Raw genomic sequence first — 60,948 nt, forward strand, 5'->3', positions numbered from 1 at the left:
TGATCATTTCATTAAATAGTTGGTCAAAGGTACTTTGTTTTTTTTCAAATGTCTTCCCTTAAGATAAAAATAAATGCAAACTTGATAAATATTTGTAAATTCCCAAAAGTGAAGAATTGATTATTATATATATAGTTTTTCTATGTTTGGCTAACTTCTATAAGTATATGATAACCATCTTGTCGGCAAAAGAGTGTTTTTTTCGTGTTCTTTTAAATATGAAATGTCCGTATCATCAACACATCGTAAGCAATTACATGTAGCTTGCATCATGGAACTTATCTTGTTGCCTGGCTGTCCAATATAGGTTTATTAAATTTCTTTATTCATAAATATGTATATTTTCAATATGTAGCTATCATCGCGTTTTATTATCAAATCAAATATTTACTTTGGTGTCCAACTTGGCACATACGGCGATCTGTTATGTAAGCCTTTTTCACCTCAATAACATGAAAAGTCTGTGCATCAATAATTGGTTAATTTCGGAAGAAAACTTTAAAAAAAAGATCTATAAATTCAAATTATTATTAATTTTTGAAATTGCATATAATCAAGAATGTCATAGATTCGATTTAAGATACAATTTAAGAGCAACTTGCATTCAAAAGATATTGTTAAAATAAAGTGAAGGACATTTGTCTCATTTAAAGCGTTAAAAACGGTGTAAAACGTTTATTTCTACGTTACGGGTACTCTAAATGATCTAGACAAAGGGGGAGTTTAAAAAAAGTTTATGTTATTATGTAAGTTCGGATTTGAATTGAAAAATTAAAAAAGATAAATAAAAATTTAAAAATAATGTCATGTGTAGGTCCAACGTCAGAAACTTAGTCATACAGTAGTTGTTGTTGAATTTTGTTGATATCAGATCGTGGTTCATATCATGACTTCATTCCCTAGCTGAAGACTTTGTGAAGTGATGTATACTTTCAGATGTTTTTTTATTGATATACATTCCACTCACGGTATCACACCCTTTTACATGTGTAACTTTCACTCATGAATTTGTAGATTTCCTTGTCTAGTACGTTCGTCGTATAGTTTTCGACTTTTGTTTAAAAGAATTATTTGACAAAAAAACTCATCATACATACTAGGATTAAAAATTGTATTTACGCCTGACGCGCGTTTCGTCTACAAAAGACCCATGTTTGATCTGAAAATATGATAGAAGTTTGACCGTGTAAATGATTTTAAAAACAGGCAGAGTTCACTGTGATTAAATGTTTGACTGTATATTTTTAATGCAGAATCAATTTAGCCCATTTCACATTATTTAATATAGCATGATTCATCCATGAAAAATCCGTCTCCAAATTGAATTAAGTTTTATCAGGAAGATACTGTGGATTCACTTATTTTCGTGCGTACCAATTTTCGAGGATAAAGGAAATCTTGCATGTTCGTGGATACTTAATTTCGTGGTTATGCCGAAGCTTGCATAGAAGCCTATAGGAAATTTATCAATCATTTCACATTAAATTTCAAGGTTCAGCTATACCCACGAAATCCACGAAAATTGGTATCCGACGAATACTAATGACTCCACAGTAATTTTCATCTGTACTTCCATTACATGTTGTATCTTGTTTAAGAATGTCCTTCTTAACATGATCTGTATGGATAATCATGATGACTTGTATGGAATAAGGTCACAGTTTGAAGTTGTTTATCGTCACATCAAATGTCAGAAAGAAAGTAAAAATAAGCTGCTATAAGTTAAAGAGCTTTTCGCAATTAGAAAAATATGTAGGATGTGTGGAAGCGATTCATAAAAAGAGTATTGGAAATCTGCACTAGATAACTGCTCATTGAATGATACAAATAACTACTGTCATATGCATGTTTGCGTATCATTTAAATTGGAAGTAATGTCTTCGTTGTTTTAACAGTTCAATTCCTCACTGTCAAAAATGTTCATTAGTGTGTTATTTTTACTGATTGATAAACAGGGAAAATTTGGTTTCAAAGTAAGCAATGATGACAGTGAGGGAAATAAACTGGGATAAAGTCGTATTAGATGGTAACATAAATAAGATAGCTGGGATTAATTTACATGAAAGTTATATATGCACAGCTTTGTAGTATCCTTGGAATACGAATAGTGATCCCTTTCCTATCATAGATTAGCACTAAACCTCAAACTTCAAAGCTTTTGATGAAAGGTTCTATAATAGGTAGCTTAAGTAAATCCCTCAACGCAAGTACAATATGCCTTAAACACCTCAAATCTTAGAGAGACTGTTAATGGTACTAGTTCCAATGAACCTATATAGCTCCCATGGCTTCAACTTGCTTTGTTATCAAGGCTACTGTTAAAAATGATATCTCCTATATCGTCTTGAGGATTGGGTTTCAGATTTGTAAATACGAACACGTTACATTTCTCAATGTAAAACCAAGTCTTCTCTGGGTGACAGTGTTAATCTGTCAAACAGTGAATGTAAAACGAAGTCTTTTCTGGTGACCAAGTTATTCTGACAAACTGTATCTGTCTTTAAGTTAAAATTTACTAACTAGATAATATACAGAAGATATGGAGGGGTGATATAAAATCATAAGAAAACAGACATTATCAAATAAAAACAACGACGAAAAACAAACATCAATCTTCGAAGTGATGATCATGAGGTGCTTTCGAGTTTTGTCTTCAATTTTTCCAGTAGGAACTTTTACCTCAATAGCTTCCTTCTATATATTGAATATGAAAAGAAATGAAAGTTCTGGAAAATATTTTTCAACTATGGGATAAATACTTCCTATACATGCGTTGTTGGAATGCTAAAACAAAGACATGAGTAATTCACAATTTGAAAACGAGAACCATCTCTTCTGTCTAAATTTTTCAACCTTTCACTTATTTCTAAATGTAAGATAAGATATGACGAAGACGTAATTGTATAAGTGGGTTCTTTTATATTGGGAAAGAGTTGTCATCTGTGATATAGACATTCATCAGAGTCAACCTCATCATAATGATGTTCGTAAAAGATTCGAACGGATGCTTACATATCAAATGAGATCGGAAGTATCTATTACAAGTGCTGCTAAAATGTTGTTGATCTTAAATATAAAATTTAATAACAACTGATTTTTAGCTCACCTGTCCAAAAGGCTAAGTGAGCTTTTCTCATCACTTGGCGTCCGAAGTCCGTCGTCCGTCGTCGTTAACTTTTACAAAAATCTTCACCTCTGAAACTACTGGGCCAAATTAACCCAAACTTGACCACAATCATCATTGATGTATCTAGTTTAAAATTTGTGTTTTATTACCCGGCCAACCAACCAAGATGGCCGCCATGGCTTAAAATAGAACATAGGGGTGAAATGCAGTTTTTGGCTTATAACTAAAAAACCAAAGCATTTAAAGCAAATCTGACACGTGGTAAAATTGTTTATCTGGTCAAGATCTATCTGCCCTGAAATATTAAGATGAATCAGACAACCCATTGTTGGGTTGCTGCCCCTAAATTGGTAATTGTAAGGAAATTTTACTGTTTTTGGTTATAATCTTGAATATTAGTATAGATTGAGATAAACTGTAAACAGCAATAATGTTCAGCAAAGTAAGATTTACAAATAAGTCAACATGACCAAAATGGTCAGTTGACCCCTTTAGGAGTTATTGCCCTTTATAGTCAATTTTTAACCTTTTTTCGTAAATCTCCATGATCTTTTACAAAAATCTTCTCCTCTGAAACTACTGGGCCAATTTAATCCAAACTTGGCCACAATCATCATTGATGTATCTAGTTTAAAAATTGTGTTTTTTACCCGACCAATCAACCAAGATGGCCGCCACGGCTAAGAATAGAACATGGAGGTTAACTGCAGTTTTTGGTTATTACTCAAAAACCAAAGCATTTAGGGCAAATCTGTTAATGGGTAAAATTGTTTTTCTGGTCAAGATCTATTTGCCCTGAAATTTTTAGATGCATCTGACAACCCGTTGTTGGGTTGCTGCCCTTGAATTGGTAATTTTAAGGAAATTTTGCTGTTTTTGAATATTATCTTGAGTATTATTATGGATAGAGATAAACTGTAAACAGCAATACTGTACAGCAATTTAAGACTAAAAAATAAGTAAAAATGACGTAAATGGTCAATTGACCCCCTAAGAAGTTATTGTCCTTTATAATCAATTTTTAACAATTTTCATAAAATTTGTAAACATTTTCCACTGAAACTACACGGACAAGTTCATTATAGATAGAGATAATTGTAAGCAGCAAGAATGTTCAGTAAAGTAAGATGTACAAACACATCACAATCACCTAAACACAATTTTGTCTTGAACTGTCTGCTTCCTTTGTTTAATTCACATATACCAAGGTGAGCGACACAGGCTCTTTAGAGTCTCTAGTTTTTATCGTAAAGTTTTGTATGCAAACGACCCTTATGGTCAATTTCTCAATGCAAGTGAAGATATGAAACAGACTAAATTTTTGCTATGATATTACTATTTCATGTTAAAAAATCAAATAAACCGAACTCCAAGGCAAATTAAAAAAAGGTGGCGGTTTATAAAACCTGAAATACATGTCACCAAATATCGAGTTATCCCGTGAGATGACCGAATTTTTAAAGTGATCGCCAAATTCATGGAAACACTAGCTATTTTTATGATTCTGGGGTAGATCCCGACTGAAGTCTGCCTTGAAGGATAATAAACGAAGTCAGCGAGAAGAGCACAATTGTTGCGAAAAGTAATCGCGATCAAACATGAATAATATGTTATCAAAATTAAGCATCTTAAATACGTATGTTATGCATGAAGTCAGTATATTTTCGACTTTTTAACTTAAATTTCATTTCTCTTTGATATCTTTCCCATCTCCTTTAATTCTAGTCGTTGTCTGTCTTTTTCCCAGAAATTACCTGCTCTTTCACAGAAAAAAAGCACCACTGAACAATGAAGTTTGATAAATAATCAATTGACAATTATCGTTCACTCATTATAACTTTGCTGTCCACCCTTATTTGCATAGTAAAATGACTAATTACATATTAAAAGTATAAATATTTTAAACACTGTTGGGCATAATAGTTACATCATTCTTCGATGCGCCCAATCTGTATAATTTGAAATTATCTAAATTTCTACACTAAATGGTAGAAATATAAATGGAATTCAGCGTTGAAGTCAATTTTGTCTACAATCAATGTTAAATGTCTGATTTAAAATCAACTGAGAATATAAAGTTATGTTAATAGGGTCTCTTATCGCTTTCTCTGCAAAACTATTGCTCTTTAGTATCAATGTAATGATAAAATAGCTAATTTTGCAGTTAGAATAGTTTGTTTTTGCTTCAAATGACAAATAAAAGGTTGATACGGAGTTAAATTACGGAAGCTTTGTCACTTAACAATTAGTCTTTGCAGATTTTTTGCAAAAGTCTGTATTTTAAAAGGTTAATCTGTTTGCCTTTGTTTTGTTATAATACGTCAAACTTTAGAAATTGAAATATATTCAAACACTCTGCTTTATTGTCTTTAAATGTATGTATCGAAAGACTTTCATATCAAATATTTCAAGAATAACTTAATTAAGGTCCATTTAATATTACAGTGAGGTCAAATTCAAGATAATCCTTCAAGGTTATGTAAACATGAGAAGGATTCTTTAGTTAGTTGTTGTGGCGTTTGACCTGTTTGTGCGCTGATAGTCTAGAAAATGTTGTGAAGGAAATCGATAATAATCAAACATCTGTAACCAAACCCAACCACAGATGTTTGTGGAGTGGTCCCTACCTTTTTTTTTATTTGTGTGCTTATATTTTATTTGAAAGTATTTGTTTTCATATTTCAACTTATATTAACTTATTAAATTCTTTTCAATACGATTAAACAATGTTAGGAATAAAAAGAAAATTCCTCTACCCTTTTCTTCCACCTCATACTCGAAATACGCATCATGATCATTATTATTAAATTTGATGCAACTGTCGTACAAGTGAGAGGTTTAGGGCTATAAAACCAGGTTCAATACACCATTTTCTACATTTGAGTATGCCTGTATCAAGTCAGGAATATGACAGTTCTTGTCCATTCGTTTTTTATGTGTTTTGTTATTTGATTTTGCCATGTGATTATGGACTTTCCGATTATATTTTCCTCTAAGTTCAGTATTTTTGTGATTTTACTTTTTACTCTATACATATCATCATACTAATTATTGTTATTAAATCATGCTGATGGTATTGTTAAAACGATGCATTAGTATAAATAGATGAGTTGTAATGAAATAATTTATTTATTAACACCTAAATATTAATAGTATTCATGTCATCGTTAAAGGTACGTGTGAATATATTGTTGTTTTGTAAAATTGTATCAACCGTACTTACACTAATGTACTATTCCTGGAATTATTATTAAAAAAATATTAATTAAAATCACTTTCATTTCGAATATATTAGACCTTATCCAGTAATTCGTACAATTCTTATAAGATTCAACAATACCAAAAACAGCAGAATCACCATTTGAAATATAAAGGCAACACTTGACAAGAATGTGTGTCCTTATTTTGTACATTTCAACCCTACCCATGTTTATTTCAGTCAGTTGCATATCAAAACGTTTCATAGAACCCACTTAATTGACTCTTTTATAATAAACAAGTACGCGAATAGAAGCAAAACAGTACTAAATTACACTGCATCAAATATGCTCGAAGATACCAAAATCAAGATGAACGTATTGAACCTGCTAACATGAACTCATACAATCCCCAGGCCTCACTCTTATGTTGTCGAATTGAGTCGATTATACAAATTGTACACTGGAATTATTGTAGGATGTTTTCAAACCATTCTTTATCATAATATCATTTAAAAAATATGAATCATGGCATTAGATATCCCAAATTACATTTTACATATTGTGGTATATCATTTCCCCTTATTTATCCTCATCCAATTTCGAATGGCACGTCACTTTTCCAGACTCATTTTCAAAATTAAAGTTATTGGCGTGCAATGTTTTCCCAGCAGCAAACATTTTTACCCCGGTTCGGATCACAATTTCACGATAAATTTAAGTCTTTCAATTAAATCTTAAAAAAGTGTTTGCATGGGATCTCAACCAAAAATCATTAAAACTGTTCTGTTTTATGACACTCGGAAAACTTATGAAAACATGGAAAATGAGATTGAAAGTTTTCATTTTATTAAAACATCTGTACTTTTCAATGACGTAGTTCAGACTTATCCGTATATTTTGTGCATCAATTCATTCATGGATATTACTAAGGAGGGAATATATATTTAATATACCTTTTGTAGGCTGCTCTGAAAAAGAATAATAAAATTTTAAAAAAAATCATCCCACCCTTTAATTTGACACCACATTACAAATCAAACAACGAAACAAAAACAACCAAAACAACAAATAGACAACAAAAGAGAAAAAGTAAAGTAACAAATACCGAACATTCAAAACGCGAAGTCCGTAATCAAATGGTAAAATCAAATGCTCAAACACATCAAATGAATGTATCACAGCTCTCATATTCCGGATTTGGTACAGAAATTTTCTTATGTAGAAAATGGGGGATAATAGGGGCAACAGTAGTATGCCGCTGTTCAAAGACATAAAAAGATTGTGAGAAATCCGATTTTATAGCTAGCTAAACTTCTAACTAGCATGACAGTCGCATACAATTACCTGTATTAACAACGATGTGAGAACGATCATAAATATGGCCATCAGAAAAGAGTAGGAAACTAATGTAACTTTTATGAAAATTTCTCAGTCAAAAAAGACCTGCAGTGACACAGGTCATCAACACAAAACGCAGACTGTAACTTCTTTGTAATTTAAAAGGTTATTTTCTTTGTATCGTCTTTCGCTTTTTTCCCAATGACGTTGTCAACTTTGTTTCGACTTGAAAAAAAGTATTTGCCGTTGGGAAAACATTGCACGCCAATAACTTGAATATTGAAAATGAGTCTGGAGATGTAACGTGCTATTCGAAATTGAATGAGAATAAATAAGGTGGAATGACCGACCACACTTAGTAAAATGTAATTTGGGAATATAATTCCTTTTTTATTGTTTTGAATGATAACATGATAAACACTGATTTGAAATTATTCCACACTATTTTTTGTAGGATATTATAATCTCATACCTACACCCGACTATATTAGGTTGGGGGAATTGTATGGTTTCATATCTTCTCTTTTGAATTGTGATGTTCAATGTACCCTTGATAAAATCTGTCTCTTTTGGAGAAGATTAACTCGGTCTAAGAACTTTGTTTTAAGCTATTATTTCAATAAAATGCATGTCTAAAAAATCAAATCAACAATGTTAACTGTATAGGTCTGTATAATCGTGACGTCATGAAATAGTTTTAAACATATATAAGCTTTTTGGTTAACTTCCCACCCACCATTGAAATAAATCATTACAGAGAACATTGACATTATCAGCTTACTATTATACACCGTTTAATCGGAATTCAGTGCCTATTTAATGACATAACGGAAAAGGTCATCGACAAGACAAACGTTGAATGTCGCATCACGAAAGGAAGGACATAAATGGCAGTTCTTGATAACAAAAAGTAGAACAAAATACTAAACCATTTTTGAATCATCGCTTTACCGACGCATATATGGCATGATTTTAGAGAATAGAAAGCGCCAGAATCATATTAACTAGATTTGATAATCAAAGTAATAATTTGGTCTTTTTTTCTTCTTTTTTTTAAAATTCTTGTACCGATTTCGCATCGATCAAATCATTTGAGAAAACTAACTCACCCGCAATTTTATTAACTAATCTGATGATACATCATTGAAAATGAACAATAAGGTTATGTTCCACCAATCAATGATTTTGGTTTTTATGTTGTAAACCAGTTATACATTCCATGATACTGTCAATCTTACCGAGACATATCTCATTCAGCAATGACTATTTGACAGGATAATGGAAACTTCATTCAATTTCACACAATCCTTTCTAATTTATTTTATACTTTTCATCGTTTTATAAAAGATTGCACTTGATAAAGAAGTATATTGCCATCAATAAAAATATTTATTTCTAACTAATTTCTAAAATTGAATTTAAACGATACATACGATATAAAATTACTCTTGGGCATATACATTGATTATTACACATCAGTTTGCAAATGCATAGAAAATGAGACAATGATCTCATGAAATTTACACATGAAAAAAAAAAGAATAATGAAAATTAGTGACAGATTAATGGTTATCATATGTACCTTGCAAGAACTTGGAAGGTACTATATGCGTTTTATAGTTGTATAAAGTCATTGACTTTTGCTAACTGTGTGTACTACTATACTTCTGGTGTATCAAGACAAGGACAGTTTTTGTTATATTCTTTATTACTTATATAAAAGAAGGCCAGCTCTAATACTCTCTTCCACATATTTATATCAAGACTAGTTCTATATCATTAATTTACACCAACGCTTATTAAAATATATTTGGTTGAGGAAGTCTTGAACATATTCTTGATTTTTCAAAATATCAAGGGAGAAGATAGCACTCTCTCCGTGCTATGTTAGAGATACTGCAATCGTTACAAAATCAATCTGGTTTATTCCCTTTTTCTTTATGTAAGAAAATACCAGTTGTGTATTAATAAGTGACAAGCCTTCAGTAATTGTCGCATTCATCCGTGCGTTCGTCTGTGCGTCCTTCTCTCTTTCAAAAGATGTTTTCGACCACTTACTTTCAAATCCCTGTTGTTTGGTAAGGCAGGCTGACATGATTAACCGGCTCTTTTAAACCGTCATTTGAATTAGAGAGGAATAAGCGGTGCACTTGTTTCTTCTGTCTATATAAGCTACATGTTTCACTATAGCTCTGTTTTATAACAAGGACAGTTTTAGCTATATTCTGTATTACTTTTTTTATAATCAGGCCAGCTCTAAAACTCGGTATCAATGTTTGATACCAAGGCCATTTCAACATTATTAACACTGATTAAAATGTATTTGGTAAAGGAAGACTTGCAACAAAATCTTGATTTTTCAAAATACAAAGGATAATAGCAATCTATTTTCGTTTTGTTAGAGATACTGCAATCATTACACAATCAATGAAATGCATTTACAAGGACAAGAAGAGGCGTGGGTAATTCAAAACCGACGAAAAATATTTAAAACAATATATGTCAAAGTCCTTAATTGCCTGAAATACCAACAGCAAAGGAAATTTCAAATGATCTTTTATCATATTTACATCATATTTGGGTTGATTAGTACGTAATATCTGTGCCACGATGGAAGTTCACAGCTAGTCAATGTCGTTAAATAAAATTGAGAATGGAAATGGGAAGACTTCCATCGAAAATTTGCTTTGATTGGTAACACGACGGATGCAAGTAGAAGCTGGGTATGAAAATGACAATAAAGTAAAATTGGTATCGTCAAGGTGAATATATTAAATGTAAATGTATAACAGGATGTTTTTGTAACCATCGTGCAGACCCTCCTTTAATTAGCGATAAGCTGTCGTTTTTTAAGACCTATCATTGAAACAATTGGCGTGTAAAAGATTTTCCAATACAATTAAGGACAAACATCGCTCAGACACAATTAAATTGAAGTTAACGTTACTTAGTTTAGCAAATGTTGGTATAGACAATTAGATTGTATCCGACCGTATTCATCAACACAATTACTAAATGAATGGGTGTGTTTCTAAATGCAATTGTAGTTATACCTTGATCTGAAGACTATTTCACAAGCATTAAGTTTAGGTACCTATGGATTTCTTACAGTAATCAATATTTAACAGCATGTAATCATGAATATTTGAACATTTTGAACTGATTTGAATGCTGCTTAAACTGCTAGGAAAGCATTTGTATACTGACTTCTGACTGGTGTAAAACTGGAATGACAGATCACCCCGAAGCACCTGGTTTCACAAACAGTTTTGATTGTGTTTTTAGAACCACTCTCACGAAAAACCATGTTAACTGCTGTTATATTTAAATGTACGTCGATCAACAATTTCAAAAATATTCTCTTTAGAAATCATTTGATCATTTGGTACCGATAATCAATTATCTTGCAGATTAGAAGCGCATTACAGCGGAATATACATTTTCATTTTCAAATCCTTTAAACTTTATTATAATCTTCCAGGTTTTTTTTGTTTCATACAAAAATGTTAACATGTTTGAAACAGCGTTGTATTACTTGTTTGTAAAAGATACTTGATCGATCCATGCATTGTTTTCTTTCATAACTTGTTTTTTGATTTGGTTTTATATTACACCATTTTAATTATACTTCGTGACTGGAAAGAAATGACTGGTTTTAAAAGATAATATTGGTTCGTTAGATCACTAAAGTTGGCCTTGTAGGTACATGATTAATCGAAATTTAATTATTGTTCATACAAGTTATCTATCGTAGCCGAATAATATTTTAATCTAATTTGCTGTCGATATGTTATACAAATTTATCTTCTAAGCATACATATTGAACACTTTTTTATCCGTGTACATGATCTTGGAAATAATGTGAAAGATTGGTTTCAAAAATGAACATGTAAAATATTAAATGATTTTTTCTAATGTTTAGAAAAAAGAAAAACCCGGAGATCTAGACAGAGCTACCAAGCAAATAGTATGTAATAACTCTGTATGCCATAAAGTTACCGTTTCTTAACAAAATTATAAAAAAAAATCCGCAATCTCAATTTAAAATCATTGGCTCTTGTTTTATTCGTGTAACTACTTGCCATGCTTAATATATATATATTTCCCGTTTTATCGGTTTCACAAAACGAAAAACAAAATCACAACCAACAATGCACTGGTAAGTGCACATTTTCAATTTAATAAAAACAATGTTTCAAAATGTTCTTTAATAAAACAGGATTAAAGCTAATACTAAAAGAATTGGTCATTGGGCGAAAGATATAACTATGAACAACACAATATATCCAACCACTGCACCAAATCGTTTTGAAACAAAATGAAATTGACGAGAAAAGAACGAAATTAAGTACTTGTCAAACGGAGGAAATCGATAAAAATGGAATAATCAAATCAATCACGAAGTCGAAATCGAACTGACGATACCATTGGAAAAAATGAAAAACGACATAAAATTACAAACATTAGTATACAAAACGCAACATTGAAAACTAAAAAAGATCTAGCACTACGACTAAATCAAAAACCAAGTTTGATGTAAGGTTCACTGAAAGGGTTGGTAGATCCACCTCTACACCTGACACCTGTCGTGAATTTGGTTACTGATTATATAAGATTCGCCATTTTCTCTCTTCATTATCAATTGACTAGGTCTATTTATCAGTTGACAATGAAAGTTTTCAACAAAAAAATCAAATTTATGTAATTTGAGTAAATGTCAATGTTTTAAAATATTCACATATCATGTAATCTTTTGTTCAGCTAAAAAACTTTTTTCAAACAATTATTGTGTGTAGATATTTTTTATATGAATATATCTGAAGATAATTTAAGTGCTGTAGTAAAGACTATTGTAACAAATATAATAATAGTTTAATGTGTGAATTAAAACAATGTAATTTATTAGTTATTTTTACTGAATATGATCCCTGGGTATTCAGTTGTAATCTAACAGGGAAACTTGATGAAATGCTGTACACCAAGTTTAATTGTTAAACAGCAATATGTGCAATAAAGAATCAATTAGAGTGTTAAAAAAAAAAAAACAAAAAAAAAATTTTTTTTTTCAAAGTTTGCAAAGTTAATTAATCAGAGCTAAAAGTGTGTAATAACAAAACAATATTGGTAATTGTCAAATGGACTATTTATTGCGTCTATTGGTGAAGTACAAAATCACAACCTTTTGTTTCATTAAAGTACATGTTTAATGCGATTGCAATGTTTTTTTTACTTCAGCCACAATGATATCGTCAAATAAGGTTAATGTTAGATGGATGGGAATTACATAATCTGCTAGCGACAGCTCTTATATAACTTTTAAAATGACGCCGTTAAAATTAACTACTGGATGTAATACAAGTTAACGAGCAGACGTATATTACAGCGAAGATGACGATAATAAAATGCCGAATATAAGATTAAGTTATCAAACTCATATAGACTCTTTCGTGTTTGCAAAAAAGTTATATGGTTCCGTAACTTATCTCTGTTTGTACTGCTATATTTGTCTTTATGAATACCAAGATTCGCTTTAGTCGTATTTTGAATATAACCAAATGACAATACATGCAGTGCATAGTGTTATTCCGCTATCAAGTACATTTATAACCTGGCATTATTGATGAACCATTATTCCGCCGCCTGTATATTGGTCTGATCTTTGTTGTTTGTTGTTAATCGAACATGGTGTTGTGTTGCGATTCCTTATTGTTGGCTGTTACAGATAAACACCGTTTGATAAAATGCGTTATTTTTTGGCTGAAAGTAAATAAGATTTAACCTGAAACGCGTTTTAGATTTTTTTAAAATTTTTGAATGTATTACTAGTATATGCTAGGTCAGTGCTGTTGCTTGTTGGTAGTACATCCAACTAGTAACCAGTGCTTTGACACTTATATGTGGGTCTTGGAGGGGATAACAGAATAGAATAAAATGGGAGAAAATGTGCAGAAGAACTTCAAGAACTGGCATAAAGGATGAATAATGGAGAATGATTGATGTGAAATAATAAGATCAGAAAATAGCGGAATATAAAATAAGTATTGGAGAAAATTGCTCTAAACAATAATGAAAAAGAAAGTTTAGACCCTGTTACGTTATCTAATTTATCTTCAAATTCTAAGTTTATTAATGTATGCTAAAACTAAAGTTTCTGTCTCTCAAGAGAATTGAAAATAACGCTTATAAATTACGTGCTTTCCAGCTTTTTTCTAGAACTACCTACACTATGAACTACCAGAGAGGAGGAATGAATAATTTAAAACGCAAAGAGCATATATGACCAAAAGTCACATAAACATAGCCGTGCCATTAATACTTTGCACTGCACATTAATCTAGACAAGTATAATTCTATACTCGTATGCATATTTTGAGTTGCCTCATTTATAGCGATTTATATAGAAATGAAAAGATATGTATGAATGCAAATGACACAACTATCCACATTTCAAATGAAGCATATGTAAGCAATTATAAGCCATCGCAACGAGAATACCACATACCGTAAAGTCGGCTCTATAAAAAGCTCCGACCTGAAACACTTGAACAATTCAATGAGAAAGATAAAGGCCTAATCTATTGTAACAAAAAAATTTACGAAAAACAAATATGAAAAACATGAACTAATTACATAGGTGAAACAGTTACAATTGGCTGAACCTAAAAGATACAACTGAACGAGGTACAAAAACTAGCATAAAGATAATAGACACAAAGCTTCGAATTAAGAGTACTCGAAGTTACGTAAAGCAATAGGTTAGAACCAATTACAACTAATGAATACATCATGCTTTCCCAGACTAATTTATTTGTCCTAGACGACCCCATTGTCATGCTTTTTCAAACTTACTTCGTATTGACTTTCAATGCAATTACATAATGCATGGTTACAGATCGTAGGTTAGTCATAGATATGAAGAATGTTTTGATAAATTGGCATCAAGATGAAATATTTGAAATAATTATCAATAATAACAGTTAAAAATGAAGATATTGCAGACAGCATAAAAGCATTTGGTAACATGATCAATCTTAAAATTGATTTGATTTATAAAGTAGAAAGCGTCTATCCATGATCGCAAAATGTTCAACATGATATCTTTACGACATAAGAAAAAAAAAGAGTTTTCCACGAAATATTTTTTGTTCTTTCATTGGGTAGGCTCATAACGATAAAAGTTTTGGAACCCGAAATTCAAATCGTTAAAGTCTAAGGTTTTGAAATTATTAGCCAATTGACTGACGGAGTTGCAGCCCTTAAAATATTATCAGTTCAATTATTTTGTATGTTAATCGTTATCGATTTTGCTGTGTATCGTATATGGTTTTCATTTTTGGTTCCGTTATGTTTCACTATGTTGGTTTTCTCTTCTCATTATTTTACATTTTTCATTTCATTCCAATGAACATGTATGGATTGCTGCGGTATAGGCTTATTATTGTTGAAAGCCGTACTACTTATAGTTGTTAATATCTCTCCGTCAGTTGGTCTGTGGTGGGTAGTTGTCTCACTGTAAATCACATAACATATTTTTTAAGCATATGTACAAACAAGTAACAGTTCTGATACCTGTATAAAAGCGTTATGTCGATATTAGTTAGTATAATACGTTTCACGCACATAGTTTACTAACGTGCTTTGTCTACATGCCTTTTTGTGTTTGTTTTAGTTACATATTTGTTTGTTTTTATAGTGATATAGTTTTTAACATAATGTTGATAGCTGTACTCAAATATTGGACGTTCTTACCAATTACATTTGTTTGTTTTGTTCACACATCGTTGACAATATTGTGGAATTTAATGCGTCTGTCATATAAGTGAAAGGTTTAGCTACCGTTAAAACCAGGTTTAATCCACCATTTTCTTCATAACAAAATGCACATACCAAGTCAGGAATATGACAGTTGTTATCCATTCGTTTGAAGTCATTGAGCTTTTGATTTTACCATTTGATTATGTCTTTCTGTTTAAAATTTTCCTCGGAGTTCTGAATTTTTATTTTTCTACTTTTTATGATAAAAAAAAGTCCCATATTTATCAAGATGATCATCACATTTGTTTTACAACTATGTCTAAATAAAAAAAAATGTTGTATGTCTCTAGATTTAATTTTGCGGTTTAAAAATCCTTGTATTTATGGATCTTGTTAAAAGGAGACAAAGAATTCAGATATATCGGAAAGCTATACATTCGAGTTTTAACAGTATATTGGTTAATTATGTTAGTACGCCGATCCCTAGGGGGACTCAAGGACAAATACTCTCGATGAGAAGGCGTCCGTTTGAATGTGCTAGATAAACATACATTAAAATATCATGCCAAATTGGAGATATACATTCTAAAATTCACTGTAAAAGTATTTAAACAAATAAAAAAAACCGGTCCCGATTGAAGAGTTATCTAGCCTGAAATGATTAAGTTCACACATAAATCAAGTCGAGGAAAAAAACAGCCTCTTAACAAAACATCAATTAAAAGAAAAGGTTAAAGGTAGCTATATATATAGGTCTGTTCCTGTTTAAGAATAGAACTCTTCTGTTTGTAAATTTATAGGATTGTAAGAGCGTTGATCGTGTGCACATACACAATTTTTAATTACATTTTTGTGCTACAACCATGAAAATAACAAGTTATATAAAGCTTTTCATTTGTTTTCATATGCATTGTTGTGACGTTTTCATAGGGTAGCACGTGCAGTCACGAATGCTCAATTATATTGGGAAATAAAATTTGATTTTAAAATACATCAAGATTGATGTCTGCCAATCAAAAGTAAGGATTCTGATAAAATATACATCATATGAAATTATTTAGCCATAAAATGTATCTGATGGCGACCTGTGGATATACAATCTCTTTCCTCCAAAGATGTCACGAAGACAGTCTATTAATAAGAATAAACTATGTATATAACTTCTTAACCATCTGCTGAGTAATGTGTTGCATTTTATTTAATCATATAAATTCGTTCATTTATTTATTGACAGACGAACAGAGAAAAAGACTTTAATATCTACTATTTTGCAAGATTAATTAAAGCATGAATTCCCGCCACATTTGCTTTTACTATATATAATTTATAATACGGTCTATCCGTTTAGGTATTCACACCTCAGCACACAAGTAAATATTTGTTGGATTTATTACGTTTTGGATGATTCCAGGTAAGCACATTTTATTTTTATAAGACTAAAACACATTGTCTTGTCAAACTTCCAGTGAAACTTTATTATTATAACTAAACTGATAAACAAAATACAATTATGAATTACAAGTATTTCAGTGTGTGCTACATTTTACTAGTCACAATGACTACGCTGAATTTAGAAAAACCCTGGTGACCAAATAACCGGTGACATTTCAATGGTTGAGTAATTATCAAATACTTGTTTTTACACAAATTTCAACTGAGGTTGCACATTTTCTGACTTTTTTCCGGTTTGAAAAACGTTGTGAAAGTTCTATTTTTCGGTGATTTATACAAATACAACTTTAAGGCAGCTTCATCTTTTACATTATATTTTTATTATAAATATGGTTACTGTTGTAAATACCTAATTTTCATTTAACTAGGTCAAAAACTGCATTTTTTTCTATTTTTGCCCACTGTATAATTTGTTTTGTCAAATAAGAAAAAAGCCATTAAAACATGAAACGTATTTAAAAGCATTTGATCTTTAACAAACCACAAATATTCCTCTTTTAAAGTTCGATTTATTAAAGTAAAAGTGCAGTTATGGGTAATAAAGTAAAACATTTCTTTTTAATCTATTTTTATCTATAGTAAACATATTTTATGTTCGTTTCATTGCACTTGCAAAAAATCTTGTTCTGGATCTTCAATGATGCATGTCTTTTCCATATATAACAAACGAAGCATAAAAATTTAAAAAAGTCAAAATATTTTAACATTTGATACGATTATTTCTTGAAAATGGACAAGAACGAGAGTACACTATAAAATAACTTGTTTCATCCAACATATGCATTTATGCATGCAAATAATAGTTATACATTCTTCGCAAATACCTTATTTGATTTTGCCATGTGATTATGGACTTTCCGAATTGATTTTCCTCTAAGTTCAGTATTTTTGTGATTTTACTTTTTACCTACATGTAAAATGGAAAATGAAGGACTTATTATGGAAAACAGTTTTCCTCTGTTAATTTTGTTTTCCAATTTGAATTTTGTGTATCCCGCCTTTACCCATTAGAATAAAATACTTTTGAAATCTGCAATGCTAGCATATCTAACAACTTTTGATAGAAACACGCAGCATTTGTTTAAATATTGGTTACTTCAAAAAAAAAATTACACTCCTAAAACTTTTGAAGAAACACAAGATACGGCTGAACATAAAGTAAAATACATCTCGACTTAATTTCTAGTTAGGTTAGTCTTTCCTTAATCTTAAAGCATTTGTGTATACAAAAGTACCACAGTACTACATAGCCGATCAATTTCTTCCTGCTAACCGAGTAATTGTATATTCCTATATAAAGTAGTTTACGAAATATAAGAGTTACTTCCCCTTCTGTATTTGACATAAGTGAAACAATAATGTATAGCACGAATGGTAAATATTAAAGACCTAAATTATATTGAATTCAGGCACAAGTACTTGGTTCAATAAAACGAATTAGAATCAAGGTCAAAGGTCAATGTCATATTCCAAATATGGTTTATACTTGTTATATGATCTCATATCTGACTTTTAAAGATACATATAAAAAAACTAGTGCAAAATGTTTGCTTCATTGTGATGAAGATAAGAGACATTTCTTTTGAAACAATCCAATGCCATTTTATAGGAATTATTGCTCCTGAAATTATTTGATTTAAAGTTAATAGATTATTACTAAAACTTGGTACATGATAAAGCCATAGGGTCTGTTTGATGAAATATGACCTTCAAATGAATCAACCGGAAGTGACATTGAGTAAACCGGAATATGTTATTTTTGTAATTCTTTCATGAAAAAGTACTTAGAAACTATATAGTTTTTATATACGTATACATAACATATCATTTGAGACCGGAAATGATCTTCAATTAACAAAAATTACCTAGTGTCTCCCTTATTGCAAGGAAAGTATTAAAAAATAAGATGTTTTTGGAATCAGTGTGAATTAAGCTATTATAAATGCAAGACTATAAAAGACACTTTTTTTAAACCGAAAGTTGACAATTATCGCCCTTATTTCAGGCAAAATTTATAAAATGATTTGTTTATTAAATTAGTATGAAGAATCCTATTCTTTGACGCCAATAGTCAGTTTGTGTATTCCGGCAGTAGCTTCTCATCAACAATTTAGAAAATTGATGTGGAATGATCTTCAAATTTTCTCTGTTTCTCAACTGGTCGCTTAGATGTTTGGTATATGTTATCAAATAGTTTATCCTAATTTTTTTTCATTTGACCCTGCTAAACCTAACTAATGTCTTCAAAAGAGTTTTCTCCCCGAACACTGGTTTTCATGTGTGTGCATCACCTTCGCAACAGTAAAAGAAATCAATAAATTTACTATTTGGAATTTCTCGTTAAATCCTCAGAAAGCTTCGGATTTATTTTTAACCGAACCGATACTGAAACTCCATATGGGAGTTATTCCCCCTGTTGTATTTAACATAAGTGATATATGAATATGACGTATTAGTTGTAATTTAAAAATGCCTAGTGTCTTTTGATTTGAGGTCCTTGGTAAATAAAAAAGAGAGAAAATAAGATCAAGGTCAAAGGTCAGTGTCATATTCGAAATTTTGCTTTCCGCTTTTTTTTACTTCTTTTTAAGTATTGTATAAAAAGCCGAAAACACATTTTAACAATATTATTTATTGCGCCATGTTGTAACAATTTGGTTGAAAAGATACTTAGACATTTTATGGGAGTTTTCTCTCTTCTTATATTTAATACTCCGCGTATAATGATATTGCTCATTAACAAATTATAATAAAGACCTAAGGACTTTGATTTGACGATCTTTGTTTATTAATTTAAAATTGAAGTCAAGGTCACAGTTCAACTAATTGTTAAAGATTTTGACCTTTTCTATAACTTACAAAATTCAACCGGAAATAACCTTGAGTTAACCAGAAGTGGATTGTTTTATACTCATTTCATTTGAAAGAATATAAAGCCATATATTTTTTAATCAGTGTCAAGTTAACTTAGATATTATACCTGAAGTGACATTTTCCAAACCGGAGGTAACAATTATCTCCCTTCTATAGAACTAAAATATACAGAAATTATATATTTTTAAAATCAATGTATAATAAGAAATAATGTGGCACTAGTTTTAATATTTCAAACCAAATTTTAACATTTTTCATACCAAAATATAAAATTCCAGTTGAAGACTTTCAATTGTTCTCTGCAAAAGTGGCTTTCAATTGTTTTTGTCTTTGTTTTGTTATAATATTGTTCGTTTCTGCATTTTAACGTTGAGTCGTTTGTGTTTTCTCTTATTTTTTTAGATAAGACGTGGCACGGTACTTGTCTATCCCAAATTCATATTTTTGGTTTTGATGTTATATTTGTTATTCTCGTGGTGTTTTGTCTGTTGCTTGGTCCGTTTCTGTGTGCTGTTGCGTTTCGGTGTTGTGTCGTTGTTCTCCTCTTATATTTAATGCGTTTCCCTCGGTTTTAGTTTGTTACCCCGATTTTGTTTTTTGTCCATGGATTTATGAGTTTTGAACAGCGGTATACTACTGTTGCCTTTATTTGTGATGTTGTTTGATTGCTGTTACATTGACATATATTCTTATTGTTGGAAATACATAAGATTTCTAATTTAACAAAAATCATATGTAAAGTGTGCTAACAGCTTAAATACTTGGAATACAAACTCATAGTCAGTATTCCAAGTTGCATATTGCTCACACATGTGCATAATTATATGCAAATATATAGTGTGCATAGATATATTCTCTGTTAACAAGACATGAAGTTTGTGAGAAAAGATGTAATTCAAGTTCTAGTTCGTCAATATTGTCAGATCTCGGTTATTTTAACATTGTATTGTTAAGCAACACAAACACATTTAACTAAATTGAAGGGAACTCTCCGATGACCGCGATTATTTTAGCAAAAGGTAAGTCAGTGAACTTAGTATTTGTTTTTATCCAAATTTTTACGACCAAACATAAAATATTGATTTCCTTATTAAGGGACCCTTTGAGGTATATCAATTTATAACAAGCGAAGAAGTAAAATAAAAAAAAAAATGTAACGTCCTCATTTTGTTTAGGGGATAAACATAAGCCCAGCTCTGGGTGCGGAATTTTCTAGCTACGTTGAAGACTGTTTAGTGGATTTGTGCTCTTGTTTGCTCTTTGGCTAAGTTGTTGTCTTGTCTTTTACACGTTCCAGTCTCAATTCTATATACTAATTTTAGCGTTAGTAAAATACAACATCCGTTGCATATATAAGATCATTATAGCCAATACACACATAAAACATAATTATATGATCTTTACAATAAATATAAAGACAAAATATTGTGAGAGGCGAGCCAGGTGGGTGATTAAACTTCAACAATGCATCTGTTTCATGGTATAAATATGATCTCATCAAAAGGATAGATGTAAAGCTTTCAAACAAACATAGGAGATTTATGTTGTCTTAATGACTTTTAATGTTATCTAAAAGTCATCATAATTCGTAGATTTCAAGATAAACAAATTGATAAATAAAATCATGCAGAGATGACAATAATATCGCAATAAACAGGAAACCATAATAATCAGTGCAAAACGGTCCCATAGTGTGAGCAATACACAAATTTATCGTAAATAGATGAATAGATTACATAATAAACATTAAGAGGATCCGAATGTGATTATTTTGTTGAAAAGATTTGAACAATAAAGTACGATTTTTTTTTAATCTCTTCATTTTCAATTTTACAATTTAAACTCTTGTCAGTTTGTTAAAAACGAAAACCACATAAAGCTTAGTTGTGGAATGTTCTAACGGTGTAAATTAAATTAAATTTTTATGATCAAATGTATATTTGTAGTTTTATTTTCTACCGCGGAAAGATAAAGATTTATATAAGATATTTAAACGATTAAAATCGCTCAATTTAAGCTTCCGGGATATACTTGGGTCTTTTAATTTAATCTCTGATTTTGCCAGTCACCTTATGTGAATATCGTTGTAAATCAGATTTTTATTACAGAGTATAAAGTAAACAAATTGTCTTCCACAAATTTCGCCTCTTTAAGAATCTTGTGATTCTTTCTATATGTTTTGACCTTGATAAGATCTTCTCAATATATTTATGAGATAACTACTGGTCATACATGTGAATGTCATACAAGTGAGAGGTTTGACTAGCTATAAAACTAGGTTTAACTGACATCCATTTTCTACACAAGAAAATGTATTTACCAAGTCATGTATATGAAAGTCGTTAAATATTTGTTTGATGTGTTTGCGCTTTTTATTTTGCAATTTGATTACTAACTTCAGTTTTGAATTTTCCTCGGAGTTCGTTATTTTAGTTATTTCAGCTATCTACTTCAATTTCTACAATGCGCCAAACTCACTATTTAAGCTCATGGCTTGACAAAATGTTGAACAGTTTAAAAAGAAAACCAATGACATTATTTATGCCATAATAATGAACGAAAAACAAATTAATTCCCTTACCTGATACAGTGTACAAATATTAAAAAACGAAAACAAAAACTAGCTGTTCATCTCATTTTGAAAGGGCTAGGCTATTCACATTGGTAAAACAGGCACAAAGAGAAACAAAAAACAAATCTAAGATTGTCCAAAGCCTATGGAATTCCAAACTTAAAGGTCATTCAGAGCATCTCCAATTAAATGAAAGAACATGATATATTGAACATACAGCAAAAAGCATGATAATGTGCAATACCAAGACAGATGTTTCTTGACGGCACCCTGCGCGTTAGTACCTGGAAGATATCACAGGAAATTGTAACAAGTCTAGTCTGCTTGACCAGAATAATTTTTTTTCATGAATCAGAATGTTTTTTTAGAAAAGAACATAACCGGAAGAAACCAACTGAATGTCCCATTAAAAAAACATAAGTCGAAGGGAAACTGATCTACAAAACATCATGAACATTTAATGCTGAGTAAAACAGATCAATCCATGAAGTAATGATATCATATGCTCCGGAAGGGAAATATGATATTGTTTCTCTAGTGACACCGTCAAATTTAAAAACCTTCCTATAATTATCATTTTTGTTACGTTTTTATAGTTGCTGTACTTCATTTTTCAGGATTTAAAGTTCAAAATAATTGGAAAGTGTAATTATACACGTTCTTTTCTTCATCAGCAATTGACAATATGCTTGAACTCTCATTTTCCCTTTTAGTGGTGCCTATAAATATCTGATTGATGTTGGAGTTGCACACAGGTCAACAACTACCCTTGAGTGCTACTTCCTCAAATGGTTTCTGAAATTGTAGGATTGATGTCAGGTAAGCAGTTTTATCATTTTGTTTACCAAATATTAATCAGACGTTACTGTAATCTATAGAGATGTGTTAAAAACAGTTTAGTTTCGTTCAAAATTGGACAATGAAATGAAATGAAATAAAAATATAAAATTTCTCGTTTTCGATTATAGTGTACTTTTGAGAGATACTGTCAGTACTAGTATAGGTGTCATACCACCAATTACTCCCTCCAATTTAGAACGTTTGTGAAAGTAGGCCTACTCGGACAAAACATAGTGTGTTTGATGTCATTGTTTACTTAAACTAACCAACAAATTGGCAGAAATAGAACTTTTGGTGAAAGAGAAATGAGAAATATATTAAGACTATTTTGAGCTAAAATTTACATGTTTATGAGTTTGCATTCAAAATTGAGGATTAATGCACTCCATAGTATACAAACTTGAGATTTCCAGAAAACCAGGGGTTATTTTTAGTGGTACCTCTATTCGGAAGACCTTTTCTTTTTTATATGATTTTAAACACCTGTTGAAAATTGGCATGTAGAAAGCTGATACATGCACGATTCAGAATATATCTGGTTTTTATGAAGTTAAACTTAAGGTAAAATAATTAGAAAGCTGTGAAAATTGTAAAATATGGTTGAACAGATAGAGACTTTTGGTGGTATGACCCCTATAGTAACTAATTATAAGCCAGGTAGGTTTAACAACCACTTGTTCGATCTCACTGCTTGTCGACGTTTTGTTCACAAGAGCAATCAGAAAGTCTATGTTGATATGAAATATTAACGATACGGACATTTTCTGTAAATTTTCTATTTATAAAATTTTTAGTTATTCAAATCACTCAGTTTTTTTTTTTAACTCCAATGCATATATATATATTTATTTATCATAAGCCGTATTCTTGTTCAATTATTGGCATTAACGTTAAACGTGAATTCCTTTATCTCTTTGTATTTGATTTGTCATTCAGACCGTGGTTTGGTGAATGTTGCTGAGTCTTGCGTATTCGAATCGAGCATCTGGCGTGACGTGACAAATAATAAGCCTGGTATCTTTGATGAGCGTTATTATAGACTAGACCATCAATCACAACTTACACTACGGATTATGAAATTCGTTGTAAAAAACAAGATGAATATGCTTTTCTAACTTTTCATACAAAGTCTCGTGGGAAAATGTTTTCCTTAAAATAAAAAAAAGAAAAAATCAAGTTATAAAAAATGCTTCTTTCGTACATAAATTCCTTTAATACATCGGAAGCGCTTTGATCAATATGACAAACGTGTTGGTTTTGTCTGATTTCTAAGATTTAAAGGTAGCATACAGTATTACTGTCAAATTGTTGACTTATTCATTAGTCGATGTCTGTTACAAGCAATTGTCAAGTTTTGAGTTGTGTGCGGGAACATATAATGCTCTGTCACCTTATTTTCACTTGATACTTCTTGACCAATACAATATGATTAGTTTGGTATATTTTATTCAATTTTTTTTTTAAAGGCGATACGAAATAAAGTAAATTTGGAGAAATACACTGATGTTTTATTTGTAAATGGGAGACTAATATCGTTTCAGCACAGCGTTGTCAGTTTATATTAGACTTATGAGTTTGAATGACCCTTTCGGTTTTTTCGCCTCTCTTTTATAAAAGTTATAGACAATACAGATTTGCATGTGTGCTCTCAGTGTTCAGAGTTCATTCGGGACTACTTGAGATTTTCTATAGTTACGAAATACATCATCTATATTGCACCAGAAACCTTAGCACCATCAGTTCTATGGTATTTAATTAATTAAGCCAATACAGACTCCTCCGACAAAATTGATGGTAATCAAATTAGTAAACAATTTTAAGATGATAAATGTTGTCCGTAATTCTATTTCATAAATCTCTCTTGCTCCAGACTGCACTCTATATCTAGAAATATATATATATATATATATATCGGTATATGCAATCAACATCAAGATAGATTGAAAAAAATATCTATCAGTCTAGGCAAACAGTGTTAAGTCGTATATAGATACCATGAATTGTATTAGAATGATTTGGGTTAGGGACATACCATCATTAAGGCAGCAAGTCAATTATATGATACATCTAAGCAGAACAATATCACTAGAACAATATTTATACAAAAGAAGATGTTGTTTGATTGGCAATGAGACAACTGTTCACGAGAGACCAAAATGATACATACATTAACAAATATAGGTTACCGTAGACCTTCAACAATGAGCAAAGTCCATACCACATAATCAGCTATAAAAGGCCCCGATATGACAATGTAAAACAATTCAAACGAGAAAACTAACGGCCTTATTTATATAAAAAAAAAAAAATGAACGAAACACAAATATGTAACACATAAACAAACGACAACCACTGAATTACAGGCTCTTGACTTGGGACAGGCACATACATAAATAATGTGGCAGGGTTAAACATGTAAGCGGGATCCCAACACTCCCCCTAACCTGGGACAGTGGTATAACAGTACAACATAAGAACGACCTATAAAAATCAGTTGAAAAAGGCTTAACTTATCAGATGGACAAAAATACAATTGGACGTGGCCGGGTACTTTTTTTTTTATCTCTTTATATCATGGGTTGAAAGATACCAATGGGATATTCAAACTAATAAGTCTGAAACAGACTGACAACGCCATGGCTTCATATCTGCAATCAAAACTAATATACCTCTCAAATGTATGCACGAAGGTATACGAATGTAACAGTTGTTTTCCACTCGTTCAGCAGATTGATAACGCTTGATTTTTGTCAGTTTTTGTTATATTATTGTTCGTTTATGTGTGTGTTGCATTTTAACGTTGAGTCGTTTGTGTTTTCTCTTATTTTTGAGATATTGAAATAAGACGTGGCACGGTACTTGTCTCTCCCAAATTCATGTATTTGGTTTTCATGTTATATTTGTTATTCTCGTGGTGTTTTGTCTGATGCTTGGTCCGTTTCTGTGTGTGATACGTTTCGGTGTTATGTCGTTGTTCTCCTCTTATATTTAATGCGTTTCCCTCGGTTTTAGTTTGATACCCCGATTTTGTTTTTTTGTCCATGGATTTAGGAGTTTTGAACAGCGGTATACTACTGTTGCCTTTATTCATGAGCTTTCCCTTATTGAATTTGGGTTGGGTTGGGTATTTAAGTTATAAAATTGGTACCGTTAATTTAATTACTACCACTGGGTCGATGCCTCTGCTGGTGGACTATTAGTCCCCGAGGGTATCACCAGCCCAGTAGCCAGTACTTCGGTACTGGCATGAAAATACGTTTTTTTTTGTGTAATTTAAATTTGCTGTTACAAAATATTAGAAATTATTATAAATTAAGGAATGTATCTTTCTCATGCAAAGCTCTGATTCCTTTCACGGATTTGGTTATACTTTTGAACCTTTTGGATTATAGCTCCTGATCTTTTATATAATCTTTGGATTTCAAATATTTTGGTCACGAGCATCACTGAAGAGACATGTATTGTCGAAATGCGCATCTGGTGCAAGAAAATTGGTACCTTTAATTTTATTATATTCTTTAATAAGATTTAGATTTTGTGAATTTATCTTTGGTAGTTATACTTAGTTTAAAGTACTTATTAGTAATTACTTAGCCAAAAATAAACTTAAAAACGCAGTTTTCCCTTGGTATTGTACCAATTATCTATTTTAATATTTTCCCTCAGCAAAGTTGTTGCTCTGGTGATATTGTTTTCCCATGCATATCATGCAATGACTTTCTTTTGTAAGATATTGATTACGTTTAATGAACAACGGGCTGATTATACAAAAAATTAACAACAAAATCGTCCTAGTCATGCTGATTAACATGTTAATAAAGATAATATCACCACTATGATTCTATTCCAAAGATAACACGGATTAAAAAGTCTTCGGGGACAGTAAGGTATTATTATTGAAATACCATCCGTTCGTTGTATTTTTTGTAAAGCCTATATTGTTAAGAATTTGGAAAGATATCATATTAATAATGATGACATAAAAATGTAATTGGCATTATCTTGTAATTATAGAATATTACAGTGTAAGTGTTTTTTGTAATTTTATAATTTTAGCATAGATTATATATTAATATAAAGCAAAAGTGTTAGGGTACATGATTTCACAATTAAAAGATTAAGTATTTTAGCCTCTAGATGGCACACTGTTTCATAGTATTTCTATAATGTGTTGTTTTATATTATTCAGTAATGTCGATTTACTTAATTCCTGATTTGATGATCCAAACTCAAAATCATGAGTTGATAAGATGAACAAGTAGGCGTATGTTAAAAAAACATCAATTTAAAGTGTTAATGTTACCGAAATCAAGGATAATTATTCTCAGGCGGTTTATCAAATTAGTAGTTATTTCTTTTTTATTTATTGGTAAGATATATGTTTATAATGAATACTCTTGGATATTCTTATTAATATGTTATTAACTGATATCTAAGTATCAGGAATTTGCAACGTCAGCATTAAGGGAAAATATTTTTACTACATAAATCTGTTTTTCGAAGGAAAAATCTAAACCGTTCGAGTAATTAGGAACAACACTGTCTCATTACTTTATTGGACGCATATGCTTGACTTCTTTTTAGCTATTTATTTTCATGTACCATTGCAAAAACTGCAAAATTTCAACTCTAGAAAAAGACGTTTCACATTTATTTGTAAATAAGAAACATCCAAACATTAAAAGGTTAATATCATCAAATCTATTTACACATAACTAATTGCATATGTGTATGTATAATATATTATATGGTTGTTCATTTTGTTCTTTGAAAGTTTACTTAGTTTTCAATAGAAATTGCAACGATTATAGTTAATGATATGGCAAAAAAAACCCTAAAATTCGAACTTTAGAATAAGACGTTTTACAATAATTTGATAACAGTACCTTCCAAACATTAACGTTTATATCATTAAACTGTCCAATTAAACATAATTAATTGTACTTTTAGAATATTTGCTTTAGTTTCTTCATTAGAAATTATAATAGTAAATGATATGACATCATAATCTATCTGTATACAGCAATTCATTAGTCCCAGACAGACGAAGGTCACAACAGTCACGTTATCTATAGTCCTAAATTAAAAGACTGGTGTGTTTTGTGTGTTGCATCTCCCCATTTACCAGAATATCAAAATCAATAACACTTGTGTCCTGAAGCTAGTTAGCGCAGCCATATCCTACTTTGCATTATTAATTTGGATTATCTAATGAATAGTTTGACAGGGAAATTATTTCCAACTATTCTTCCCGTCATCGGATTCAGATTAATGTCAACATTTCCGTTTCCTTTATTAGCTCATGGTCATCATACGACATATAAATTATTCATAATACAGCAAATCTTCTTGGTCCTTAATGCTTTGGATTAGACATTGTTTGTAAGCTGCTCTAGTGTGTCATTCCTGTTTGTCACAGTGAAACTTAATTATTAACCTTGCCTATATGTTTGAATATTACTATTTGGAACAAGAAGTTATTTCATATTCCGCCAGTAGCATCTATACTCCATGTGAGTTTTTTTGTATGTAATAAGTACATTCAAACACATAGGCGAGATTGATACTAAGTGAATAGTCTTCGTTCTTTGCCTTCATAAAGAAACATTTAACATTTATACTTGCATTTCAATATTTAACAAAATGTACCTTCCGAACTCAAAAGTGAGACATTCATTTTGATAAACTAGTATTCATTTTCATTTAGGGGCTAGTTGAAGCCCGTCACCAGGTTGCTGGATTTTCTTGCTTGGTTGAAAACCCACTGTTAACCTTGTGATGTTTTCTATTCTTTGATCGGGTTATTGCATCTTTAACACATTCCCCATTTCCATCCAATTTTATGAATTTGAACCTATCTTAAAAGGTACCTTGAACAAACGCATAAAGCATTTTTTTTCACCATGCACAGAGCTGTCATCGGTTTCAAATTGATTGACATCTATTGGACTCATGCTGCCTGAGACCTTACGAACAAACTGAAACAGATATTTAATTTGATTTACACCATACTAAAATACTTATAAAAGCTAAAATGAAAACATTAAACAATGCACCAAATCGTAAGTCATAATAAAGCATCAGCATTTCTTGTTTATTTTAGGACTGAACGCCATCAATTATATCAGTTATATCACTTCCAAAGACGGGCTAAGCTCAAATGACGCAATATAACCAAGCATAAATAGAACTAAATAGACAAACTTGTGCAGTAGTATAAAGGTGTTAATTTTTACAGAGTTACGATAGCATGGTATCTTTGATGTGTAATTCATGGAATGGTTCCTTCTTGTGGCTCTTTTTTTTCAGATTTGACCTTTCTTTTAAATTCTGATCATATTTAGCCCATGCAAAATCCAACTACAGATCAAAATAAATACCGTATGCATTAGGCCCAAGTGAGGCTGAGTTAATGTTTTGGAAGACTACAGTATATATCAGAGATGGTTTATTCGTATTTTCATAAAATTAAAGTAAACTGGGAAATTTTATAAATATTTGAATAATCCGCTTTTAGTAATGTTTGGAACACTTACCAACGTATTTTATCTGATATTACTAAATCGCTGACATTGGCAAGTTAAAGCTAATCGACTTCAAGTCAGAAAGCATTTTTTTTTTATTCAGTGATGCCAGATATGATGAAATAATTACTGACAAATTAAAAAAGAAATGTTAAATTTCATTATTAAAAACAAATATATTATCAACATATTAAAAATTTTGGGTTTTCAGAGCGATTTAGGTCTAGCCAGCTGTATGTCGTTTTTTTCTTTTTCTGGATTGAATATCGATAAAACCAGTTTTTGGAAAGCGACAAAAAATAAAGTCATTATATAATTTGATACAATAAATATTATTTATCTTGCTGTAATCAAATAACCTGTAGGGCAATACCAATTTTTTTTTCTGGATATCGGAACCTCAAATACTTACTTGCTTTTTCGTTTTAGTTATATCTTTATTGTTTCATAAAACGAGTTTGACAAAAAAATAATTATGTACGAATTTTTCATGATCTTCATGCTTTGTATCAACAAAGGCATCAGTAATATAACGCTGTTCAAAAATCCTTAATCGATTGAGAGACAAACTCCGGGTTAAAAACTAAAGACGAGGGAAACACATCAACTATAATAGGAAAACAATGAAACAATAGAAACACTGAAGTGCAACAAAAAAACAAACGATAATGCAACATACAACAAATGGGGGTTAAACCTGAGTGTGTGCCTAGTCACAGTATTAAACAATAAAAAAATAAATGTAAGTATTCTTTTATCGATTATTTGACAAATAGTTGTTGTTTTTTAATTGGCTATGTATAAATGTTATGTAAAAATAAACAAATCGCCTTAATGCTAATAACACGTTTCAATATTTGTTCTGTTGTTTGAATGAAGTCGGATACATTCAATTGGTAATTCAATGTTGGTTTACATAATTGCCTTACATTTTCGAGTATCATGTCCTGTGCACGGTTTATGAAAATGTAAGGCAGTAGGTTCTAAGGGAAAACATACAAATTGCCGATAAAGCATAAATATAATGCCAATTGCACTAAGTGTCTTCATTCTGAAACATATTTCTTAACCCAATAACTTGTGAAATGTTTATTTTCCGCCAAAAAAATACGTTCAGCTTATTCAGTGCGGAATCTTGGAATAATTATTTTCTTCATTCCTCAATGCAAACATCTGGCTTAACTAAAATGTAAAGTGTATAATTATGACATAACTGTTTAAAACGTCCACGGTAAATTTTGTCACATCGCCTTGTATATAAAATCTTCATAGATACCAGGACTAAATTGAGTATATACGCCAGACGCGCGTTTCGTCCACTAAAGACTCATCAGTGACGCTCGAATCCAAAAAAGTTTAAAATGCCAAATAAAGTACGAAGTCGAAGAGCACTGAGAACCAAAATTTCTAAAAGTTTTGCCAAATACAGCTAAGTCAATATATGCCTGAGGTAGAAAAGCCTTAGTATTTCAAAAAATTCAAAATTTGTAAACAGTCAATTTATAAATATTACCATATCAATGACAATTCATGTCAGCACAAACAGTGCTATATAATACGATAATCTATGTCCGGAATAACATGGAATAGATGTTATTGTATTTACATATAATTCAAGTTACATACAACTAGAAAGTGGTTTGATGTACTTAGAATTTATAGGTTTCCGTGTTTTGTCTAGCTTGTTACATAATAAAACAATACAACTAGGACAAATCTTGTTAAAACAACCATTTACAAGTGAATAAAACAGTTATGATACGTAATTGCTTACTTAACATTGGAAGATTTTGTAAAGAACTAGGTACTTTATTCAGCGATCTTAAACACAAATAAATATTAACAAGTATCTTTTTCTTACAAATTTGCTTCAAATAAGACTTCCTACGATGATTTTACGTAATAAGTAAATATATACAGCTACTGGCTAGAGACCACAATTCATTCCTCTATTAGTTCTTTTTTACCTTTGTCTTATTTAAAAAATTGCCACATGCACTTTTGTCAAATCTTCTGTGTGTGTGTGTAATGTTTAATACTAGTCCAAATATATATAGAAAATTCAGACAGGTTCAAGCAATCACTTTTACAAATATAGCCAATACACATCCATACCCCTATTGGCAAGTCAAGAGCTGTTCCGAAAACTGTAAATATTACCTTTTTGCATTTGGCCTAATCACTCTTCCAATATCAAAATCAGTTTAAATACAACATCCTAAAATTTATTTCACCTTTTTTCTTTCATTTCCACCCCATAAAAACTAAGAAATCAATGCGAAAGGCAAATTTTTTTTAATTAATTATATAAAGGGAACTATATTCGTGGATAACTAAAAGTAGGGTAATTAATTGAGGTGTTAGGCCTAATTTGTGTACGACGGGATACTGAAAATGAACATTTTAAAGAAATATCGAAAGATACCAAAAGGACATGTATGAATGAGACAATAAATCATGTGGACACAAACGACAGAAATAATTTCGAACACATTTAGTGAATAAGTAGGCAAAGTATTTCCAAGCTCTGAACGAACTCATCTTAGCTTATTATATTATTGTGGACAAGTATAATCGAGATTATCGAACATCCCAAGAAAACATAACATATAGGTAAAAACTGTAACAGATACAAAAAGACAATCGCAGCTCATATATTTTACTTTGATCAATAAATGAACATGTTGCGGTTCAAACTATTTCTTTTCAGTCTTGAAACAAACTTCGTAGTCTTGCCTCATGCCCTTTAAAAATGATTTTTACAGTTCGTTATTACGATATGCAATTTAATAATTTTTCAAAGTAATAGTAAAGTTTGACGTCTTCCAACATATTTTGGACTTCGCTGCTATTAATACCTAAACATTACCTAGTTATTTGTAATTCGTCAGGAATCTCATTTATAAGAACAAAATACCACTAGCAAGAAGGTAGAGCTAATTTACCCACAATTTGTTCCACTCAAAAGGTCAGAATGTGAAAGTTAATAAAACTTATTGAAATTTTAATACTAAAGAGTTTTAACAATGTACATCAAAGAATTCAAAATAAGTTATATATATGAATAAAATAAATATGTTATTTGGCTATTTACATTGTTGTTTAGTTGTTGTTGGATAGATTTGATAAATCTTGCATATTTAACCTTTTAAGTAAAAACTGACATCAAAGAATCATTAACTAATAATCAATATGCATATGAATAATAAAGCATAGCTTAGCTTCTGTACTATTATTTGTCTTTGTGTCTTTTTTATTTTTTAGCAATGGCGTTGTCAGTTTATTTTTAATCTATGAGTTTGACTGTTTCTATGGAATCTTTTGCCCCTCTTTTTCAATATAATTTTGGTTTCAGTTTAGAATGTCCATCATATTAAATTTTCTGAACAATACTCCAATGTTATAAAATTCATCATAAATTTCAATATTAAACTATCTTTACGGATGTAAAATATGGGGACTTGTACATGAATATGCAATATTGTTGTTAGAACGTCATCGAACATGCACGAGGATGTCATGCAGTGAATATAAGCATTAATTGAAAGATCGCAGTATGGAATCATTTCAGATACAAATTGATCTACCTCTTTGAACCTACAAGGGTTTGAGTTTGATGTGTTTTATAGCTTTAACCATTTACCTGTCCTGGATACATCTTATTTTATGAGAAAAACGTATCGTGCTCACGGGAATCGGTTTCCTAGGTTCATGTGAGCGAAATATTAATCAATGATGATTCTAGATACAGTATTTGATTTAAAAAGAAATTGGGAGTTAAACCATCCTTTATTTCTCCCATGATATATTGCAACTTCAATACAAATAATTGTAAACGTCAGAGTTATCTTATAATTTGCATGTTATATCAATATAATCTTTTATAGAAATTTAAATTATTTATTTGAAAATATAAACTAAAATTAAACACAAAAAGCAAACTGAAAAATCTTAAAATCACTCAATATCTAAAAGATGATGTTATTACGAAAGATATCAGCTCATGCTCAATAAAATAAAAATCATTATAGATACCAGGTGTTGTGTAAGCGATACACACGTTTGTATACACAAAACTCATCATTGATATTAGAATGAAAACAATAAGAACAAAATTGAAGGGCATTGAGGACCAAAAATTTCAAAAGGTTATGCAAAGTACATAAGGTAAACTATTCATGGGGTAGAAAATCATAAGTGTGTCGGAATATTCCTTGTTTTTCTTAATAATTTTGATCATATCAATGCTTAGCCATGCAAAGGCAGAACTGATGACTACCGGGTTGTTGATAACCCTGTAGAGGAATTCCAAACCAATAGAAGCATCTACCTAGTTGTTGTAAATAAACTCATTATATATACCATGCTTAACATTGTGTACGCCAAACGTCATTTTCGTCTTCAGAAGACCCATCAGTGATGCCTAAATACATTTTTGAAAGGGCAACTTATCAACAGTTGAAAAGCATTTTAGGACCCAACATTAAGAAATATTTACAAAATACAGCTAAGGTAGTCTTTTCCTTGGATAAAAAAGTTAGCTTTTCGGAAAGTTTCGTAAACTATTTATTTAAAATTATGACCCTCGATGATGATCACATGTTCAAATGCTACATTTTGTCATGAATACATGCATTCCTAAAAAAAATCATGGAATTCGACAGAAGAACAGAAGCAAATAATTTTAAGTGCTAGCACACATATAACAAAATTGTGACCTTTTGAGGATTGATTCAGGAAGAATATTAGACAATTCAGAATTTTACGAGTAGCAATATGTCCTTTTAGTACTATGATACAAATACATATGCTCATGCTGTCAAGATACACGAAAATATCTTCAAACGAACAATTAAAATTATTTCATAAACGTGACCTATCTTGACATTTCTCAATTCAAAAAAGTATTCATCAGGATATCATTTGTATTCTGATGAACAGGGTTTATGTTTGAATAACTTTCATTCCATCGAGATGATATATTTCCTTTGTAATTTCATTTTTTACTCCAGTGACGTAACGTATACAATAAACAGTACAACCAAATTAGAACGCATTGATCTGTAGATTTTCTATATAAAAAGGTAATATGCAAAACAAATTAACTAATGGGGCGTCCGGTTAAGCATAGGATATGAATGAATTTTGTTTGAAGATGTGATTAAAAATTTATATTTTAGTCTAAATTATAAACTTATGTGATAAAACGTAATTATTTCAGCACTTGCAAAGAACAAAGTTTAAACCACAGATTCATAGAATTCAATTGAAATGGAATTTAAACGGGAAGAAATTTAACGCAGCATTGCTAGATATCTTACAAATTTAATATTTTTGATAACCACGAGAGCCTGAAACAAGCGGATCGTAACTATTTGTACTTTTAGTTTATATTCGTTTCATTCTAGCATGGTAATAATATTTATAATGTATGATTAAGAATCGTTGGAATGCTAATAAGACAGCAACAACCAATACCAGTTTGAGACAGCATCCAACAAACAAAATAAACGGGGTTTGTGTTAGGTCATCCAATTTGGTTGATGGGGTAGTTGTCGGGATATATCCCTTTGTACACTTATAACTTTTCAAACAGGTTAACGACAACACAAACTTATATATATAACACTTTTGTAATAAACATCAGTAAAAACATATCAAATTTTTTGCACTGAAATTGGTATCATTTACGCATGTGTTATTGCAAGTACAGTAAAAACAATAAAATTACCACCAACGAATACCACTGCAACAATATATCTGCTTACAATAAGATGCTGATTCGTTAAGTAAAAAACAAACACCCACTTGAAACTGTAAAACAAAAAGGATGTTAACTGTTTCAACACGGTGTTGAAGAAAAAGTAACAATCTTGAATCATTGTCAAATTTCTATATATAGTTTATAGTATATAGTTTTTAACACTTTCTGTTTGAATATTGACATATATCAAATACATCAAACGTGTGATATATAACAAAATGCGTAAATGCATTAATCGGAATGACATATTTTCCAGGATAAAGTGGGTTCCAACCATATGTCCCCGTACAAATGCACTGATCGTTAAAAAAGGCGATTCCAACCCCTAGAACTCCACCCCTTGGATCCGCCACTGTGGTGTAGATTTTTGAAAATATACCACAGAACGCATTAAGTTCTGAAAAACAAAATGGTGTCCCAATATCAAATGCAAATCCTTTGTTCTTTGTAATTATTAGATGATTTTTTATGTTAGTTCATTTATATGTTTTGGAGTTTAGTGTGACTTCGATTTTCAGACTCCTCCAGTTGCGGGATTTTTTCTTGTTGTGTGACGACCTATTGGTAACCTTTGGCTGTTTTATCATCTTATGTCGGGTTGTTGTCTCTTTGACACATTCCGCATTTCCATTTTCAAATTTACTGTTATTGTATTAACGTTGAAAATTACAACCATTGTTAAGCCTAAAAAGGCAGGTTTTGGTGATATCAAACTTAGTTTTGACGAAGAGCAATATCACTTGATTCCTAAAGTGGTTGTATTTTCCAATTTAGAAAAAAAGATACAAGACTTATGATAATTGAAATCGACGATTGTTACTAAGTAGCTTATCATATTTTTTTTTTAATTGCAACTATAGATAATTGTGAAATATAACGTATTAAATCTAATGACATTGATGTGTCAGCTGTTAATGAACCAGAAACAATTTAAAACTATCCTATCTAATTATCGCGATTCTAATACCTGAAACTGCAACAATTACCTCAATAAAGAATTAGTATCGGCGGTATTTAGAAACTAGTATTTAAACTGCTAATGACCCCTGATGTTTCAAATCTAATTTTCGAATCAACTGTTTACCCAATTTAAAAAAGTATAGATAGGCAATACATTGGGCAATTTGGAAAAGGGCTATTTTTAGTTCTGTAATAGAAAATATTTTGCAAGGTTGTAAGCAATTTCCTCATAATAATTATTCGGCCATAAATGTATAACGTGTCCGCTAATGATGATCAGTATTGGTTAAATGATTTGACATTGATGGCTTCTGATGTGATCAAACTTCATCACTGTTAATCATCTATTGTATCGTGTTACTTGATAATATAAGACTATTACAATATTAATTACTTATTTAAACAGTTAGTTACATTTCAATGTTGTGTTTCTGTTGTGTCGTAGTTCTCCTCCTATATTTGACGCATTTCCCTCAGTTTTAGTTTGTAACCCGGATTTGATTTTTTCTCAATCGATAAATGAATTTCGAAAAGCAATATACTATTGTTGCCTTATGACAGTTCTTGTCCATTCGTTTTTGATGCGTTTTGTTATTTGATTTGCCATGTATATGGACTTTCCTAATTGATTTTCCTCTGAGTTCAGTATTTTTGTGATTTTACTTTTTAATTAAATAACACTTTCTTAAAAATGTTTTTTGAATTGAAAAAGCAAGATAAAATAATATACCCAATTTTCATGATTTACACGCAGGTAACGCAGTAAACTACAGTCGTCTCTAATGTAAATTAAATTATGTAACTTGAAAGTATTGCCTTATCTTATGCTATAATCAATATCTACAACATCACCATGAACTACATATTTTCAGTGATCCAACATTTAGTTTTCTAACTTTTTTTTATCCAAGCGTCATTGATGAGTTTATGTTGACGAAACCCGCGTCTCGCCTATCAAGTTATGGATGTTGTTCCTTTGATAACTATTTCCACCACTGGGTCGATCGCACTACTGGTGGGCGTTTTGTCCCCAATGTTATCATCAGCTTATCAGTCAGCTCTTCGGTGTTGATGTTATCAAGTATATGGTCATGCAAAAGTATAAATAATTAGAAGTACTAAAGATGTTTTTATCCCAGGCATAGAAAACCTTAACTGTATCTGACACAATTTTTTTGAATTTTGGATCCTCAATGCTCTTCAACTTTATAGTTGTTTTACTTTCTAACTTTTTTTTTATCCGAGCGTCACTGATGAGTTTAATTTAGACGAAACGTGCGTATTGAATTATAGGCTTGGTACCTTTCAAATTGATAATTATTAGGTATATATAAAACGTTTGATTTTCTACCACATGCATATATTACTTCTGCTGTAGTTGGCAAACACTTTCAAAATTTTGGTTTTGACCTGTTAAATTTTGTGATTCTAGTGTCACTAGTGAGCTTTTTGTAGACGGTCGTGAGTCTGTCGTAAACAGAGTTAAGCCCGTGATATATGCTGCCTTTATTTAAAACTACTTCGTATGATTTGTACTTTTATTCATGATCTTTATGTTTATATTCCAAAAGACCCAGGGGGTGAAATTAATTTTCCTTTAAATACTGACTATTGTAAACATATTACGTAATATATGTTCAATTTTTGCATTGATGTGCTACTGATGAGAAACTTAACACAGTTTACCTTCCCGAAAGGCCCGATAATGCAATCGATCAATATCTTTTCCACGATGTACTTTCTTTCCAACGATCATTAGACACATTCAATAAACTAGCAACTTCAAATAACATCTTGTTAGGTTTAAATGCGTTTTATGAATTTATTTCCATCTTAATCGTCAATTTTTGCGTCTGTTGAAACCTTAAGATTTTTTTCTCAGTACCGCTTTGTTTTGATAAAGGGAAGGAACACCATTACTAACCGTGTATGAAATAAGCCCGGCGTCCCTTTCACCTAATATGGAATATAAAGGGACGTTACGCCACTACTTATCGTGTATGAAATAAGCCCCGCCTCCCTACTAACCTAATATCAAATATACACGGTCTTCACGATGACGCTTTTAACCAATCATATTTCTTGAAATGTTTAGGAGGTAAGATAAACTAACATACCCGCAGTTGGTTCTTATACATCTTTGAAACTATTCAGTTGATAATCTTTAATTTGGTGCTACACCTACCATAAACATGTTTTCTGTTTCAGACCAGACTGAAAATTAATCATAAATATGTTTACAAATTAGACCAAACAAACGAAAACTTTAAAGATGTGTTCAATAGTAGATTTGACTGAAAATAACTCTCATATATTCCTTGGATATGAGACCAGACTGAAGTTTAATCTTAAACATGGGTTTGAGATAGGAGCCGACTTAAAGTTTATCCCAAAGTTATCTTCGATATTTCAAAAGATGAAAGGTCATTGAAAACATATATTCGATATCAAACCATATAAAGGTTAATGTAAAACAATATCAGACATAATGTAAAACCTTGACTGTTCTCTATGACTCGAAAACTCTACTGATGAAAGTGACCGAGCTACAACTTTTTTTCAAAATTTTAAATCATATTTCCGACTGAATAGGAAGTCTGTAATCTAATAATGTCATTTTTAATAGAGTTTCTTTCCGCCATTACCAATAAAGATATTAAACATTAAACCTTAAATGGTCATTTAACACATTTTATTTTGTTGAAATAAGATATAAACAACAGCATATCTTAGCAAGATATATTTGCAATATTGTTTACGGCATCTTATAACCGATGTACATGTAGATTAGGCGAACACATAAAACCCGAGGAAATCGCAGGGAAATAGCTAATCCAGGTACGTCAACGACTGCATCGTTAATGATAGCCTTGCAGGAAATACGAAAGCCAATGTGTTAGCCAGAGTTTAAGTAGCATTTGTGAAACAAATTTTCATTTGCGGATATGTGATATGAAATTTGGTCATTGATATCTGCCACAGAAGTGTCTTGGAAATATCTGATTCAGAAAGAGTCAATTGAGAGATTTTTAATATTTGTATATGTTTATACATTTTGCATCATGTTTGCATGTTGCTAACGTGTTTCTGCAGTTTCTAAAATACTTGATTAATAATAAACACACAATCAAGGAGAAAGAAACATTAACCTGAATATGTAATATTAAAATTAACAGTATCAATTTAACTGTGCCAGATGAAAAAAATCAACTAGTGAATGAGCAAACACAGCCTAGTGATAATACTTAGTGGAGCTTGTCCTGTTATTTGACGACTGGTGAAAAAAAATCCTCAAATTATAAGTAACGGAAACATTAGACAATTGCAAAACAAAAACAAACAAATTCAGAACCGTCGTACGTACGGATAACTATAAGAGATTGAGATCGAAATCTCATTTAATGTATTTCTATTCTGCAATCACAACTTCGGCTGAAAGATCATTAATAATGAAATAATTGTTATATAACTTGGTTTTTAGTCACAGGTCTGGGATTTGTAGAGTCAAATCATTTCAGTGTTATTTGATCAAGTGAGAGAGTGACGTATTCACTATTTTCTCATAGGAGTTAAACAATGTTCGTATATAACCTGTGTGCAGTAAAAGTGGTTAAAATCATTGAATTTAATTACTGTTCTTTGAAATTTTGAGTTTCACATATTATCCGTCGTTTTAATTCAAAGTACAAACTGTACATATGAGGATGATATTGCTACAACTTTTCATCAGGACCCTTCTAAAATTATCCCTTTATAAACTTTGGAAATCTTTTAGAAACGAAATTAGAAAACTAAATAAAATTTTGAAAAGTGCTTCGAACGCATAAAATGTATAAAGTTTTGTTTTACAGCACTGAGTTTATTCCGCTGTTAGAAAACTATCAGTCCCCGGGGAATTTTCATCATAAGCTCAGTAGTCAGTACTTCGGTACTGGCATGAATAATATCAGACATTTCTAAAAGTGTGCGTTTGTGAATTAAGAAATGCCCTGATTCTATTTTAAACTAATTGTTGAGTGTTTAGAAATGTATGACATCCATTTATAACCACATTTTAAGAAGAAAACGTTATAGCTTAATACAATCAAAAGTAAACTGTTATCTGTCAAGATAACTTCGCTGTACTGCTCGTATTATGGGGACACTTTCTTAAACTTGACATAACAAGGAACGCTGACTTTCCAGATGCAGTGCAACTTTGGATTAAAAAATGACATTTTCGTAATTTATTTCTTATCTGTACAAAAAAAAATCGTTAACATACTTTAAGGGTGCATGTTTAATGGTAACTTTCGTTGCTTAAGCAAGTTGCTTTATGTTTGAAAGTTCGATTTAGACAAATCTTTTTTCTGACCTTTAATCCTCACCACAAAGAAGTTAATTCAAAAAGATACTAAAACTTTTATTCATAACGCAACTGCATATATTCTCTTAAAAAAATACTTAAGGTATTAAAAAATTTCAGAATCAATCTAAATTACTTATCAAAGGTATCATTTTGTCCAGATTAATAGCATTTTGCAACAAAAAATAATACAGGATGTGAAATGGTTAAATGGTAGTGCATGTGCACTTATAGAATATGATTATAATACGTGGTTGGTGCTTTGCAAAAGAGAAATATGTAAGAATGTCTACCTTGATCAAAACTTATCGACATAACAAATTACAAATTTGATAACTTTTATTCATAACTCAACTGCATATAATTTATTGCAAAAAATACTTAAGGTATTACAAAAGTTTAGGATCAACCGATATTACTTTTTATAATAATATTTTTTTTAGATAGATAGGCAATTTTGCAACAAACATTATACAGGATGTGTAATGGTTAATTGATAGTGCATGTGAACTAATAGAATATAATTATAATACGTAGTTGGTGCTTCACAAAAGAGAATTATGTAAGTATGTGTTCCTTGATCGAAACTTATCGACATAACAAATTACAAATTAGATAGAAGATAAAATGAAAAAAATAAATATTGAATAAATTAAATGAAATTTGAACACAGAACAAATTATAATTTGTCAAACGAATTGTTTATCTTTTTAATCACCATTGATATTAAAAAAAAATACAAATTAAAACCACAAACCCGTAATGATTACCATCATCTTTTATGAATACTATAGGGAGCGCAGATATATACATTATCAACATATCTATATTTGTGCACGGAAAACGTCGATATGGCTATTGTTTCTTTCCATATATCTGTTTCAAACAAATGATTTCAACACATGTTAAAATAAAATGGAGTTAGATGTGGCGTTTTTATTGAAGTTGTACATATTTGGTTAAGGGGCCATCAGAAGACCGAAATGGCCTGGGTTAAGGATTTTCTTTTTGCAGACCCTTTGGTGGCCTTTGGTTTTGTTCCTGTTCTTTGTTAACTCCAAAACATATACATATATGAACTATAATTTAAAAACTTACTAGACTAAGAAAGGCCAGAGGCTTCTGACTTGGGACAGGCGCAACATGCGGCGGGGTTATAGATGTTTTGTAAGATCTCCACTTTACATCTAGCAAATGAAGAATAAAAAACACAACAATACGCACAGTAACACTCAGATCAATATTAGTCCGATTCCGATGTTTATGCTTACCATCATTAAAGATGAGAATGGTTATAAATATAGAAGATTTAAAGGTGAAGGTGATATTTTAGAATGAGATTTATCATATTGATGCTTTAAATTAATATCACACTAAACAACATCGATTGCTGTAAATTTAACAGGGAACAATATCAGGTTTCTCTGTTATGTCTCATCATTTTGTTCACAAAAAATCATAGATAACTCGATAAATAATCCTTCTGCTTGATTTGTAATCCCAAAGCTATATGAGATGGCGTCATATAGCAGTGCTAATTTCATTGTTGGTCATTCCTACTAGTTTATTTAAAGATCATAAAGTTATATACGAACTAATGTTGTCTCTGTAGAATCTTCCTGATACTTTAAAATGTGTTACTAAATATATAAAAAATTGGTGGACTGCAGTTATAATATAAAATATTCAGTCGTAAGCAGAAACAATTGTGTTAATTTTAGAACAACAAATTAAATATTAAGCTCAAAATGAAACATGCAGATTTCATAGCAAACGTTAATACGTATTTTATTGAAGCAATACATAATACCCACACAAATTCATTTGTTTCCAATAGAAATGAAAATGAATAGTTTTGATACATCCATATTATAAGTACTAAATAAGCGATTGTTGAATTATTCAAATTTGATAAACAACTTTCAAGTGTGCAGATCATTCGTTGTAATTAAACATTTTAAAGTGATTAAATGTTATTAAAAATCCCAGTTGTCACACGATATGGCACTATTTGTTCATATCAATTCTTCCTTCTTAATCTAAAGTAAGAAAAATCTATATGTTTGTAAGAGTGCTGTTGTATTGAAAACATAGTTATCGAAAGCCTCCAATTTAAAATTACGTCAAGAAAAAAAAAAAAAAAACAAGAGTTATTATATTTATATACAATTAAGATATTTTTCTGCAGTAAACGTGCTATGCTGGTAACATTTTATACAGTTGAACACAATATTAATAAACAATTGTGTTAGAAGCGGTTTAACATTCAATTGTCAGACGAAAAGGTTTCCTAACCGTGGAAGGTCAAATAACATAATTGTCTTTAGTTTCACGTTGGTCATTCTAAGAATTTATTATTTGACACTTTTAAAATAACACCAGGGAGAAAGTATACAACTGTTCTGACGCTTGATACATGCGCCTCGTTATTTCATATTTGTTTGTTATAATGTAAAGCTATATTTAAAAGCAAATTTGGCATGATTCAATCCCACAATTTGTTTTCAGTTACTAATTAGCTCATCCCAATCTTCCGCTCTAAAGGGTGTTAATAGATTTCCTGTTTTAACATCCATCGCAATTACAAAAGCAAATTGTGTCCTTTGTTTATATGGCATGATTTCTAATCTTATTTAGACAAAGTTCATTGAAAGGGTAATCATACTTTGCTTTGCCTGCCTCATATTTATAACGGTTACACAAAATTTGCTGTTATCTATATATAGATATAGGAAGATGTGGTGTGAGTGCCAATGAGACAACTCTCCATCCAAATAACAATTTAAATTATTATACTTCACGTTAAAATGCCATATTTTGATTGGCTAATACGAGGGTGTCATTTTACTCTATCACATAGCTGAGAGGGTGACAATTTTTTTGAATGTTACCCTCTCGTCTAAACCAATCAAAAATCGACAATTTAAAGGACAATGGATTGAATTTACATCAAGTAGATGAATACAATGCTTAAGTTTTACGTTCTGGATCAAATTTTATTATTTAACTGTCAAAATAAAAAAAAACAACATCTTGTTGTTTATTTCTAATACTCGTAACGTTGTTATGTACGTGACGTCATAGAAAATCCTTTTGATATAAAATTAATCTGTAAAAGACAAAAATGGTAGGACGTTCAGTATAATAAATTAAATAACACATAGCTGAGAGGGTGATAGAGCAGATTGGTACCCCTTGAAAAAGCATTGTCAACCTTGGCTTCGCCGCGGTTGACAATGTTTTCTCGGGGTACCAATCTGCTCTATCACCCTCTCAGCTATGTGTTATTTATATAAAGTAAACCATTATAGGTTAAAGTACGGCCTTCAACACGGAGCCTTGGCTCACACCGAACAACAAGCTATAAAGGGCCCCAAAATTACTAGTGTAAAACCATTCAAACGGTATACATTATTTCCACTAGGATACGATCGCACTACGATCTTTAGCAAAAAGTGCAAATTTTAATGATCGTAGTACGATCGTGTAGATCGCAGTAAGATCGTATTACAGTCGTGATGAGGTCTTCAAGATCCTGATGAGCGTGGCCAACTTTGAACATGTTCAAAACAATCGTGGTACGGTCGTGGCGGAATCAGGTCATAGAAGAAGCGTAATGAGCGCGAACTAAGATCGTGGCAAGATCGCAAAGGTCGCTGTACCATCGCAGCGAGAGCGTGGTTCTATTTGGAGAGACTGTGCTACGGTCTCACAGCAACGTTATTACGACCTCATTACGACCTCACTACGACTATACCAGGTAATCAACGCGACCCAACTACGCTTCCACTACGACAGTACTTTACCACGCTGTTCACGACCACTGTATGATTCTAGCACACCCTACCGTCCTCGTCACGCTCTTTGTACGATCTGACTAAGTTCATACTACAACCATCATTCTCATTGTCATTTTCACATAAAATATATTAAATCTCTCCAGGTTTTATTTGTCTGTATGTAATTAAGACTTCTTGTCCATTTCAGTCTCTAACGTCTCAACCTTTGTATAGATAAGACCGTTGGTTTTCCCGTTTGAATTGTTTAACACGAGTTTTTGTGGGTGCCCTTTATATCTTGCTGTTCAGTGAGAGCCTATGCTCCGTGTTGACGGCCTATAATGGTAAACTCTATAAATTGTTACTTGGATGGAGAGTTGTATCATTGGCACTCATACCACGTAGTATAATCGTAGTAAGAACGTGCTATAATCACAGTAGAAACATGTTGCAATCGGATAACTCGTGGAATTGTTCTCAGTGAGAACGTTATGAGCGTAGAAATATCTTGATAAGCGTAGTGATGTCGCAGACTCAGCGCGGTGAGAACGTTGTATAATCGTAGCGGGATCGTTGTAGAAGCGTAATGAGGACGTAGTAGCATCATGAAAGCAACGAAAATTTACATTTTCAGGCCGCTGGTACCGCGACCTCAACAAGATCTGAATTTATCTTAGATCGCGGTGAGGATGATGCGATCGTGGTCTAGTGGGACTGGGGCTTAATGTGCCCAAAAACACTGTGATCTTGGAAATAATATTACTGTATTGAAGCATTATGTATGGGCTTTTATATTTCATTTTTCCACATGTATAGCTATTTTAAACATTCTTACTGAGTATCAAGACATGGTTCATTGAAAAATTCATCGCTTGCTCTTCATGCCTCACCTTTCAAATGATTAAAAAATTTCAAAAGTCAAAGGCGGAAACTGCAATCGGTAATCATGACACATCGAAATGCTTTATCCACTGGTTGTGTAGTTCAGTTTTTTCCTCATAGTTTACATTGTTTGAGGTTAAGAATAAACTCATCATAGATACCAGGACTAAATTTAGTATATACGCCAGACGCGCGTTTCGTCTAAGAATAAAATGTCATAAAAATATTCCCCCTCGACATGTTTTGCTAGAGTATTCCTCCAAAGGATTCTACTATATAGTGACCGTCTTCAACAAATTGAAGATTATGTCACATGAGGAAACTTACAACAAGACGTAGATTGGTATATATAAAAAAAAAATCAATTTGAAAAATTAAAAAAATGTTTTGTATAATTATTAAGTAAGATGATTGAGTATATATTGATGCTTTGAAATTGAAGATTTGAAAGAGTCTACTGAAGTACAATTTACAATGTTATCCGGTAGATGTTGTAACATGTTACCAACGATTGAGGTGTTTCTGTATTTGTTGGTAACAAAACGCGCAGCCCTCCATTGAACTTTTTCAATGCTATTTATCTTGTTGTAAGTATGAATCCCAAACAGAGCAAGAATACGCTAGTGGTGTTATGGATTGGCTCAAACGTGACTTGTCAATGGATGTTAAATATAGAAATAACTACTTACTTAAATAATAATATGTTTAGATAATTAGATTTCAGAGAGCATTGAACGTTTTCTAAAGTTTGCCTACCCATCATAAATATAACTGATTGCAATGAATGTGTTACATAATAAAATAGAAGAATTTAACTGCAATAGTACGGCTGTCGCTTTTGAATAAAACCCTACTGACACTGCATGAACTAGCATGCATCGGAAGTTCTTTAACTTATAGAAATATGATTACATAACTGATGGCGTTTATTGTGATGTTATTTGTCATAAAACAAACGGGCGTTGATGTATTGGTTACTTTAAGAGATAATAGGTATATTTAATAAAAGGGTGAAACAGTGAAATTGTATTGATACAGATAAAACGACCATATTTACTGTCATTGTTTGTGAAACCATATTTCTTGTACATGTTCTAGTAGTCAGAGACATATGTCTCTAATGTTATGTAATATATTTAGATATTTTTTTATTGATTTTCATTTTTTTTTCAAAGAAATTTGTATATTATAGTTACACCAATAGAAACGATTCAAGGTATAATGGTAAAATTCATTTAAAAAAACCATCGAATACAAAATATAATTTTCATTCTCATTTGTTAACAATAAGGTTTTCATATCAATCACATTACTAAAATGAATGCACCGTGTGTTGTACTTCAGGAAATTCAACGGTTTATTCAAAGGTAAGAAATAAATTCATAAAAACATCGCAGTATATTGCCAAATACTTGCATTTAAACCGAGTTTTCATTCTGAGAAATACAACATTGGAAGAAGCGAACATTTTTCTGAAGCGAAAATGCTGTTTTATTTTTAAAGAAAATCACTATATATTACAAGAAGAACATTTGAAGACAATGCTGTAGTAGATTTACAACAAAAGTTTCCGGGTAAAAAATAAAACAAAGGAGAGACAAATATATCAAAACCAAAAGTCGAAACATGCAAACAAAACATACAGACGAAACATACTGACAAAACATATAGACAAAACATACAGACAAAACATACAGACAAAACATACAGACAAAACATACAAAAACATACAGACAAAACATACAGACAAAACATACAGACAAAACATACAGACATACAGACAAAACATACAGACAAAACATTCAGGAAAAACACCTTGACAAGTGTTTTCGTTCAGCAAACTAACGAATGCATGTCAGTGACCGCACAAATAGCAAGACAAAATCTCTAATTATGATAATTTTTTGCATCGCATTACTTTCGTTGAAAAAGAACTATAATTTTAAAATGGTAAACATTACGATTTTCTACAATAGGACTGGCTTGTAAGGCATGCTCATAAAGCAGTTGAATTGATGGATAGTTTGGCAGGACAAAATTTCGTCAAATATATAAACAGCCAACCCTTGACATTTGTCATTGAAAATGCCGATAATTGGTGAAATCCGCTAGATGTCAAAACTGATATAAGAGCATTAACCAATAACAAAAATTATATATCTTGTTATAATTAGACATTTACATGAGAACGAACTAGACGTGTTGGTATACTGATTCTCACTAACTTGTTCCCGATTCTCATAACATTTCTGTCAAAAGTGACTATATTGGTTGAGACTGTAAAAAAACGTATTCAGATAATCAGAATAATGATTTTGCTCGCCATATGCATGTTTCGTCTACTAAAAGCTCACCAAGTGACGATCGAATTAAAAAAAAGTACGAAGTTGTTATGAGTAATACAGTTAAAATAACTTTGTGTGTAACATTGATAGAAGAATATTATTTTTAAATAGTTATCATAGGTACCAGGATTATAACATATACATATTTATAAACGTTTTGTTTCTGCAAATATATCATTACGTACGTAATTGATGTTAAACTACTACCATTATCATCTTCTTTATAAAAGAATGAAATAAAGCATACACAGAAAAACAATATGTGTCTTTTATATAAACCATTGTCATAGCAATGTCATACTGTCATGTGTGTGTGACAAAGACACATTTAAACCTAACACAGAATATTCTGTACATGCATGACATGTTATGTGTTTCCGTTGAATGGTAATAACAATTAGATGTTTCGAAAATAAATTCGGAACTGATGATAATGAATATAGGAAATATCTCTACTATAAAACATAATCAAAAACATTCAATAGTAAAATTGATAAAATTGAGAAAGGAAAAGGTGAATATGTCAAAGCGACAACCACCCGACCATAGAGCAAACAACAGCCGAAGGCAACCAATGGGTCTTCAATGTAACGAGAATTCCCTCACCCATAGGTGTCCTTCAGCTGGCCCCTAAAATATGGATAATAGTACAGTGATAATGAACGTCATACTAAACTCCGAATTATACACAAGAAACTAAAATTAAGCACTATTTGTAATCTGATTATTGTAAGTGAAATTCTTTGTTACATGTTGTGATTCACGTAATAACATTAGTAAGTTGAATAATATTCTTCTTTAAAAATTAAAGTACATCACTAATGTGAAAAATGAAACGAGTTTTCTTAAGTTATCTTGTTATGAAACACCTAAAGTACAATTAATATTAATACATGTAAATTGTAAAATGGTTCATTAAATTAATTGGTTTTCTTTTTTGAAAAATGTAATACAATGTGGAAAGGTTTTTTTTTAAAGAGACATTCTTATAAATTGTGCAAAATAATCATTCGGTTGTTCAACTGGATTCATGTAAATCAGGAAGGTACGAAATAATTTTTGTTTTTGTTTCAAACTATTTAAATGCGTGTTAGAAATGAAGACGATACTTGATTGAAGAATCTCGAACAAAAGTCCATTACCGTCTATCGCTTTCCATGGAAAAAAAACCCATTGTATTACAGCAGTAATCGCATTAAAAACACACATCTGCTATCAACAATAGCAAAACAGTGTACTGAATGGCTATCAGGCACATATATCATTATATCTACAATAACTACAATAATGATAACTGTTAATAAATAAACTCATTATAGATACCAGGATTAAATTTGTATTTACGCCACACGCGCGTTTCGTCTACAAAGACTCATCAGTGACGCTCAAATTCAAAATAGTTAAAAAGACCAAATAAAGTACGAAGTTGAAGAGCATTGAGGACCAAAATTCCTAAACATTTTGATAACTACAACTAAGGTTATATATATTTTTAGGTAGACAACCTTAAGCATTTCAAAAAGTTTTGTAAACGGGGTGTAAATGGGTGTAACATGATGCTTACGGTACTTCATTGAAAATTTCATTGTATAACAATACTAATCGCTATTTAAACCAAAATGTACTGTGCACAATTGTTTTCAATGTTTTGCACAGATAATATTCTACCTTCAATATTGATAGCTGTTTATTGGATGTGGGACCATTACTACATTGAAATATTTCGGTGAATTGCAATATCAATCAAAAGTCAGACAAAAATCCACTGTGCATGACAGCAGAACAATTGTTTGGAATGACGATTGGATGCATAGCTACTATTCCGTCTTCAATAATGATATCCGTTTATAGAGTGTGATACCATGCGTCAGGTACTATATTGGAAAAATCTGTTTTGCACGACAGCAAAACAATTGTTTGGAATGGCTTTTGATAGACAATGTAGCCCCAATTGTAATCCGTTATAACATCTCAATAAATAAATTGAGGACTACGAAATGTTGAAACCAATTTCAGGTGAGAGTCCCAAACTACTTTCTTTCTGAATTTGCGAAGTTCATATTAACATATCGTTTAATGGTCTAGTTAAAATGAAATAATGATCGCGATTACTTTTCTAAATTAAAATCTGTATTCCTGCTTCCATACAATTTTCAAAAATACTGAGGATATTCAACACGAAGAGTCCCAATCAAATAGCAAAATCAAAAGATCAAACACATCAAACACACTTTTTTCAAGCCATATTTGTATTTTGTTGTAGTCGGACTAATTTTTAATGAATGATTAAAGGTTAAAATCTCACCTTTTTTTAATTTGTTATAAAATATATTTGTATTTTGTGTACTAGTATGTAATTGTCAATTTAAACATAAGGAAGCGAAAGCACACATACATTATAACCTGCGTCGTTTATCAGGCCATTTCCAAAGTCGTCTCTGACCGTTTGAACCATTGCTGTGATATCAATCCGTGTATCAGCTGTGTTTATCGAATCAACCTTTCTCAAAACGGACACTACAATCGCCATCTATTGATATTCAATATCTCAACAGAAATGTTTTAATATCCTCCAAAAACTATGTTGAGATAAATATCAGCTTTCTTATTATCAGTATGTGCAATCCTTCAAAATTCAATACCATTTGTCTTAACATTGGAACGAAAGTGACGACGCCTATAAACGCACGAATGATGTGCACTAAAAACCAAAGTTTTTGACGGAAAGACTTCGAACTCAAAGTTGTCTATAAATTACCTTAAGTTAGCTGTATGTTGTAAAACCTTTAGGAATTTTGGGTCTTCATTGCTCGTCAATTTCGTACCTTATTTTACCTTTTCAACTTGTTTTATTTGAGTGTCATTTGTAGATGAAACGCGTGTCTGGTGCTCAATATTGTAAATCTGGTATCTGTGATGAGTTTATTTACTTCCGTTTACAGTTGTTACTGTGCTTAGCCCATATAAGACCCATCTACAATCCGTATAATATTTGTTAATATTAATATAGTTTCTATTTCATTTCCTTTAAACAAGATTGGAATATCTCTGAAAATAACTTTCATTTACATGGTAATGTATCTAGTTACCATGAGTAGATTGTTTTATCAGGAAATGGCACAATGCTAGTAAGAATCATGTCTATTTATATATTTTTTTTATTCTCAAATTCAATTGAAAAAGTATTATGAGAATAAATGGACAGTTTGATTAAATTATTTTCCTGTTTTAATATTTAAGTTTCATTACTCGAAAATATGTTGTAAATTACAAATTAATTTATAAATCTAATAAAAACAAATGAATTGTTTTATTATATGATTTTGATATAAAATTTTACTGCTGTTTAATTGTATGATTTCTTTTTATCCACTGTGCAGTGCGTCATTCGAGAAAAGTGTTTGGTTATTTGAGCTCACTCTAAAAAGGATTGAATTAAATCGAAATATTTACATTAAAAGGGGTTTAAAATGTTCAGATTAAGTAAAAACAAACCAGAAAAACAATGATAAACTACGACATCATAATATGTTTTTACGAACTTTTACTTTTCAAGTTGTATATTCTAATTCTTGCTTTGCAAATACAAAGTCGTATAGTGTTGATAATATTTATAACATCAATGCACATTTCCTCTCTGTGGAATTGATAGTCTAAACAGTTCTTGGTACAATAGTTAAAACGGTACTAACATATAGACATATAGATATGCCTAGTTAAATGCAAGAGGGAAGATTTATGTAACTTTTAATTAAAAATGGGATATGGCGATAAATAAAACATAATATCTACTCTGATGATAAATACAGATTTAAAGGAATAAGACATTTTATCAAACACTTTTTGCACTCACTATTAAAATCTATAAAAAAAACAAGGGAAGAAAAAAATTATCTGGTAAAGCTATTTCCAACTGCTTTTTACAGTTTTTCTTACGTTGCACTTTTACTCTAGAACCCTTGTTAGGATGGAGGTTTGAGTTTTTACAACATGTTTATTTTTGCCACATTCTTTATATATCTGTCCCAAGCGCGAAACCTGTGATTCTGTGTCTTTTTATTGTTTATATCCGACATGTTAGTTTTTCATTATTTGATTTTGTCATTAGAAAGGTGGTTAGTTTTTGTGTTAGATTTGTGTCACGTTTATTCATGTGTTTTGTCATTTGAAATCTGGTGGATAGTTGTCTCTTAACCATCTCCTTATTGTTTAAATCAAGATATGACATAAAACAATCAGTTGCGATGATTTTGAACTTTTCATTTGATAGAGCACTTTCAGTTTCGAATTTTCCTTGGATTTAAGTATTTTTGTTATTTTTTTTCTTTCTCACATACTCGTATAATTTCGGCCAGATTAAAATAGATTTTTACAGTTTAGTTCTCCCCAGTAAAAATTCGGTCATTTGACCATTCAAAGTAACATAACCGAGCATTTGTACAATCAGAACTGTAAAAGAACTGGCTAAAAAAATTACTGCTCCATAGAGAACGAAACTTCAATGACAACACCAAATAAGTGTTCACAAGTGTACCCCATCAAAGAATGGTTGCATTCACTAAAAGCAAACTCAAATTCATGTTATCATACTCTCTCAAATTGCTTGTAGTATTCCTTTCAGATTTCGTGCAGAAATTTATAGGACACCAGAATTTGATACAATGCCATTAAAAAACACACTATCTAAAAGTTTGTATAGTGTTAGTCTCCTATAATCACTAGATAAAAGTATCAATTTTTATTTATCTACCTGTGAACAAAGAAGGAGAAGATAAAAGACAATGTTGGTCTTGTTCTTTTTTGTTCATCATGTGTGCGGTTGTTGACTCCATACAATAACCATTAATCCTGGTACTTTTGATAACTAACCCTAGTCAAAAGATTTTTCCCCGTGAAAAAAAACGTACCAAAGAAGATGTGGTGTGAGTGCTAATGAGACAAATCTCGATCCAAATCACATTTAAAAAAGTAAACCATTATAAGTCAATGTACGGCCTTTAACATGGAGCATTGGCTCACACCGAACAACAAGCTATAAAGGGCCCCAAAATAACTAGTGTAAAACCATTCAAACTGAGACAAATCTCGATCCAAATAACATTTAAAAAAGTAAACCATTATAAGTCAATGTACGGCCTTTAACATGGAGCATTGGCTCACACCAAACAACAAGCTATAAAGGGCCCTAAAATAACTAGTGTAAAACCATTCAAACTGAGACAAATCTCGATCCAAATAACATTTTAAAAGGTAAACCATTATAAGTCAATGTACGGCCTTTAACATGGAGCATTGGCTCACACCGAACAACAAGCTATAAAGGGCCCCAAAATAACTAGTGTAAAACCATTCAAACTGGAAAACCAACGGTGTAATCTATATAAAAAAAAACATTGATTGCATGTAAGTTTGCATTACAGATGAAGCATTTTTAAGATAATATTCAGCAATACAAACAGACAATTTATATGAAATTCCTCTTTCAGTGTTATTTATTCTTGTTAGTAATCATTACGATTCTTTATAGGTATATGTTATTACTTTTTAAAGTTAAAACCATGAGCTGTGTTGAACATGTTGAAACCCACAGGGGATAAGCAAGTTTAGACTGGAATGACGATGATATTGTTGATTTAAAAGAATTTGCATAAAGTGAACACTAATCAATTAACTATTAACCCGTTTAAAGAACATGATATAATCTGTAGGATAGGTTTTCAGACAAATTAAAATTGCATATAAAACATTGTCTAGGAAGCTATTTAATGTAAAGTGCAATTGTCCGCGTCAAGAACACAGATTATGTAATGATATATAATTGACCAAAACCGGATGTCATATTTTCTTGAATAAATGCCCATCTTTATAAAATATCCTGCTGATATTGAAATTGCATAAACATGATATGACTGCTTTTTAAGGTAAAGTGAAATCGTCCGCATAAAACAAACAGATAATGTCATCAGCCATTTTATTTTGTAAATGATTGCTAAATTTCTTTATTACTGCAAACGAACGCCATACTTAGAAAAGTGGGAAAAAAAATCAAAGAGTAAAATCACAAAAATACTAAGCTCCGAGGAAATTCAGACATTTGATTTTGTAAACGATTGCTAAATGACATTTATTACTGCAAACTTACTCGATACTTTAATAGTTTAAAAACATCCCCTTGTATTCAAAAAGTAAAATCACAAAAATACTGAACTCAAACATCAAACAAGTAGACAACAGCTGTCATATTCCCGACTTTTCAATATTCTTACTATAAGAACGGGGAATGTGTAAACATTTTGACCAAAAAGCAGGAATCAATACTAGGCCACCAATGGGTCTTCAAATTATTATCTGTTGTTTTTCCCCAATTACATCGTTTTGCAAAAAGGTTCCATATAATGACACTGTTCCAATTGTCGACAATACTTACATTTGTAATTTATAAATATTAAACCTGGACAAACAAAAAACTTCAATAAAAGCAATGCTCACAAAACGGTTTTTTTTTTCCTTCTCTAAAATATGATTACTAGTATATATTTTTTTTGGAATGGCAGGATCCCTTGAACAGTTTTAAAACAATATTCTTCAAATGAAGTCTTATTTTGGTTTTCCTACATTATATTGTTTTGAATTATACCGTTAGTTTTCTTGTTTGCCTAACATTCTCGTTTTATTTTTTACTTTCCTCATGTCGAGGACTTTTATAGCTGACTCTTATCGTTGTTGAAGGATGTATGGTTTCTTATCATTGCTTATAATTTTATAATTGAATCTATAGGAACGTTATCTCATTGGCAATCACGCCTCTCATTTGTTATGTCTATATAATTTACTTTTGGATGTAATGCGTCTTCTGCTTGGCTGACGTTATTTTGTTATCAGCCCATAGACATAATTTAGTCATGTGACCGTGACGTCATCAACGTTTTTCAAGGTTTTCTACGGTTTAAAATGGAATTTAGAATTTGAAAAAATGACGGTAATATAATTTCTATGGAACTGTATGGTGTTGTATAAATTCATGGCAAAAATCAAAACACAAAGTTTTCAAACCAAAAGCAATGGAACAACTCTTTTATCTTTGTAACTTGACGAACACAATCTAAATTTCAAATATCAAAGAAAATTTATATCAAGCGATAAAAAAAAACTTTGGTGCAACCGATATATCATGTCATTGATTTAAACTAATAGAATATATATTGAAATAATTTAAAATGCAATTTGTCAATAAATATAATCACTTTCATTTGTGTGTTTAGAGACCGTATTTTTTTTAACTGCGCATGCTGTGCTAGATCATTAAAGCGTTTGTCGTTTTTTCTCTTTATGTTTTTGTCATGGGAAATTCTGCATTTTAATCAAATGTATGATTTAAGAGAAACACATGTTTCAAATCAAATACAGTTCAAAAGATGAAATATGAAAGCATAATTCTGGATTGGTTCCGTTTTCAATTTGTCAAGAAGACGGAAGTATTTCTTTTTATAACAAAATGCAACTGTTAAGGGAACAGTTGATGATGGAAACATTATGACTGTGGTTTTGAATTATGGATATTTCATGGATACAGATATTGTAAGGTAAGTTATGATAAACAAGCAATCAAATGCTACTGCCAATGCAACAATAAATAAAAGGAGATGTTGCATTAAAAGACATAAAGACAGAAACCCTACAACAATTTGATGTTAATTACAATAAAAGGAACAAATGAATCCCCAATTATCCATTCAGTGGATTTAATTATTTTAAACTTATAATGTATATTTAACGGTAGTTCAAACAAATGACGTTTGAAGAAGATTAAAAATAACTTAATTCATAAAGATATTAACAGTTTTTATATAACAATTATATTACGAAATCGTTCAAATATTATTTTCAAATGAGTGTGGTTCTTTCCCAAAGGGATAAGATAAAATTGTATATCGACACGTTCGAATCAGAGATTACGGCAATTCAACTATAACATCAGTGTAAATAACATTTGTTTTGGGTGTTGCGGAATAGAACTCGAATGTTACCTACTCTGAGGCTTAAACCCTCCGGTAGAAATCATGATATCTTGATAATAACAGGGATTCTGTTTCATCAATTTATGATCAGAAAAGTAATGTATTTGTTTCATAATTACTTGACTTTTTAATCATCAGATGTTGTACTTGTAAACATATCGTTCCATCTTGATAATATTAAGAAAATTATGTGCATCATAGCAGCGAACGATGTTTTGGTTATAAATTGCAGGATAGAAATGTACTGCTGAATGTCAAATACTGCATTATATAGATTTAGCACAGAGTAGATTGACATGTAAAAACAGATTTATTCATAACAATTTTTATCATCCAATTTATTTCCTAAACTTATGTAATTTGCTCACGGTTGTCTGAGTACCATTTGTATTAATGAAAGCCACTTGGACATTATGATTAAAGAAAATCCTATTTAGCAAAATTTCATCTAAGCAATACTTAGATAAAGCTGTCGATCTACTCCTACATGTGTCTAAAGCTTTGATTTGTTGTCCAATCCGTCAACAGAGTTCATATACCTCAGTAATTCAACAAACGTAACCCTAAAATTTCGGCTATGAGATTGTAGTGCGATATCGCGTTATATTATTAAACAAATCGAATTTAGAATTTCTTTTATGTTTAAAGGATTCGACAACCTTAACTACCTTTACATTGCAGCCGATATAAAAAATAATTTATCTAGAAACCAGAAAGAAAATATATGATGAAAACCGCCTTACAACATAAAGTACAATCAAGCGTATTCACGATAAGTTTCAAAAAATTCATTTGTGTCATACAAAGGAAGGTATCATTATGTTTCTAGCTTTTTTTGCAGCGATATTGAATTCTTTTTAATATTTCATAGACAAATTAAGTTCTCTATATACGGTTTATATAGAAACATAGAGCGAGTTTTATCGGCTCTTCTGGGTTTGTCAATAGATTATTTATCAAAGTCAATAGTCAACAGATATAGGTTTGAGTACATTTACGAGTAATGTATAATAGTACGACACAAAATTGAAACCATATTCTAAAAGTAAAGTAACCCCAGGTAAATATGACATTATAAAAAGACAAATATAAAAAATGCCCAAATATTATGTATACTTATATAATTGCCGAATCTAAAAAATCGTGCAACGTTTTACAATTTAGTGTATTCATGAATCAAGAATACATAAATTGTAAAAGTTAAAACTCAATTATTTCGTTCAATGCATTTTTTTCTATCGATGTTTTGTAAGTCTTTGTCTATTTCCGGTAATTGTTTCGTACGCTAATTATAAAGAATTACATTTTGGATGGCCATTACTAAGGTCGTAAAGAGGAAGAAGTCATCAATATAAGTAAATACTTTGTGTCATTGTGAATATAAAGATTCCTCTAACAGTTTATACACAAAAAGCGACACACATGCATACTTCATAACTACAATCCCCTTCCCTTTCATAAATGTTACCTTCCGAATTAGACTATTTACCGAATTTGTTATACCATAAGCAAAACGACGGGTGCCACATGTGGAGCAGGATCTGCTCACCCTTCCGGAGCACCTGAGATCACCCCTAGTTTTTGGTGGGGTTCGTGTTGTTTATTCGTAAGTTTTCTATGGTGTGTCATGTGTACTATTGTTTGTCTGTTTGTCTTTTTTATTTTAATCCATGGCGTTGTCAACTCATTGGTTTTAATCTAATTTCATATAGCCTTTCATCTGTGATCTTTAAATTTTTCATATATTTGAATATTTGTATAGCATGCAATCTTTGTATGGTCATAAACTTGAAAATTTCTATAGCAATTTTATTTCCTTTTGATCATATAGCAAAGAATTCGTTAACACTTCATTAAGTAGCCAAAATCAGTTTTAAAAGTACATTTAATTTGTTTGAAATAAGTAAAAATAGCATATAAGTATAGTTTTTGTTATTGTAGAAGTACACCATTTAAAAATATACTTATTCTTATTTTACAACAATGTTGTATGTGTTGAGATAGGAATGGATATCAAGAAGAGGAGGTACATGTTATGGTTTATTTGACCCTGGAAATTCACATAAAATGAAACGCGGTATGCGTATATTACATTACACTTTTACACTTTTTTTAACTCTGAAAAATTAGCATACAGGCCGAGTTGGGATGATGAAATTTGACATTGACGACATTCCCCGTCAGAAGCGATATTTTTCCGTTTGTTTTGCAAAATATGATAATCTTACAATCACTCGACTCAAACTTATATGAAATAGAATGCATTTTAAATTCTGTAACAGTGATTAATATTTTCAGCAAACTGCAATGTTTATTTGAGTACATATTTTCAACATTTTGAAATATTTTAGATCTCAAGACCATAATTAAATAAATAAATAGGACAAGTTCCTAACCGATACCTTCTTCTTAATCTCTTATCAACTTGAGGGAACTCTTCGAAATGCGTCTTATAGTTTTTGTATGTAAAAGTAGGTGACTGGGATTGGTCTTCACTATTATAAAATAAATAGGACAAACTGTTCTTAATATTGAAGATAAAAATAACATAAACGATATTTTTTGTACACTTTGTAATGAACACATCGCTCAAAATGACTTCGATTGAAAGAAAAGATGTAAAATGCTAATTCTGAATAATGACAAGTAATTCTGTGGTAATGAGCAAGTCGTTATTGTATGTCATCTCTTAATCACTATTGAATGACCAGAAGCATCCTGTTGATTAAATTGGTGTCTTGTGAAACAAAGTATCTAGTTAACCTTAAACTTATTCCATTTAATGGTGGTGTAATTGAAATAATGACAAAAATATATAAATCAGTCTAGAAAATATACAGAATAACAACTCGCTTCCTGTGGTGAAGTATTATGCTATTTGATCAACATTCACTAAGTGCGTATCAATGCAATTCAATAAAACTCAATAAACTATTTAATCTAATTTGTTTTTCTTGTACCTATCTTTCAATTTAAAACAGATACATTTATTGCAACGCATTGCAGGATAGGTTACTGTAGTAATATTTATAAATATGCGTTTGTTTTCTCTCAATTGATAAACATATTTTTCTTGTAAACTTAAAAACAAAGCTCTTTTTTTGTTGCATTCATTGTTAAATCACATGTGCTGTTTATATTTTCAGATAAAATGAACTGATTTTAAAGAATCGACATCAGCCATGCCGGATAAACATTTTTTGGAGACGATTGAAGACTTTATGAAAATATTCAAAAATAATTCACAAAATTTATCAGCAGCTCATGCCTTTATTCTTCATACGGCTAATTTAACAGGCAACTCAAGTTCGAATACAAATGAACATAATGAATCTGGTGATATCTTAAGGAACGTTTTGCTTGTGTTAGCATATGGAACGTTGACGTTTATCTCCTTGTTTGGGAACAGTATCGTCTGCTATGTTATCATTCGAAACAAAAGGATGTACACAGTTACCAATTTCTTCATTGCTAACATGGCAATGTCAGACTTATTATTGACTTGTTTTAACGTTCCGTTTAATATAGCAAAGAACTTATTGACAGAATGGCCATTTGGGGACTTTCTCTGCCATTTTGTAAATTTATCGTTAATGGTATCAGTATATGTATCAACTTTTACACTTACATCGATAGCGTTAGACCGTCAAAGGGTAATTTTATACCCTTTGAAACCGCGAATAACTAAACCAGTTGGTTTAGGTATCCTGGCAGTTATATGGATAGTAGCCATTTTATTCTCTTTGCCTTATGGAATTTACAACAAAGTTCAAAGTGTAAATTGGTTGACAAAAGATGTACGCCGTTGTCGACAATCTTTTCCTGAGCCGGCGGAATTATTTGAACAGTGTTTGACTTTGATAACAATGATACTCCAATATATCATTCCACTTACAATTATTGCCATATCATATGGTAGAATCGTTAAAAAACTTTGGCTAAGAAGCAGTCTTGGTGCTGTTACCCAACAGCAACAAGTTTTACATGCTAGGGCCAAACGAAAGAGTATTAAACTTTTGATAACAGTCGTTGTTGTATTTGGATTGTGTTGGATGCCAATAAACCTGTATCACTTACTAACAGATTTTCATCCAAATGCTGCAATTTTTCATTATGACAGTACAACGTTTTTCATCTTGCACTGGATAGCGATAAGCAGCACGTGTTATAATCCTTTTGTATACTGTTGGTTGAATGAAACATTCAGAGCGGAAGTGAAATCTTGTTTTGCATGCTGTAAGCGGCATAGGCGTGTTCATCCGGGTGTCGAAATAGATGGAATACTACTACGTTCTGATAAGTTAAATAGTTATAGAAGTAAAACTTTTACAAGCATGGTGCGCTCAACGTCAAATTTTAGTTCGATTAAAATACATAAAATTGACAAGAGCGAACGAGAACAGGCTTTTTTAGCTCGCGATTCGACGCACTTAATTGAAAGAGACACATCTCCTGCGGCCCCAATGATAAAGATAGACGACAATCAGAACTCTACGTTACAATAGTTCATTGAAAACAAATCACTGAGATAAACAGGAGTAAGAAAAGTTCAGAAAGTTATAAAATTGAGGCAGTTTATGCTGAGTACATTTTTATGTGATATTTCAATAAAACAGAATATGTAATAAATGGCAATTTTGAAGAGTGAAAAGGCAGTTGAAATAAATTGTTTTCTAAAGATATATTGTGTTTGAATAGTACATACACTGATGTCTTGTTTTAATAAAATAATTTAGTCGATATTACTAATAATATAAGCCCGTGAGAGGTACTATCATCAAAACAGTTTATTCTATCTTCCATATTTTCTAAATAAATCTAAGGAGTCTATGTTTTCTATTATTTCTTTATTCAAAACTATTGCTAATTTACCCGAAGCTTCGCCGACATGATTAACTACAGCAGAATCAAAGAGTAAAACTAATTCTACTACAATAACAGTATACAAAGCGCTTCAGCTTGATGGATCAGACTTACGGAAGTCCCCCTTTCGGAAAATGTATTCGTTACCACCAATAGTTACTTCAAGTAAGAGTAATTGAAAGTGTTTGCTATAATTGAAAATGACAAATGCGATTAAATAAAACCTATTTTGCATATACTCCTTAAACCGTTTGCTTCCATGAATAATTTAACGTAGTTGTATTTGGCAAAACATTCGGAAATGGGGGTC

At 31.1% G+C, this 60,948-nt stretch overlaps 1 protein-coding gene across 5 annotated transcripts; it reads left to right on the forward strand.

The window, feature by feature from the left end:
* The first annotated feature begins 16,752 nt into the window (after nucleotides 1-16,752).
* Nucleotides 16,753-60,517, forward strand: LOC134716233 (G-protein coupled receptor 83-like). Of its 5 annotated transcripts, XM_063579105.1 has the most exons (4): nucleotides 16,753-16,831; nucleotides 23,032-23,137; nucleotides 41,195-41,313; nucleotides 58,922-60,517. In XM_063579105.1, exon 4 carries the CDS (start codon nucleotides 58,958-58,960, stop codon nucleotides 60,278-60,280), a length of 1,323 nt encoding a protein of 440 aa, XP_063435175.1. In that variant the 5' UTR covers nucleotides 16,753-16,831; nucleotides 23,032-23,137; nucleotides 41,195-41,313; nucleotides 58,922-58,957; the 3' UTR covers nucleotides 60,281-60,517. The 5 variants fall into 5 exon arrangements, 4 of the variants coding, with proteins under 4 accessions (XP_063435175.1, XP_063435172.1, XP_063435176.1 ...); XR_010106844.1 differs by lacking the exons at nucleotides 41,195-41,313; nucleotides 58,922-60,517 and adding an exon at nucleotides 38,615-38,828; XM_063579102.1 differs by lacking the exon at nucleotides 41,195-41,313.
* The last annotated feature ends 431 nt before the right edge of the window (nucleotides 60,518-60,948 follow it).

The sequence above is a fragment of the Mytilus trossulus genome, chromosome 4, assembly GCF_036588685.1.
Source record: "Mytilus trossulus isolate FHL-02 chromosome 4, PNRI_Mtr1.1.1.hap1, whole genome shotgun sequence".
NCBI lineage: Eukaryota > Metazoa > Mollusca > Bivalvia > Mytilida > Mytilidae > Mytilus > Mytilus trossulus.

Bases quoted from the DNA above. Each gene is read 5' to 3' on its own strand.
- LOC134716233 (XM_063579105.1), top strand. From the start codon at position 58,958: ATGCCGGATAAACATTTTTTGGAGACGATTGAAGACTTTATGAAAATA.